General features: G+C 35.5%; 2 protein-coding genes and 2 non-coding genes across 4 annotated transcripts; 2 read left to right on the top strand and 2 right to left on the bottom strand.

Annotated features, from left to right (window-relative positions):
• Positions 1 to 18990: 18990 nt before the first annotated feature.
• Positions 18991 to 22351, bottom strand: LOC108486434 (ketol-acid reductoisomerase, chloroplastic-like). Its single transcript, XM_017790488.2, has 10 exons — positions 21919 to 22351; positions 21709 to 21801; positions 21421 to 21486; positions 21201 to 21341; positions 20701 to 20928; positions 20480 to 20597; positions 20236 to 20375; positions 19976 to 20143; positions 19689 to 19844; positions 18991 to 19556 (listed from the first exon to the last, which is right to left on the bottom strand). The coding sequence occupies exons 1-10, from the start codon at positions 22204 to 22206 to the stop codon at positions 19191 to 19193; spliced, it is 1764 nt and encodes a 587-aa protein (XP_017645977.1). The 5' UTR covers positions 22207 to 22351; the 3' UTR covers positions 18991 to 19190.
• Positions 22352 to 26331: 3980 nt separating this feature from the next.
• Positions 26332 to 30171, top strand: LOC108485175 (uncharacterized). Its single transcript, XM_017789019.1, has 2 exons — positions 26332 to 26594; positions 29784 to 30171. Exons 1-2 carry the CDS (start codon positions 26332 to 26334, stop codon positions 30169 to 30171), a joined length of 651 nt encoding a protein of 216 aa, XP_017644508.1.
• A 10515-nt stretch (positions 30172 to 40686) lies between these two features.
• On the bottom strand, positions 40687 to 40793 carry LOC128294862 (small nucleolar RNA R71). Its single transcript, XR_008285169.1, has one exon. It is a non-coding gene; the product is annotated as a small nucleolar RNA R71 (small nucleolar RNA).
• A 21470-nt stretch (positions 40794 to 62263) lies between these two features.
• LOC128295032 (small nucleolar RNA R71) lies at positions 62264 to 62369 on the top strand. Its single transcript, XR_008285339.1, has one exon. It is a non-coding gene; the product is annotated as a small nucleolar RNA R71 (small nucleolar RNA).
• Positions 62370 to 72089: the final 9720 nt, after the last annotated feature.

The raw sequence follows: 72089 nt of genomic DNA, 5'->3' as shown, positions 1-72089 counted from the left end.
CCTCAAATTTCTTTCAATTGCCGTGAGTGAGAGAGAGGGGGGGTTTGGAGAAGCTTGGCCATACTTGCAACTAGAGTGAGGTATGTTTGATGTCATTCCTTAAGATTCATGCATGTTTTAGTTGTTAGTTTGAAACCTACCTAGCCCATGGCTTAGATTTCTTTGCTATTTGATGGAGATGAAGTTCGGCCATGGAGGTTGTCTTTTTTGGTTGGTTGTTTAAATGTTGTTGTGATGAAGCATGAAGAGAAGTGAGATGAATGTTTAATAAAAGGAGATTTTAGATCCTTGAGTTCTTGTTGTTATGTGTATGTGCATGAGTATTCGCCATGCTATAGAATCTATGTGCAAATGATAAATGCTTGGTACATTCGGCTACATGGGATAATGAAAGTTGTATTAAGTTAAGGTGCATACTTTAATCTAAGTGTTGAGAAGTATTGGCTAAGATAGCTAAAAGGTGGGTGTTGCCGATTTTTAGATTTAGATTATGAGAGTGGTTATAATGGGCATTAAGATGGTAATCTTAAGAAATGATAAGTAGATGATATAATTGAAGGGTGAAGTGGCTAATAGGGACTTTTAATGAAATTATGTCAAGGCGAATGTATCATGAAATAAATAAAAAAATGCTAAATTGTGCTTGTATGTGTGTTCGGCCAAGGAAGTGTGATATGAAGCTTTGATAGGTTTGAAAGATGAATGACCGAATGAGCTATAGGTCATGTATGGGTTAATTTTATGCATATGTGTGTGTGGCATTAGTAGTTAATGGCATTCGACATTGTTTAACTAAAATTAGAAATGAATCTTAAAAGTTAAATAGGTTGCCCTAGTGGCGAATGTGTTAAAACTAATGCACGGACAAATGATCTGAATGAATTGATTTACGAAATGTGTATGGTTGCCGTATGTATGTGTTAGATTGAGAAGTAAATTTGTTTGATTTAGCTCAAGAGCAAAGGGAACTAGATTGGATAAAGGAAAGGAGAAAGCAAGCGAGTAGCCGATTTGGAACCGTTCTACCCCAAACAAGGTAAGTCATTAAGCACGTATTTGATATTGCTTAAATGATTGTAAAATTTATGCAATTGTGTTTAATGGGATGATATATATATATATATATAAATGAAAATGTATGTGTATGGAGTGATGACATTTGTTGAATGTAAAAGAAATAGTGAAATGTGTAGAAAGTTTGCTTTCGGCACTAAGTGTCTTGAACAATACGTGTGTATGATGTGAGATCGGCACTAAGTGTGCGTGCTGGAAATATATGGCACTAAGTGTGCGTGCTGGAAATATAAGGCACTAAGTGTGCATGCTGGAAAAATATGACACTATGTGTGCAAGCTGGAAAAATCTGACCTTTGGGTGTGCGAGCTCGGAGGGTATGGCCTTTGTGTGTGCGGGCTTAAATTACGTGGCACTAAGTGTGCGAAATCGAGTAGTAAGCACTGTGTGTGCGTACTCTATATATATGGAGGTGTGTCTCCATTGAATTGAGTATGGACAGCGGATAGGGTAAGTACCTCGAGCTCATGACGAATAGAGAATACGTTCATGCTTGGGGTTGAACTTGATAAGCCTTAAATTTATGTGATGATTGAAATTGTATGGTTGTGCTGGAAAATGAGTTAATGTGTAAAAATGCTTGATTATCTTGTTGTGTAAAATATGAAATGTGGATGTATGATTTGGTGCGAGATTGGACCGAAAGGTCCGAGGTATTAAGGTATAGATTCGATATGGATGAGTACCTAGCCTCGTTTGTTGTACATGTTGTAGTAACTTTATCGGTGGATTGATGAATGCTTATGACTTCTGAGTTGTAAACTCACTCGGTGTTTTCTTGTCACCCATTTTAGGTCTCTCGGACTCGTATTGTTTGCGTGATCGGGACCGTCGCTGAAGTCATCAACGGCTGAAATCTTGTGGTATTGTTTTTGTTGTTGAAGAACATTTGGCATGTATAGGCTATTATATTTTGTCGAATTGTGGGTTGTAAACTTTAAGCCATGTGAAAATGGCCTATGTGGTCGTCGAGTGGGATGCTAGAACCTATAGCCACGAGTCTTAGAAACTCTAATTTTGATAAGGTGGCCATAATTTGTGTCATGTATGATGGATGATTAAGGCCAAGGAAAGATTCATGAAATTGGCATAGTCTACTGCAGTAACTGTTGCGGATAGCAGCAGTGAGATGAGATTGAAAAATCACTAAAAATAGTAGAAGTAGAATTAAATAGTGAGTAAATTATTAAATTGAACCTTGATGAATCTATTTTTATATGGACGAAACGAAACGACCATATGAGCAGTATACTGAGAAATATTAAAGTTCTCGTGAGACAGGGCCAGAACGGTTTCTGGGTCCCCTGTCGCGACTTTGACAATTTGCCATAAATTATCCAGAAAGAATTAGGAGTCATGCCTTATATGTACAGATTCCAATTTGAGTCTAGTTTCATTAGAAACAAATGGCACCAGTATTAAAGCCCTGTACAGAGAGATATCCAAGTTGTAACGCACGAAGGTCAGAGCAGTCGATCCCGGTAACATGGGTGACTTTAACTAATAAACTGTACCAATTGGCCCAACCAAAAATTCTAAAAATAAATCCATGGATGGGTATATGAGTCTAAATTCAGGGAAAATTTACGAAACCAGTTTCTGAGTTTTGAAACTCGAGATATGATTTTTAAGGCGACGGTGACGCAGTTTTCCAGCCTGACTGGTAATGTCAAATTGGTTGGTATTTTGAGAGGATTTGGCCGTTAACCCCTCGTGTCCGACACCGGCGTCGGTCACGAGTTAGGGGTGTTACAGTACGGCCATGCGAAAATGGCTCGTAAAAGTGAAGTACGAACTTAGACTATTTGCGGTTTGTATATATATATATGGTGTCATGATGTGATTATGGATTGGAAATGGGAATGTTGGTCACATGATCAACCATTGGTATGGTTAAAATGATCATATGTGAACCTATGTATGGCAAGACTAGTTGGTTCATGGAGACTACAAAATAGGTAAGACCTACCTTAAAAACAGATGCTGCCAGCTGCAGTGACGTGAATGTGAAAAATCACCAAAATTTGTAAGAATGGTATTAAATAGTGAATAAGCTATGTAAATGAACCTTGATGAGTCTATTTTCATATGGAAGAAACGAAATGGTCATAGGAGTTACATGTTAAGAGATATTAAAGCTATTGTGAGACAGGGCCAGAACGGTTTCTGGGTCCCCTGTCGCAACTTTAAAAATTTACTATAAATTATCCAGAAAGAATTAGGAGTCATGCCTTATATGTACAGATTCCATTTTGAGTCTAGTTTCATTAGAAACAAACGGCACCAGTATTAAAGCCCTGTACAGAGAGATATTCAAGTTGAAAGGCGCGAAGGTCAAAGCAGTCGATCCCTGTAACATGGGTGACTTTAACTAATAAACTGTACCAATTGGCCTGACCAAAAATTCTAGAAATAAATCCATGGATGGATATATGAGTCTAAATTCAGGGAAAATTTACGAAACCAGGTTCCGAGTTTTGAAACTCGAGATATGATTTTTAAGGCGACGGTGACGCAGTTTTCCAGCCTGACTGGAAATGTCAAATTGGTGGGCAAAATATGGGGACTTGACTTGTTAACCCCTCGTGTCCGACACCGGCGATGGTCTCGGGTTCGGGGTGTTACACGAATGATGTCATAGTTTGTTTCTCTTGAAAATAGACTCATTAAAGATTCGAAACATATAAATTTAATCCTCTAATTATTTTTATCCAACTTTTTATGATTTTCCAAATTCAAAATAGGGGAACCAGAAATTATTCTGACCTTGTCTCACAAAAGTTATTGTATCTCATGATTTACAATTCCATTTCTTACATGATTTCTTTTATAAGAAACTAGACTCAATAATATTTAATTTCATATTTTATTCATCCTCTAATTCGATTTCTAAAATTTTTGGTGATTTTTCAAAGTTAAATTACTGCTGCTGCCCAAAACAGTTTTAGTGCAAAATGTTGATTTCCATTTTACCCCAAATTTCACAATTCATACAATTCAGTCCTTACTCAATTAACCCCTCAATTAAGATAATTTTCTCAATTAATACTTTTTATAGACATTATAAGTTATTTCATAACTATTTAAATTCATAATTTCCACATAAAACCCTAACTTCAAACTCTTTTACAATTAGGTCCCAAACATTCACTTTCTATTCAATTCTTTCAATAAAATCAGAATATAAACAATTTAAAGCTCTAATTCCATGCCAAATCATCATATACTTCCAGCACTCATCCATAACAACTTCAAAAATTAGACATGGAATCAAAAACTAATGAAATAGTAAGTTGGACCCAATTGTAAAAGTCTAAAAACATAAAAATTTCAAGGAAAAAGCAAGAATTAAACTTACATGAAGCTAGAGTATGAAAACCAGCTTGAACCCCCCTCCATGGCAGTTTTTCAGCTGATGAATATGAAGAGAAATGAAGAGAATTCTAGATATTCCAATTTAGTTCCATTTTTATTTAGCCAATTTTGTCAATTTTCCAATTTTGCCCTTATTTCACCCATTTCCTGATTTTTCTCAGCTATTGCCACCCAAAATATCTCCTTTGGGCTTATTTGCACTTTAGGTCCTTCCTCATTTGACAATTGAGCTATTTAATCCTTTTAGCAAGTTTTACACCCTTTTCAATTTAGTCCTTTTTATTTAATTAACCACCCAAACGTCAAAATTTTCTGACTAAATTTTATTACTACCTCACCAACACTCTATAAATATTTCTAAAAATATTTATGGCTCGATTTATGAAGTCGAGGTCTCGATACCTCATTCTCGACCCAATTTACCTAATTAATTCTTTTAAATCACCAAATTCACTAATTCAAAAATTCTTTTATATTCACATTTGACTCATAGGTATTAATTTATTAAATTTTCAACTCACTCGTCGGATTTAGTGATCTCAAATCTCTATTCCCGATACAACTGAAAATTAGGCTGTTACATTTCCTCTCAATCCTTCAAAGAAGAACTCAGTTTGGTAATCGTAGATCGACTTACTAAGTCAGCCTATTTCTTGCCTGTGTGCATGAATTATTCATTAGAAAATTTGGTCAAGCTTTACATATCTGAAATTTTATGCCTTCACGGGATTCCAACATTCATAGTTTCATATCGAGACCCAATGTTTACATCGAGGTTTTGGAAGCAACTGCAAGAATCGTTGGGAACCAAGTTGTGATTCAGTATTGCCTTTCACCCTTAGTCAAATGGGTAGTTTAAAATAGTGATTCAAGTTCTATAGGACATGCTCAAAAGCTGTGTGATAGATTTTTGGCTAAATTGGAAAAAACATCTTCCTTTGGCGGAGTTTGCGTATAAGAATAGTCATCAAGCCAGTACGGGAATGTCACCATTTGAAACCTTGTGTGGAAGAAGGTGCAGATCACCCACCTATTGGATGGAACTCAATAAAGGAAAATGGTTGGTCTTGATTTGGTACGAGAAACAAAAGAGAAAGTTTCAATCATTTGAACTCATCTAAAAGTTGCTCAAGATCTACAAAAAGCTTAGTTGATTTAAAAAGGAAATAAATCTCATTTGAAGTAGGTGACAAAATGTTTTTAAAGGTTTCTCATTGTAAGAAAACCATAAGGTTCGGTCAAAAGTAGAAGTTAAACCCACATTTCATGGGACCATATGAGATTCTAAAACAAGTTGGTCTAGTGACGTATATATTGGCACTACCATCAGAGTTGTCAAAAATACATAATGTGCTTCACATGTCTATGTTAAGAAGATATCGATCCAATTCAGATCATGTAGTGTAAGTCGAAGCACTGGAAATGGAGCCAAACTTGTCTTATGAATAGGTACTTGTTCACATTTTAGCAAGAGATGTAAAAGAGTCGATAAACAAAATAATTCCATTTGTAAAGGTATTATGGAGAAATTAAAATACGGAACAAGCCACTTAGGAGAGAGAAAGTTTGATGAGAGAGTAGTATCCTCAACTTTTTGAAGGTAGGAGTTTTGATGACAAAATTTTCTATTTAGTGGAGAATTGTAATAGCCCACCTACCGGAGACTATGTCAAGTTACTGTTTGACGTGTAAGTCAGTTTAGTCAATGGCAAAAAATGATTAAGTTAGTGAAGTATTTGTTTTTACTGGGTAAGTGTATTCTGTGGTATTTAGTGAAGTATTTGTTTTTACTGGGTAAGTGTATTTTGTGGTATTCTCCATTTGACGAACTTTAAAATTTGGCAAACTCTTTTATTAAATTATCTGCCAACCCCAAATGTTTTGGACGAACTCGTTAGTTCAAAGCTCGAAAACTTTGTTTCTGTGTTTAGTATATATTATGACTGCTCAGTTAGTAAAGTTGGAGTTTTGTTGAGACCTAGTTAGAACTAAACTAGGGTACTGTAGATGATTGGATTTTCAATTATTTTCTTCTCGAACTTCTAAAGTGATCGTGGGATCCTCTGATTTCCACTAAGTTTTGCTCCTAGTTGTCTTTGCTATATAAAGATGTCTAGCTAGCATGTTTTTACGTTTTTCTTCTATTTCTTCTTCATTGTGTTTTTTTTCTAAACCTTTAGAAATTTATAAGTTGGAATCGTTAATAAGGATTTTCCAATATCTAGCTGATGTTATTGTTAGTACTAGTTTACTGGTAATTTCTGGTAACCCTTAGATTTTTATCGAAAGAATTTATGTATTTAAAGTAACACATGCATAGATTTTAAAATTATTCGTTAAGAAGGAAACTTCCTGATTTTGGGTTGCATGCAACCGATTCATACATGCATGTTAAATTTCAGTAGTTTAATGATCTAATAGATATAATTGCCTCTTTTTAGCTCGAGAAACTAACAAAGGTCCAAGCAATAAAGGTAAAGGACTTGCTGAGTAGATTATTGTATTAAACTTTCTAGTGAGTTCATTCTTACTTCCTTATGTTCTCAAGTCCTTTTCCTATATAAATTATGTAAGGTAAGCGTTCCATCTCAATGATGTAATGTGTAGTATCTGGTTATAGTGGTGTTAAACCAATGTTGTTAGCATAAGTATGGTCAATTCATGTTTTGAGATAAAATACCCCTTTTTTTTGTGAACCAATGTCATCTATATGTGAAATGTGATATGTGATAAAGAAGAAAAAAGGTATGTTTATGATGCCTTCGGTAAAGCATCTATATCGCAAACCGGATTGGCGGATCACGAGAAAACATGTTTAACTAAATAGAAATGATATGAGGAGTTAATGGGTGGAGAATATGCATATGCATATGACTAACTGATATGATTTTGATTCTGAATTCTGGGTCTGAGAATGGCATGGGTATAGGTCATGTGCAAAATGTGCACATTGTGTTAAGTTATGTAATGACCTGAAATTCACGGGCAGCGGAAAAGTGAGTTATAGGGCCTCCGTCTTAGTGAAATAAGTTCGAAAATAATTATTAAAAATATTTATGAGCCTAGTGGTGTGTCTAATTAGGATCTAATTAAGTAAATTTAGCTTAATTTAGAGTAAGTAATAAAAGGATTAAATTGAATAAAGGGTAAAAGTTTAATTATAAAGCAATAGAAAATAAAAAGGATTAAAATGGAAATTAAGCCATTGACTATAAATGAGGTGGCATATTGGTGAAATAAAATCAAAGATTTTTTTTTTTAGGTTTTATATATTATAATGATTATTATTATGGTTTCATGTTAAATTGTTATGATTATTTAATTGATAATATATTATAAATAAATTAAATAGAAGACAATTGTATGGTAATAAAATATACATGTGTAAGAATTGTATTGGTACATTTGTAATTTAAATATTTAATTACTTATAATTTAAGTATAAAGATATTTTATAATTATTAATTGTATTAATTAAATCATGAGATTTTTATTTAATAAGCAAATTAGATAATGACATTTGTAATAATATAAATATGTACACTTGTTATATAATTATTAATTTACTTAATATTAAAGTAAAAGATATTTTAATATATTATATTAATATTATATTATGTTAATAAAATAATAAAGCATAAAAGAATTAAACAAATAAAGAAACAAAAGGAAATAGAAACAGAATTGAAAACGTGAAACAGGGGAGAAAAAGAGAAAGAAAAAGGGAAAGAAAAATAAAAGAGAAAACTAAGGATTTGAAGCTTGGAGTTAATTTGGTAAGTCAATTAAGTCATTTTTAGTTAATTTTGATGTTTTAGGAGCTTTGAAATAAGATTTTGATGAAATTAAGTTGATAGTTCAAGAGTTCATATGTTTCCAAGTAGGGTTCATGTTGGAAAAATTATGGAATTAGGGATTTAATTGAATGAATTCTAAGTTAGAATTGATTAAGGGATTAAATTGTAAACTAGGCTATAAGTTTTATGTTGTAGGGACTCAATTGAAGAAATTTCGAAATTAGGGAAATATGCTGGAAATTTTATAGTTAAATATAAGTTTAGACAAAATTTGAATAGAAAAAGAGAGTGAATTGGATTAAGAAAATAATTAAGTTTAGTTAGGATTAAATTGGGAATAAGGTAGAAGTTGTTTAGAAATTTAATTATTTATTATAATTAATGCTGTAAATAATAATGTAAATTACTATTATTTTCGTAGCCAACAAAGAACCTGAAGCATCGACATCGAAAGGAAAGGAGAAAGTCATCGAGGACTAAACGGAGAATTACGGTGTGTATTACTATAATTCAAATTTTAATTATTATTGATTGCTGAAATTTTAATTGTTATGTATGGTAAATAAGACTTGAGGTAAGTATGTGAAATTGATATGAATATTGAGTGAAAATGAAAGTGATATAAATTGAATCAAATTGAATTGAATAAGTGAATTATGGAATATGTGATTATTTGAAAAGTGTATTGATTGAAAATAAATAAATTGTGACAAATGTATGGTGTTGATGGTATACACTTGTGTGAAAATTAATTTGTATATGAATTAAGATAATAGATATTTGAATTGAATGAGTATTGAAAATTTTGTGTCAATGAAATTGAAATTAGAAAAAGTAAAATAATACCCTATTAACTTGTCGGACTAGATTCGATACAAATGGCATGCCATTGGATTTGTGATGTGATGAAGAGATTGTAGTTCGCCGAGAGGATGTTTCTGTTATTATATACTTGGTTTATCCGAATAGGCATTTAATGCCTTATTGGTGTGTTTGGGAGGATATATTATACGGTGTGTTATGGAGGATTTACAATATTCGGGTGTGTTTGGGTTGGATATTCGGTGTGTTTGGATGGAATCCGCATATCTCATCATAGTCCGAGCTTTGTTAATAGGGTAAATAATTGAAATGAAATTTTGAAAATGAGATTATTTGTTTTAGCACTATTGAAAAGTACGAGAAAGAATGTATGAACTAAATTATGAATTGAGTTAGTATGAGAAAAATGAATTATGAATTTAAGATTTATGAAGTAAAATAATTATATATAAAAGTAGTTTAAATAATTATAAAATTTATGGTTGATGTTTGTAATTTATTAATATTAAATAGTCTTGATTTATAGTAATACCATTGAGTATATCCATACTCAAATCACAGTTGTTTCGTCTATGAGTTAGTAGAAGTCAAGTGTTAAACTCAAACATCCGAACAATCTCGACTCCAACACAAATTTGGTGATATATATTTTCTTTTGGGTAAAGGTGGCATGTACATAGGTGTTATTTAGTCACTTGAATATGTATATTACTTTGGGTAGTGAAGGATGAATTATAAAATTTAGATGGTTAAATGAAATGGTAAGGAAAGTACATGATATTTTGATACATGAACATTAAGTTGTTAAATGAATGAAGTTTTTAATCAATTTTGAATGATGCTATGATAGTTATTAAGTTAAAATTTTGTTAATGATATAAATATTAGTTATATGAATGTGAAATATTGGTGTTAGTTGTTTTGGTTTGAATTTGCAGGAGGTTTAGGTAAAAATAAGTAGAAATGCTGCTGAAAATTTTATAAAAAAAAATTTGGAATACCCGAACAAGCCCCGTTCTACTTTTAATACGTGTTTGAACTTCGAGAGTTCAAGATAGGGACTTAATTATTATATTATACTATGAAAGTTATATTAATTGTAAATTATTCGTAAGTTGTCTGATATGTCCGGTAATGCCTCATAACCTCGTTTCGGTAACGGTTTAGGGTTAGAGGGTGTTACAAGTTATGGTTAAACGGGGGGATAGTGTCTGCTCATGATTCGTGTTAAGTTGACAAATCGAGTCCATCTAAGAACTGTGAATGCCATTAGGCGTATTATGATTAGTACATTTGAACTTCTTTGATAGGTTGAGTATCATTACGAGTATTAATGTTTTTTTACTAGTGGTATCCCTGTATATTGTTTGTGCTCTCTTTATTTATGGAGTTTATCATTTCCATCACAGGCATGTTGATAGAAGAAATAGATTTTGTAGATAGGGGCTACACCAGAGTTACTATTGATAGTGAGCCACTTGCCTATTTCTGTATCATGCATGATCGTTTGGAAAGATGGCATGTAGTTTTATTTTTTAATCAACTTTTTTAATAATTTATAACTTTTACCAAAACATTATTGTATGAGAACTTTTACAAATTCTAGAAGTATATGTTTAATCTAGTAAATTATGGTTTACGAGATTATCTTTTAGGCATATACGCCAAATTATTTTGAATGTTTTTTTAACTACCACTGATGCACTTGAAACTTTTGTGTGGGAAATAATCACCTTACGTTTTATATAACTTTTGAAACTTTCAGAAGGCTTCTGCCAAATGCCATCTAAATATGTTTTACTTCGTGTATTATTGATTTGATTGTTTTGTTATTATTATACTGGAGTTTATGCCAAATTCGAGATATAGATCTAAACCTCAAAGCATATAAAAATTTCAAGTATTTTTTTCAAATTCACATGGTTTTAAGTTGTGGCACTCCATACTCGGATCAGATGATTTGGTCGGGCATGGGTGTTACAATTAGGCCTTCTGTTATGGAATGAATTTTTTGTTGTTTTATCTTCTTAAACCTCTTTTTTCTCTTCTTTTCCTACTCTCTTAATCTATCAAAGTCGCCATCGTATCAAGGGTATCAGAGTTCGATGATCTTCAATGCTCAAAGAAAGAATCTCGACTCATTTGCAGAAAGAAGTCACCCATCTAAAGCAAGAGATGGCCAAACTTTAAATTGGTTTTTCTTAATGGGGGCAACTGTTTGGATGGTCGCTTAAAGAAATTAAAGAATAAATTTCGCAGTGAACTCAAGGTGGAGCTGTGGGGTTTATTTGAACAATATTTGGGTCGATTGACTGATTCCTCATCTGTTGGGCAGTCGCTAAACAAAGAGAATGGCATCTTGGGTGGCCCTCCCCCTAGTTTCCCTCCAAAGAAAGCTTAACCAACTTCACCGAAAATGGATCTTGGAGTGTCTCGTCGATCAAAAAGCATGGATCCAACTTTAAAAACTTATAAATTGTAGTGTCCTCTTTTTGATGGCAAGGATTTCAAAGGTTGGTGGGCCAAGCTACAAAAGTATTTCAAGGCAGAAGGCATTACTGTTAATGATAGAGTGAGGATGGTCATGCTACATCTAGAAGGCAAGGCTCTAGACTAGCATCACTTTTACACACATATGCTCATAGCTTGAAGGAATGCTTTAGCTCAAGTTTCTTCCAAGATCCAATGGTTAACTTGGTCTCCTTAAAACAAAAAAGGATAGTGGATCATTATCATGACACTTTTTTCAGTCTGCTAAATTAGTTGCACCTACCAGAAGCATATGCCATGAGTATATTCATCAGTAACTTGAAGCCTAAAATCAACTAGTATCTGCAGTTGTTCAAGCCCAAGTTAATGGTGGAGGGATTTATGATTACAAGAAAGGTGGAAAGTGTATTGAATAGCTCTTCCAAATGTGGTCTCCTAGTTGGTTGGGGAGCCTATGCAAGGGCACCTTTCTTGCTGCTTTCAAGCTCTTATACCACTAGGACCACTGTGGCCACAACTCATGTCACATAAAGTAGTGAATATGTGACTTCTATTGGTTCAGTCAAAGGCCCAAATCGATCTCTCTCATCTGCTGATATTGAAGAAAGAAGGAAAAATGGCCTTTGCTTTTGATGTGGGCGTACAATGTTGGCCATAAATGTATGAGATCCTAACTTTACCAGTTGCTAGTGGAATCTTATTTTGGTGGAGAAGGAGAGGACTTCCAAGAGTGCTCTGAGCAGTTAGAGAACCCTTCCCCTATCAAAGATATTGGTAAGGGACCCATCTTTATCTTTACATGCTATTCAAGGGTTTCAAGGGCACAATACATTGAGAATTGTAGCATTGTTGGGGCTACTAGGGTCATTATTTTGGTAGGCTCGAGTACCACGCATAATTTTTCATTAGTGTCAAGTTAGTTAGGTGACTCTCTTTGCTATTCAGTCAAGGACAGTAGTTGAAGGTCATGGTTGCTAATGGAATGAGTCTTTTAACTGGTGGTACCTTGTCGAAGAGTAACTTGGAAGGCTCAGAACACTCACTTTCTCACTACTTATTGGTTTTGCCACTAAAAGGATGTGATGTGGTGTTAGAAATTCAGTGGCTTCTCTCTTTAGGAACCATTGCATTGGATTTTGGTTCCTTGACCATAAAATTTCTTTATGAGAGAGCTTCTTATATACTGTTGTACTAGGTTCTCCTGAGGATCCAAACTCAAAGATTAGTCATGGAGTCGATTGTATAGAAATATAAATTTCCAAGCTCTAATGAAATATTTAGAAATTTAAGTGGTTGATTGGCCATGGTTAGATTTCAATCCTAGTTTAGTTAGATTAGAATCGGCTGGTTCTATAGTAGAAGAAAAAATTATTTGGATTGAGCAGTGGTAATGATCTTTGGAGACTAAGGCAATTGAGTATATATACGTGTATGGATAGAAGTAGAATTCTTATCAATTTTGTTCACCAATTTTTCCCCTCTCAAAAGTATTGTCTTTGACTATCAAAACTTCTGTATAATTATGGATTCTAGGTTTTAAGGTTTGAATGCCTTCAAGTTAACCAATAACCAGTTGTTATGCTTAGCTGCCAAGACAAATGAGGCTCTGGCGTTTGGATAAGCTAAGTTGTGAAGAATAAGTAAGCAAGGTGAGTTTCGGTGCTCTACCTCTGAGTGAATGTTGACAGTTCATTGTTTGAATGGTCTATGTTTAAGTTGTTTTGAGTTGGTCTGAAACTGTTGTTTTGTATGGATGTGGTAAGTAAGTATGCCAAACATGAATTTGTCTTGAGTTTTATGATGATGAATGATTTCTACTGATTGTGAATGCTAGGCATGTATATAATGGTATAAGTAATTGAGTACCCGTAAATGCTTCAGTATGCATAAATTGGTTATAGTATTACACAAGTTTGGCGTACTCCACATTATTTTGTTATGTGACTGGGAAATGGTGTTCTCTATACTGTCATACGGTGTTGTTGGGTACAAACCGTGATGAAGCAAAACTCTAGGCCTTGCGGAAGGGACACTTTAGTATTTGAGCATCAAGGTAGTTATGGTGAACTAGAGGTATGGGCGGATAAATAGAAAAATGGATTTCTGTTAAAATTTTGTCATACAGTATTGTTGAGTGCAAACCGTGATGTGTGAAGCTCTAGCCCTTGTAGAGGGGACACTGTAGTGTTCGAGCATCAAAGGTTAAATAAGATATTGAATTATATCAACTGGTCCTTTGGGGCGACACCGTGACGACAATTATTAGGTTTCATAGGGCAACACTACTAAGACAGTCAGTAAGCTTTATGGGGCAACACCACGATAGCAATAAGGTCCTTCGAGGTGACACCTCAAAAGAGGTTTAATGAATAAGACCATAGCTCGGGTAATGCAACCAGTTTAGTTCATAAAGACAGAAAACACTAGGTAGTCTACCGGGACAATAAACACAAGAAAGTTCGCCAAGACATTAAACATAGAGATTTCAGGTATAAGACCATAGCTTGGCTATAGCAACCAGTATAGTCCGCTAGGACGATAAACATGGGTTCAGATTGTGTAAGTCCATAGCTCCGCTATGGCGTTAAGAAAAGATCAAACATGTTGAGCTAGGAAGATGACAGGACAAGGTACGAGAGATCGAAGTTCGACATATTTAGAGAGTAACATGGATAGATGAGTACAACATGTCTAAGAATGCTGGTTGTTGGGAAATGTACCCATATTGTAGTAAGCATGTAACTATTTTCTATTTATTTGAACGATAAATAAATAAATAAAGTTAATTTCACACTTTACTATTATGTCTTTCGTATTTTTTGTCTTTTATATTTTGCATGCATAGCGAAATTTTGATAAGCAAATATTAACTCATTGATTGTCTAAAGTTCAAATTGAAGATCAGTGGCATTGTAAAGAACTTTTACATTGTGATAATCCCATAAAAAAATCAAAGTAAGCATTTGATTCAAATACTAAGAAGGATTATTATGTCATCTACAATTCCAATTGGGGAGATGGCTAGTCTTGGCTATTGGAGCAGTTGACTCCACCAGTAAAAACATAGATGTATTTATTGGTAGAATGATACATTGGGCTAGACCCAAGATGAATTAATTCTGAATCCGTTTGTGAATTAATTCACTTGTGACATTAATGGTGTGATTTACCAAAATCCCGAGTTAGTCACTAACTATGCATATGCAACTCATGTGCTTTGATATAAGTGGAGGCTTATGCTCCAAAAATGGTCGAGCCCATAGCCGGTATGTTGGGTACATGACTTGTGTATGGTATGGCTTTACTAGCAACAATGGAATTCATAGCTCAATTAAAGAGTTAATGATATCCTCTCATTAGCATTGTGTGGATTGATAAATATGGAACGTGGCCACGGGTTGCTTGTTCTTGAACGAGTAATTTATCACAGTCATTTGTTGACAGTAATCATATTAATCATTAAGAAGACACAATGGTGATAATGAGATAAAATAGGATTGTATTGAGTGAACGAATTTAACTCAAAAGAATCAAGGATATCATATGAGGGAAACACACATGATGAGGTCATTGGATAAAACAGTTTGATGAATTGCTTTCGTAAAGAGTATACAATAAGGAGTTTTCAATCATGATACTTCTTATGGACTGACTTCATGATTAAGTAATTTTGAATTATCGAAATGATTCTTTTGGGCATAATTGCAATCACTAGAGTCTAATTGTATATGCCTAATTGGTCCCTCTACTAGCTTAACAAAAGCTCAATCAGACTGCATTTGAAATTAGAAGAAAATATTATGACTTTGAGAATAATTTAATTGAGTCAATTTATTCGATGTGGAATTAAATTAGATGGTTGTGAGAATTGTTCAACTAGAGAATTTGATTAAATAATTTTCTTGAAAAATTAATTTAGAAAATCTAAGTGATTTTTGGAAAATTTAATTTTGATCGAGTAAAATTAAATTAATCAAAATTAATATGATATTTTTGGAAGTTAATTTTCAAGTCAGACAATTGGTCCTATGGGTAATTGAACTTGAAAATTGGACCTAAGATCGTTAATTGGACCGGAAGCCCAAAATCAAGACCAAGGCTCAAAAATTGGTCAAATCGGACCAGGTATGTGAAACCAGATTGATGGTCCAATCGTTGCTAGACCTGACCAGTCGGGTCGTCATTGACCTGAACAGAACTGACAGCAGCCGAACTGGCTCAAGGTGCCATAAGGTGTCGCACCTATATCACCGGACACGAAGGTGCTGGTGGCTGCGACGATGGCATCCCGGTGGCTAGTGACGGTTAGTCATCAGTGGTTGAACAATGGAAGAGTTACACTCCTACTGGGACTCTACCAGAAAATTTTATTTCAGATTAATTGTTCAAAAAATAATATTTTTAATAGTCTAATATTAAATTTGATCTACTATTTATTAGATTAAATTTAATATTAAAGGGATTAAGTTTAAACATAATTGAACTCTCTAAACTCTCTCTATATAAAGAGAGCATTGGGTCATTATTTACAAATACTTGAATTTAAGAGAAAGTTGTAAAGAGAAAATTCTCTTAAGAGATTATTACAAAAAATTTCTAGAGATATTTTTTTATTTACAACTTGACCTAAAAAGTTTAGAGAAATTATAAAATTACCCCACTAGTAATTTTTAGTAAAAATATTTTGATTCGAAACGAGCCCACACTCAACATATGTGAGCTTGAGGATAGCGAAGAAGACTAGTTAGTCGAAGCGCTTATCCTAGATGAATCGAAAAGGTAAAATTTTGATTAATTATTTATTACTTTAGATATCACAACTAAGATCTTATTTTAGAAAAAAAATTAAACTCTGATTTTTCCCTAAATTTATGTTCCTCTACGTTTTTCAAACTCATTTTTCCAACACTGGTAAATAGTATTCGCCAAACTTCAAAAATAAGAAGGGTGGGTAAGAATATTTGAGAATGTGGGTAAGCTGTTGACGCGAGATTTTTTTGTGTAGAGGAATGAGCTCGCAAATTTTAGTGAGAACGCCGAAATTGAGAGTAAGAGTGAAATGACTAGCCAAACCTAAGACTATGGGTTCGTGGGTAAGGATTAATCAGAAATGAGTAAGTCTGTCGAGGGCTACCTTGGGGGAACTGTCTGCCGGGGAGTAGCAGAGGATATGGTTCAAAGATCACAAAAGAGTGGAACAAGGCAAACTAATAGCTTAAGGCTAGCCAAAAAGTATGAGTCTGCTATGATGATAAGACGTCCGTGGAGGTCGGCATTCAATATATACAAAACCACAAGTTGACTTAACAGATTAGAGTCAAAATATGAATTTTAGGGAATGTAACAATAGTCAACGAGTAGTGGTTAATGAACTTCTGGTTCGAATGGATGGATAAATGTGAGAGTTAAACTTATTAAGGTAGTGAGGAAACTGAGATGAGGTGGAATCAAACCAGTAACATAAAGAGTTGCTACCGTACAGAACAAGCTTATGCTTGAGATAGCGAATAAGTCCGCCAGGGTTGAGCTGAGAACAAGAGGGCTAGACAATGATTACGCTAGTGTAAACTGTAGTAGGTAGAGGATAATTAAGGAGTTGACGTCTCTGCTTTAAATTTTATTTCTTGAACCCTTTAAGATATTTCTATTACATTGTTTCACAGAATCTCACTAAGTTCATTTGAACTTGCGAAATTCTACATGTTTGTAGGATAAAGGGTTTGACTCAGAAATCGACTGGAGGGACCAAGCCAGGCACTGCCAATCTTGAGAAGGGCATGGATGTCATTCAAGGTATAAATGGGCTCCCCTTAGAGGCCACACCTCGGGGGTATAGTCAAAGTCATGAAATTTTAAGGGTTTACATTCAAAATTTTAAATAAGATTGCAAGGTAGTAACTTTTGGAAGATGTGTATGATAATATAGTCTAATGTGTAAACTAAACGTTTGAGAATGTAATAAGATTCGATTCAGAAATATTATCAAGTTATTAGAGTTTTTGTATCATCCAGTATCCAGACCTGGTGATTGTGTCCAGCTTAGGGTGTTATAAATCTGTAGGGTATTATGTTAGGTTCTATACATTTGTTAGACAAGGTTCACTCTTCTAAAAGTTTCTCTATGCTTGGTCATCCCATGGGCCATTGTATAATGATGATGATCACTCCTGACCAATCTTCTTTGCAAATGACTATGGCTTCTCTGCCAGTAGAATTGCAAGCACTGTTGGAAGAGTATGAAGATGTTTTTCAAACCCCCTACTAGCCTTCTTCTTCTAAGGCCACAAAATATGCTGAAAGATGAGAATACAGTGCCTACAAGTATCATACCATGCAAAAAATTAAGATGGAGAAGCTTATTCAAGAGATGCTGCAAGTTGGAATCATTAGAGACAGTAATAGTGCATTTGCTTCTCTTATAGTGATGGTAAGAAAAAAGATGGCAACTGGAGGTTATGTATGGACTATAGGCAATTGAATCAACTAACCATCAATGACAAGTTCCCAATTCCTATGATTGAGGAACTATTGGATAAGTTAGGCCAGATAATATATTTCTCCAAGTTGGATAATAGATCAAGGTATCCCCATATCAAAATGAGTGAGTCAGACATTCACAGGACAACATTCAAGACTCATGAGGGGCATTATGAGTTCCTAGTCATGCCTTTTGGACTCACAAATGCTCCATCCAGTTACCAGGCACTGATGAATTCAGTATTCAGGCCACTTTTAAGAAAGCTTGTGCTGATTTTCTTTGATGAAATCTTAGTGTATTCTCAATCCTGGTCAGACCATCTGTTACAACTTAAGGAAGTGTTTTAGCTTTTGAGAAGTCATCATTTGTTTGCTAAGCTTAGCAAGTGTTAGTTTGCTTCCTCCAAGATTGAATACCTAGGCTATGTCATCTCTCATGGTACTGTATCTATGAACTAATCAAAGGTAGAGAATGTCCTTGCTTGGCCAACTCATTTGATCCTTGAGGACAAGGATTTGTTTGACCCCGGAAGTAATTGTCATGGATTGTATATAATTCTGTTATTAACGTTGGATATATGCTGCGTTTTATGTTTTAAGCTTTAGTCAAACCGGTGGATTTAACAAGTTTTATATACGCTGCTTTTGAAGGTTAGTAATCTGCTGCGTTTTATTATCGACGGCTACGATTCTCTGAACCTAAAAACATTGTATGCAGTAGGGAATCGTTTAGGCCTGTTATGGAATGAAATTTTTGCTATTCTTCTCTTCTTTTCCTACTCTCTCAATCTGTCAAGGTCGCCACCGTATCAAACAAGCATGATTTTCTTTTATTCAGTGTATCGCTAAACCTATGCACAAAGGTTGCCGATACCGCATTTTGGCATTAAGTTTTACTGAGCCACCAAATTCATAAAATTAATCAAATACTGAACAGGCTAGGCCAAGCATACCATTTGCAGATAAGCAACTCATGAATCTTTAAGAAGTTCGCCTTACATAAACTAACAGTCATAGAAACTTATCCTCCTCTTAAACCAAACACAAACTAAGACAGCCATAAAAACTTATCCTCCTCTTCACTTGTAGCAAAACTAAATTAAGATTTTACTGCAAAACAGCCTCGTCCATGAGAAAATATTCACTCTTCCACTCTTAACTATATTGGCGCAATTCAGGACGAACAAAATCTGCATCTGGGGGCACTGATATATCAACAGTAGGTCTTAACTTTGCACAGACTTCGATAGATTCATGAACAGGATCAGATAAGAAGTTGCTTATCAGGTCCTGGTTGATGGGAGCACCTGAATCCACTGCTACGAATGCTTGTTGAGTAAGGTTGTAATCAAAACGTGGAGCCCATTTTCTTGATCCCAATCGTGCGGTTGTGGAACAGTTATCAACCATGAAAGAAACTCCTCGAGCATGCATGAAGGGGTTCAAGGAATCAACAGCTTCAATCAAACTCTCATTGATGATTTCTGAGTACGAGTGGCCCTTCTTTCTCAAGACCTCGATCTGATTTTAAACGTTACAAACGATATGAAGAGTAGGAAAACAAAGCAAAATTCTTCAAGTGATTTAATTTGCCACAGAGCCCAGTAGTACATTTAATTATCATTGTCCAAAATTTAAAATGAATTTGATTACCTGTGCCATCATTAGCGCCACAAAAACCCCAGAAGTGAAAGGGCACAGTGGACCTAAATCATCTTTCGCTCTAGTTGCTCGGACACGCTCACCAACTTTCCACATCCGTGTCTGATCAATTTTACCCATAGGGAAGGCAGGTAGGCCCTCCTTTTCCTGTAAACAATTCTTAGTCAGCCATCAAGCAAGATTTTTCTTAACTGAGAACCAACTTTAAGCAATGAAAGTTTCATGGAATAAGGATGTATAACAAGCAAACTGACAAAAACACAGTGTCATAAACATACATAAAACCGACGGCCAGCCAAAACAACACTGCAAATCTCGCTTCCACTTGCAACATCTTCGTAACACTCATATAGGATTTCCATGCAAGGATAATATGAGGCACTGTAAGCGACCTCAAATCGCTTTTTGCCTTCCTCGGACAATGAGTTGTATACAGCTAGCATACCCTATGGAAACAAACACAGAAATTGGCCACAACAGGGATCTGTAAGTAAGAATTCCAAAGAGAGGAGAGAGCATAGCAAGCAACATGGATCACCTTTGTTGAAATGGTCTTTGACACAATTCCTGTTATGCACTCAACGGTGTTTTTGTAAGCCAATTCTTCACTCATTCCATCCTCCACATACCTTCTAAACAAGCATTCAACAACCCCATGAACAGCACCTAGCAAGATGCCTGCAGAAAGAAGAAACAACAACACGCTTTAGGCATTAATTTTTTTTAAACAAAAGATGAAAAATAAGCACGGTTGACAAAATAACACAAACAACTCAGCTCACCTCTCTCCCCAAAAATGTCACTTTTGTATTCCTGCTCTAATGTGGTGGCGAATGTAAAAGGAGAACCAAGGGCAACCGACCATCCCAAGGCCACATCTGTAGCTCTACCATCAACATCCTGCTCCAAATTAGACATTGTCATTTAAGCATGCTTTTTTGAAAAGGTTTAGTTTTGACATTCATTTAGACTAAGTTGAATATATGATCAAGAGATAATCAACCTGATGGACAGCAAAACTAGCATTAATTCCAGCGCCATTTATCTCTTTTCCCTGAACATAAAGTCTCCTCACAGAAGGTCCCATTCCCTTCGGGCAGACAGCAATTACACTGATGTTCTTAGGAAAATCAAGCCCCAACGATTGTAAATGGCCAAGAAGAAATCCATGGGAAAGCCCAAGGATGCTATTTGGCTTCATGTGGGAGAAGACCTTTTCATAATTATCCGCCTAGATAACATAATTCAGAAAATAAAGCTTCATAAGAACAAACCAAAAAGTGCAGAGAGCCTATGAATCATAGTGCATGTAAGTCTTAAGCATTTACAAGTTGTCACAAATCAGTCTAACAGACTTGGAAAAATTTTTCATGTGAGTCATATATTGGCATCAGAAAGATGTCTGCTATGGGCATGCAGCTTATACAATCAGCCAATGCTAACCATAACCAATAGCCAATATTTAAAACGCAGAAATAGAAAACATGAGAGCAGCTTAGCAACCTGTGCAGAATCAGAGATCAACAATAACACGAGATCACTTCCAGCAACAGTTTCCCATATGTCCCCCAGAGTTCCGTTCTCTTCAGTAAATCCTGCAGCACGGGCTTCAGCAAAGGAGCGAGAGCCTTTCCTCAACCCAATCTGTAATCATCATCAAGTAACAGTACATTTAGTCAAATCAATGAATGCAAAATAAAATGCAGTGAGAATTCGAGCTTGCCTTCACAACAATATCAGATTTTGCCTCTACAAGAGAATCCCTCAGATTCTGTGCTTGAGCTGGCCCCTAAAACCATATTTTAAACCACGTTTTAGTTAAGGGAATGTAATATTCGGATATACGATTAATGAACATTTGCAAAATAAAAACCTGAAAGACTTTCGTGGTCAATGAAAACTGAAAAGCATGCTTTTGATCTTCATAATTATGAAATGGTGGGGAAAAAGGTTTCCCTTTTGCTTTTATTTACAGGGAAAAAGAAAAGGAGAAATGTTGTAAATTAATAACCTGAGAACCCCAACCAATAACACCAATCTGTTTGATTCCCTTAAAAGCATCATCCAATAAAGGGAACAAATGCCGTCCTCCTCTCACAATGTACTGCCAAATACCCAAATCCATCAATATATATGAAAATAATCAGCAAACGGAACTGAAAAGCAAATGCAAAAGAAGAAGAAAAAGAAATGAAATGACTTAATTAGGGGGTCAGTTAACCTCTTCGTGACCAGCAAGAGAGATCTTTTCTTTCTGGAAAACGGAGGTATGGAAGTCAAGCGATGTCGTCTCAGACACTGGCGAAGGGACTGTCCCCATCTTGGCGACGATGGCATTGGTCCTTGTAGAGACATGATGAGCTATCAGTGATTTTGGAATCGGCGAATACCGTGAGGACGATGATGATGTAAAGCGTGTTTTGAGGACGGTTGATTTGGTCGATGAAGATATCGACGGTGTAGAAAGGAGTGCGGCTTTAAAGGAAGTGGTTGTAGTGGTGGCGGCCATTGCTGAAAGACGAAAGCTGGTGTGAGAGACGGTTTCGAACTGGACTTAGGTTTATGTGCTGAGCACCAACTTTGGCTTTTTTTATAAGGGGGTGAAATGGTTGGTGAGGTTTTTGTTTTTTTCGAAGAGCATAATATGGGTTGGTGTTTTTTTTCTTTTTCATTTTAATTTAAATGGAAAATTGTTTCTGCACTGTTTGTTAAAAATATGACAAAGTATTTTATATGATAAAAATATTAAAATAGAAAAAATATTTGATACAATATTTTTAAACTCGATAAATAAATGAAAAATATAAGTTTTTATAAGGTATAATAAAATATTAAATAAATAAAATGAGATATATTACAATTTTTTATTTTATTTACGTTATTATAAAAAGTACACAATTAATGTACTAAATGATTTAAATATATAAATAAATATGACATTGTTTACATCCTTAATTTATTTATGGAGTAAAAAACCGATAAGCGGTATATTAAATAATTATCTAATATATATTAACTTATTTATTTGAAAAATGGTTTTTAAGTTCACAAAAACAATATAATTATAGTACAATTAGAAATACATGTAGGAATAATTATAGAATAGAACCAAGCTAATATAAAGTTCAAACTTACAAAGAAGTAAATAATTTAGTGACTTATCAAACTAAAATTCACATATGACAGTTACACATGATACCAACTTTTACTAATAATACCAAGATATTATTACCTATATTAATTAATTATGATAATTATATATTAACTAATTATGGTGAATTTATATTATGAAAATTAATTACAATAAATATAATAACTAATTATAGTGAATTTACATTAATTATGATAAATGTATTAGCTATTAACTATTTGTGATATATATTAACTAATTATGGTAAATATATATTATGATACATATGTAAATTAATTATTGTGCATCTTCTCAATGACTTGTATAAATTATGGAGTAAACTACTAAATAGTCACTTTTGTTTCCTTCAGGTTATATTTTAGTCACTTATATTTGAAATGTTACGTTTTAGTTACTTGTGTTAACGTGTTATAACATTTTAGGCACTGAGCCATTAATTGTCATTAATAATGTAACGGTAAGCTGACATAGCATGTTAAATCATCATTTCAAACAAAAATTTTAAGTTAAATTATACAATTGGTCCCTATATTTTATTTTCGTTTTGAGCAATTTAATTTTCTTCTTTTACGTTAAAAGAGATGAAAAAGGGAGGGAAATAGAGGGAGAAGCATAAAAGAAAGGAAAATGAAGAAAAAAAGAGAAAGTTGAAAGAACATAAAAGAAAAAAAAATGCTCAAAACGAAAAAATATGGTGACTAATTGTATAATTTAACCTAAAATTTTTGTTTAAAATGATGATTTAGCGTGCCACATCAGCTTATCGTTACACTGTTAATGAAAATTTACGGCTTAGTGACTAATATGGTACAACACGTTAACGTAAGTGACTAAAACGTAACATTTCAAACATAAGTGACTAAAATGTAACCTAAGAAAAACAAAAGTAACTATTTTGGGAGTTTACCCTAATTTAATTATAGTAGTCGATTAATGAAAGCTGCCACTAGAGATCATAAGTTCTTTTAAATTTCTAATGTTTTTTTATTATTTTAATAAGTGGTATGATTTAATTTAAGTTTATTTTAAATATTAATTTTTCTTAATTTATATTATAATAATATAAACTATTAAAATTTAAATATTACAAAAATATAATATTACTAAAACATTACAAATTTTATAATAAATAACTATAAAATATTAAAATTGATAAATATAATTTAACATGTACATTACACGAAATAAAAAAATATATAGTATAAAAACTAAATTAGAATTTTGAAGTAAAGAAGGAAACAATTAACATTATATGGTAATTAAAGATCAATTAACATTATATGATAAAATATTGCAACAAAATAGTTTATATCTATTTTCTAGGGTTTTTTTAAGTTAATTTTTTTAGAGGGGAGTGATGAGTGGAACGCTTCCTACGGTGGATTTCGTGGCAGGTGCTAATAACTCGGGTTAGACTAGTGGTATTGGAAGGGCCACAAAGAAAGTTCGCAATAGACCGGAAGTATAGTTAGATTTTAATGACCCGGCTGTGGATAATAACAGCCAGAGGATTTAGTCAGAGATTCCGAAGGCGTCGTACAAATCAACCATCTTAGGGGTTTCCTTAGAGAAGAATAATGGTGGCTTTCTAGAAGAGGAGTTTACACTTTTGGATGGCGGCGCTGTTACTTAAGTGATTAAAGTGTTCCGTCGATTACATTCTCTAACAGAGTGTAGAAGCTTATCCAACGATGAATGACCAATACAGTTCTTGTGAAATTACTGGGGGGAAGGATTGGTTTTAATGTTTTGTTAAATAAAATCAATTTACTGTGGGATCCTCAGTGTCTGATCCAACTCATGGATCTTGAGAATAATTTTTATCTAGTTCATTTTTAGGATGAATCTGATTATAATAAGGTATTAGTAGGAGGGTCGTGGGTAATTTTTGGCAGATACTTGACTATTCGGCCATGGTTACCGAAGTTTTCAACAAGTTAGAATGGTATTGAGTCGCAGGTTGTTTGGATTAGATTACCTGGTTTGCCTGAAATGGTATTGAGTCACAGGTTGTTTGGATTAGGTTACTTGGTTTGCGTGAAGGTTATTACTCAGATTGCCTCCTAAGGGTGATTGGTCAGACATTGGTCCGGTGGTGAAGCTAGATGTTCAAACGGATTGTGCTTGCAAGGGATGATTTGTACGGCTGGTAGTCTATGTTGATTTGAAGAAGTCGTGGTGTCAAAGGTATAAATTAATGGTCGTCTCTAATGTGTTGAATACGAAGTTTTACCAAATATATGTTTCCAATGTCGTATATACGGACATGTAGTGGACATTTTTCCTGAGATTACGACGGATTCATCGGTGGAGGAGTCAGGTTGTGCTTGATCGGTCATGGAGAAGTCGTGGATGGTGGTGGAGAGACGGAGAGAGCGTAGCAGGCTTTCAGTGAAGGAAGAAACGGCAGTTCCGGGGGACTTGTTAGGGGACTCGCTTTGTGGCGCTGGAGGTTAGTGAATGAAAGATTTCTGCAGGGTTTAATGGCGAGATTAATGGGAGTGATGAGGTAATGACTAAAGAGAAGTCTAACGGTGATGGGGATATAGGGTTAGGGTTTCCAGAAAAAGATGTTATTGAGGCGAAAGGGAAGCACGCCAAGCTAAAGGCTAAGGGGAAAAAAGTGGTAATGGGGAGTGGGCCAAAGTCGGCCTTGAAGGTTTTGAAGCCCAATAATGGAAGCTTGGGTATGCATTTAAATATTGGGCGGGGTGGTTTTGATGATGGATCGAGGTTGGGCCAGGTGGGTGCCATTGATAAAGGGAAAGCTATAGTGATAGAAAAAGTGAAAATTTTGGCTAATTTAAATAAGAAGAAACATACAGCGGTTCGAATTGTAGAGAAAGAAAAAATGGGAGTTAATACTGACAAAGAGAATGAGATTTTTATGTTTGGTAAAACGAGCTCTCCCATAGCACAACAATTGCGTGCTAACATTACTCACTATAAACAGTGAGGGGAACCGCCCGATGAAACTCTTAGGATCTAGGAGCAGCAATCAATTGATCTCCAATTAGCAATAGAGGGTTTGGCTTGTGATCTCGAAAGGAATCCAAACAAATATGTTATGGTCTCGGATCCTCAAGTTGTTGAGGAAGGTATGATTGTGGATGACACTGATGGTGTTGAGGTTATTGTCAGAATTTATTGTAGTCTTATTTCGGGTTTGGCTTGTAAATTTCCTTATTTTTTATGAACACTAAAATAATTTGTTGGAATTTCCAAAGAGCAGGACATCCTCGTTTTTACAATTTTGTTAAAGAATATAAGAAGGAGTTTTCGCCAAATTTATTTTGTTTACTTAAACCCAGAGTTAGTGGAGCTAGGGTCGATGATATTATTACAAAAATTGGATATCCAAATTCTCTTAGGGTGGAAGCGAATGGTTTTGTTGGGGGGATTTGGTTGTGTTGGAATGGGGATCTAATGGTGGATATTTTTAATATACATTCTCAAGTGGTTCACGTTAAAATCTGTAGTATGATGAGCTCGGATCATTTCTTTTGTTCTATTGTCTGTGGGAGTCCTCATGCTGCGAAGAGAAGGGAGTTGTGGCATTTTCTTAGCTCTCTGGCTATTTTGGTGGAAGGACCTTGGATGCTTGCCAATGATTTCAATTCTATTCTTGATGGAGATGAAAGAAAAGGTGGGGCTTCTATTTCACATGTAGGTTGCAAATGGTTTGGAGAGTTTTTGTTCGATAATGCTTTGCGAGATCTGGGTGCTAGTGGTGCCAAATTTACATGGTATAGAGAGGTTTGTCACAGAAACTTAACAGGGTTATCTGTAATTCGGAGTGGGATTCATTTTTTCCATAATGTTTAGTAAGGAACCTTCACAGACTGAAATCTGATCATAGACCGATATTAATTTCTCTTAAGCCGAGCGTTAGCAAAGGTTAACCTTTCAGTTGTCTTGCTAGTTGGATGTCTCATATGGATTTTGGCAATATTGTTAATAGTAGCTATAATAATGAGTTAGCAGTTGGTGATAATTTGGAAAGCTTCCAGGAATCTATTAAGGAATGGAACTTTAGCAGCCCGATGTTAGGGCTAGTCAGAATAGTGGTCTCGAGACCACAAATCTAAAATTAGAGAAATTATTTTATTATCAAAATAGAGTCATAGCATGGTTATTATAGTGCATGAAAAATTTGGTGGATTAATTTTAGCGTTTATGACCCAATTGTGAAAAATGACTAAATCGCATAAAGTGCAAAAGTCTTAAATTGATAGCTAAAGGTGTTAAATAGTTAGAGAACTAAAATTTGGGGTCTTTAAAAGGCAAATAGACCCTTGGAAGAAGGCGTATCCCGGCCATAGAGTCAATGAGGAGACAAAATTGCCAAAATTAGGTGAGTTGGTGACCAATTTTGACTAGATTAAAAATAAAATAAAGGGAAAAGATATCATATTTTTCCCATCTTCTTCTCCATCAAATTTTTAGCAAAAATTAAGGGTTTGAGAACTTAAAATTTTAAGCAGCTTGAAGCACTCACAAGTAAGTGTTTTCCATTCCCTTTGTTGATGATTTTTGTATTTTTTTATACCCTTGTAGCATGAGCTTTCAAATGAGGGGTTTATCTTGCAAAATGGTTGAAGGTCTAGGGTTTTTCCATGAGATCATTTAGGGTGTTTTCTGAAATTTTATGAAAGAATATGAGTCTTAGTTGTGTAATAGACAACTTTTGTGAAAGGTGTTACCATGAAAACACCTAAAGGGACTATTTTGCACAAGTTGTAAAATGAATGAAAAATGTGTGAAATAGAGAGAATTTGGGGTTGCTATAAGATTAAAAAGAGTTCAACCAGGCTTAATATGCAAAGAAATTCGATAAAAATTGATTTTCGAGCATAGAGGTAAAATGGTCATTATGCCAAAGTCTAGGGGCAAAATGGTCATTTTACCGAAGATGTGAATTTTTAATTGCTTAAATTTTTTAGTGATTAAATGAGTGCGTTTTGCTATTATAGATCAAGAAATACCGAATTCGAGCCTAGACCGGGGGAAAGCCAAGTAAATCGACTAAATTGACTAGTCGCCACATTTTGTAATTCGAGATAAGTTGTATGTAAATAATACAACTACATTGTTAATGTATGTATTGAATTGTATTGAGTTAATATAACATGAATTGTTTGGTTGTGAAATTGAGAATCTATAATGATAATTGAGATAGAGGAAATTCCGTTGTAACCTTAAGAAGTAAATCGAATATTCATGCTGTAACGTTTAGGTCATTTGTTTGTGAGCTAGTATAAGACATGTTTGGGACATGCATCGGCCACATTACGAGAGCTAGTGTAAGACCATGTCTGGGAAATGGTATCGGTATTGAGACAAGAGCTAGTGTAAGACATGTCTGGGATATGCATCAACTACGAGATAATAGTCAGTGTAATACCATGTCTGGGACATGGCATCGACTTGAGATATGAGCCAGTGTAAGACCATGTTTGGGACATGGCATTGGAACTTTACCCACGTTTGAGGCTTAATGAATATCTGGTAGTATTCCAAATAGTTCAACGGTGAACGTTATGTTCTTAAGCTAATGAGGAAAGTATAACCGTGTGGTGAATGGTACAAGTACCTAATTGGTACGTATGAGATATGAGATCAGTATATATAATTGGTGACTTGTATGGATGGTATTGAGTAAGTTACACTTATGCCTACTTTGGTGTTATGAGCATGTTGATTACGGATAAATTGTTGTTGTATACTTATTTATATACAACTTACTAAGCTTTATGCTTATTCCTTTTCCTTTTCATTTCCTTACAATGCTGCCTAACTAGCTTAAGGATTCCAGAAGTCAGAGATATCGATTACACTATCAACCGAAACATTCAGTATAGTTGGATTTATATTCTTGAATATGGCATGTATAGGACTTAGACTTTATTATTTTGTGTCTTTGAGAATTGGACAAATGTGTTGGCTTGGGTTGGAAACCCTTTAATTTGTATTAAGCTTTGAATAATAATTAATATTCATTTTGAATTTATAAAAGATGCGTTACCATGGTTAAATGAATGTCTATTGTGGTTGAATTGGTTATATGAATTATGCTTGTGTTGGTATTGGTTGGTATGTGTATGAAACTAGGTATATAAGGGAGGCAATAAGGCTTGGTAAATAGCCTTATATTGTCCATACGGGTAGGCACATGGGCGTGTGTCTAGGCTGCATGTGACACACGGCCTGCTCCATGGGTGTGTGGTCCAGCTGTGTGTCCCTTGTACGTAAAAATTTCAAGTCAGAATGTATGGTAATAAACACACGGGTAGAGACATGGCCCTGTGTCTTAGTCGTATGGAGGGCACGGCCTAGCGCATGGGTGTGTGCCTTGACCGTGTGACATCATGAGTATGCTGACGTCAGAAACAGAATGCCCATATTTTTGCGCACGGGCTAGAACACGGACGTGTCATGGCCATGTGAAGGATACGGGTGTGTCGTGGCAGTGTGAGGGACACGGGCGTGTCGTAGCCGTGTGAAGGACACGGGCCAATGACATGGGCATGTGTCTGGCCGTGTGAAAACCCCTGTAGGTGTGAATTAGAAATTAATTCTACATGGGTGTAGGATACGGGCGTATCCCAGAGGGCTTAGGCCGTGTGAGTCATACGGGCCATCAGTACGACTATGTCAAAATGGTCATACGGGCGTGTTACCCTTCCACACGAGAACACGCCCGTGTGTCCCTATGTTAAGTGACATTTCTCTATAGTTGGCAAAAGGTCCCGAAATGGTCCTGAATGATTTACGATGTGTGCTTTAGGCCTCGTAAGCCCATATTCAGGATATGTTGATAAGTTTTAAAATTGAACAGAGTTTCGGTAACTCAGAATGAATGAAAGCTTGAGTTTAAAGTTGGGTAACGCCTTGTATTCCATCATAGTATGAGATTTGGGTATAGGGTGTTACAGGAGCAAACAGGTTTATATGAATATCTTTGTACGCAAAAGAAAGTTGATTTCTGAGCTGGAAAAGGTTCAAAAAGTCCTTGAGGTTCGCTCCTATCAATCACTTCATAGATGGAAGTACGAACTGCGACAGGAAATTGAGGAAGTTTTAGCTCATGGGAAGTTGTTATGGTTTCAAAAATCCAGAGCAGAATGGTTAAAAGATGGGGATAGGAATACATCCTATTTTCATAGTCGTACATTGGCAAGATGGAAGCAGAATAAAGTTGAGAGTCTTCTGGTGGCTAATAAATGGTGTTTTGAGGAGGATGTGTTGAAACAGCATGTGGTGCAATTCTTGAAGGAACTTTATACCATGGACTATGTGACTAGTAGTGTTTTCCCTTGTTGAGGTAAATTTCATATGTTTTCCTGTGATATGACAAGGGCTCTTATTTCAGTGGTTTCGGATGAGGAAATACTTAGAATAGTGTTTAAAGGCCCCTAATGTGGATGGGTTTTAGGCTAGTTTCTTTCAGACTCAATGGGAGATTATGAGATCGTCAGTGTGTTCTTTTGTGAGACACAGTTTGGGTAGGCTGCGATTGGATCTGAAATTGAATAGAACGTTACTAGTTTTTATCATGAAGACACTGAATCCGGAGAGAATTAATCAATTTTGGCATATAATCTTGTGTTCAGTGTTGTATAAGATTCTTATAAAGATGATTGTTAACAGGCTGTTACCTTTAATGGTGAAATTGATAAGTCAGAACCAATTAAGCTTTATTTTAGATAGAGATGTTGTTGATAATATTATAGTGGCGCAAGAAGTGGTGCACTCTTTGAGGAACTTTCGAAGAAACAAATATGGTATGATCATGAAGATAGACCTTGAAAAGGCTTATGATAGAATCGGCTGGGATTTCCTACGAGATACTTTGTTAATGGCAGGAATTCTTGAGCAATTAATTAATGTCATATTGCATTGTGTTTCTTCTACTTCACTCTAGGTATTATGGAATAGGACTCTTACTGATGTTTTCCACCCGTCACATGGTATAAGGTAGGGTAACCCTTTATCGCTCTATCTTTTTGTCCTTCGCATGAAAAGGCATGAGCACCTTATTGATGAGGCGACCATGAATTGTAGTTGGAAACCTTTGTTCCTCTTAAGAAGAGGGCCCGCTTTGTCTTATATTTTTTTTTCTGATAACCTTATGTTGTTCTGTGAAGCTAGTAGGGATCAAGTTGTTGTGGTGAGTAATATATCAGAAAATTTCTATTACTTTTCTAGGCAGAAGGTTAACAAGTCCAAGTCATAGGTGTTTTTCTCCCCTAATACTCCTAGTTCAGTTATTGAGGTGATTTGCAAGAGTGTGGGATTCAGCTGAGTGGGTGGCCTTGGATGTTACCTTAATATGCCATTGTTTTATAATAGAGTTACTGAACTTTCGAATTTATTGTAAGCAAGGCTAGGCAAAAACTACCTGGATGGGATGCGAGAAAACTTTCGCTAGCAGGACGAATAACTTTGGTTCGATCAGTTCTTCTTTCTATTCTTAACTACTTTATGTTTACTATTTGGGTGCCTCTCTCTGTATGCAATGAAATGGAGAGACTTGCTCGTAATTTCATATAGGGAACAACTAATAATACAAGGAAAATTATGCTTATTTCTTGGGAAGATTGTTGTCAACCTTTGGATAGTGGTGGATTAGGTTTGCAGAAGTTATGTGATTAGAACAAGATTTTTTTAATAAATTTTGGTTACCGTCTGCTTGCGAATACCAAGTCTTTATAGGTTTAGGTGTTAAGGAAGAAATATAATATACAAGGGGCACTTCCAACCTCTATCTCTCAAAGCAATTGTTCATTCATATGGAAGTCATTAACACGGGTTTGGCCAAAAGTTATGAGTAATGGTTTTTTGTCAATTGGCAATGGCCGTATGATGAATTTTTGAAATGATGTATGGGTTAGGCAGATAGGTCCCTTACGAGATATTATTGGAGGATCAGATCAACCTGATAATACATTGTGCGTTTGTGACTTAGTGACTGAAAATGGTCTTTGGGATTGGGATTGTCTTACTAATCTCGTTCCACGTCCTATTATTCAACAAATCACAGTGATCATACCCCTATTTGATGTTGTAGGACAAGATTGCTTGGCTTGGAAATGGATGGGAAATGATGGTTTCTCATCATCTGCGACTTATAAGAATCTCTTTAGTCGAGTTTCTGATGTTGTTGTTATATGGAAGATGATTTGGAGAGTTTCGGTGCCTCAAAGGGTACGTGTTTTCTTATGGCTTTTATGGCATGATAGATTGTTGACAAATAATGAGAGGAGACGTAGGCATATGACAGATGATGGTATTTGTCCTTTATGTATTGATAGTTTGGATACAAGGATTCATGCTTTTCGGGATTGCGCTTTTGCTAAGACTGTATGGCGAATAGTGGTTCCCTGACAAGCCCATAATATATATATTTTTTTTTAATGAAGGAAGTGTTAGTTTGGAACTTACAAGATAAGGGTAATCTTTACTATGAAGAAATGGAGTGGCAAACAGTGTTTGTAATCTTGTGTTGGCTACTTTAGAATAATAGAAATGAGTGTGTGTTCTCTAATAGTCATAGAAATATCAGGGCTATTGTGGATATCAGCTATATGTAGGCTATGAGTTATCGGGATTTAGATGTGCAGAGGAAATCTTTGGGGACTATGGGGAGTCTTTCGAGTTGGACTCCTCCTGCAATGGGTTGGATAAAACTCAATTCAGACGGGGTTGTGTCGAATTTGGAACAAAGGGTTTTTATTGGGGGTTTTCTTAGAAATTCAAATGCAAATTAGTTATGGGGCTGTGCGATGAGTTTCGGTAACGAGTCAGTCTTTAAAGTAGAAATAAGAGCGATGTTGGAAGAATTATTCTTAGCTTGGAATAAAGGGTTTCAGAAAGTTGAAGTTGAGTGTGATAATACTTTGTTGGTTGAATTACTTTTTTCTGGTGGAGAAGCTAGTAGTAGTTAAGTAGAACTGTGATTGTTACATCAAACTTTGCATCAGAAATGAGAGATTCGTATCTAACATATCTTGAGAACTCTTAATGGTGTTGCTGATCACATGACTAAATATGCTGATACATGTAGTTCTTTGATACATTTATTTATATCCCCACATGCTTCGGTCATGAACTTGTTGGGAAGAGATCGCAACATATCTATTTCCTCTTGATTATGGTTTTATCTAATGAATTCTCTTAATGTCGTCCTTTTCTACCAAAAAAATTCACATTATATGATTATAAAAAAACAATTACGAGGTAATGAAAAAAACAACTACCATATGAATAGATAACCCTAAAAATTTTTAAAAAAGCTGCTCTATTGGTCTGTTAACTTTCTTTCTCTAGCATATGTCATCAATGGTGACTGATGATGTTGGTGGTGCTCCTTCGAATGGGGATCACACTACCAAAAAAGCCAAAGTCAAAAGGATAGATGTGGATATGAATAGTGATGTGATTATCTACTCGAATGGCAAAATATCTATTGACCCCCCACCAACACTAGTGGTGTCTTGGAAAGGCAAAATGGTGGGAAATGGTTCTTCTGGTCATAGATGAGATGAAGATATAGAGCTTTTAGATAGGTGATATCTTGAAATCTATCGTTAATAGGTTACCTGCAATCACCTTCTCTGAAAGAATCCAATTTTTTTTGGTAAGAGAGATGGTGAACACCGTGGTGGTTAAATTACTGGGTTCAACTTCTTGGTTTGCTAGGACTTATTTACAAACAGAAATTTTTGGAAGAAATCGACAGGTTGATTTTCAAAGTTGTCAAGCTTGATTTTCAAACTGATAGTGGTGTGAAAGGGAAATTTGCTAGATTGGTCGTGTTTCTTGACATGGGAAAACCTCTCATTTCTAAAATCTTTGTGGATGGTAAGTTACAAAAAGTTGAATTTGAATCGTTACCAACCATTTGTTTTTCATGTGGCAGATTCAGGCATGTGAAAGAGGGATGGCCGACTATTGGTTTCAAATCCGTAAATGGGGTGACAGTTTCTTCACCGTTGGTGAGCTTATCAGAAAAGGAGATGTCAGAAGAGACACCAGAATCCTTTGGTCCTTGGATGCTAATTGAGAAAAAATCAAGGCAAAATTTGAGGGTAAATCAAAGTCAAACCACATCTAAACTGGTGTTAAATGGGGAAGATTAACGATTTGTGGGCTTGAATTTGGTTAGTGACAAATTGCATGGAACAAAATTTGTAGAGGCGACAATTTAAGAGATTACCTTTCATAAAGGAGAATTGTTTAAAGAAAAGGGAAGGGCTCATCAAAATTGGGGGCAGTTAAAATTTTGCTTGGGTCTATAATAGAACAAGGAAAGAAACGTGAGTTGGGTCCGGTTAATTTGGCTGGAAATAAGGCTGATCGTGGGTCCATTTTAGTTGACAACACTAGGGCTAGTTTGGGAGAATTGAGTCAACCTAATTTGAGGGGAAATGGTGAGCCTATTTTAAAAGAGGCTATGGGCTATACCCAGTTAAATAAGGTTGGTTTCGGTAGCCTACAAACTGGCTCTATAAGATTAAATACCCAAGCTGCTTGGGTTGAGGAAAACATGATAGGCTCTCCTTTGAATGTCGAAACAAACAGTGGGATGAAATTAATCTCAACTGGGCAACAAGAGGTCCCACCTACATAATTGGTCAATGTGCAAAATGGGACTGGAGCACACAATAATTAGGTTCGGCCTTTTACATCTATAAAATCCAATGTTTTTGACTCTATTACTTCCTATTCTGTTTTAGATTTCGTTTCAGGGGGTAAAGCATCCATGTCACCTGGAAATTTTGAAAGTATTAAATTAGTTTAAACCCAACATCTGAAGGACCCAAAGGAGTAGTGGTACAAATAACTGACAATGTTCTAGACCTCAGGAAACATTCTACGATAACATTCAAAAATAACTCACACTTAAATAAAAAAGGTTTTATGGTTAAAAAAATATAGACACCATGGGTGTTGGTTCTTCAGGCCTTAAGGATAAAAAAATGGATGTAGAGAAAGCAATAGGTGTAGTGGTCAGAAATCGTTTAATGCTTTACGGGGTTATAGGAGTCAGTTCAAATCTTCCAGGAATACTTGAGTACCCTTAGCAAAATTCATGGAGGCAGTGGCGGAACTTCTATCGATCCAAGTCTCTAATGAAGCGGCGGAGGTTGCACTGGAAGTACCATATTCGATTGTGGAAGGGTTAACTGTCTCACGACAGTAAGAATATGTTTTTTTTTTCCATTTTCTTATTTATTAATTTATGAATTTTAAGATTTTTTCTTGGAATTTCCAGGGTTGTGCCAACATTAAATTCCCTTGAGTTTTTCATGAATATAATATGGAATATAAGCCAAATATTATTGGTTTGCTTGAGCCAAGAGTGAATGGTACCAAAGCAGACACTATTATCACTAAATCAGGTTTCTAGTAATCACACCGTGTGGAGGCAGTTGGATATTCAGGAGGTATTTGGATAGGGTGGAAAGATTCAGTTCAAGTGGAGGTGGTTCATAGTTACCCTCAGTTTGTTCTGACTTGAGTTTGGCCTCCAGCGTCCTCAAAACTGGTTTTAATTTCTTTCATGTATGGGAGCCTTAATTGGTAGAAGCGTTAAGATCTTAGGAGGTATTTGGGTTCATCAATTTTGTCAAGTCATACTCCATGGGTTGCTATTAGTGATTACAATGCAATCCTCTCCCCTATTGAGAAAAAATGGCTTTTCTAACGGAAGGATATGTCCCCATTTTGGTGATTTTTTAGATATGGTGGAGCTTCACGATTCAGGCTTCGAGGGCCTCCGTTTACATGACACAGGGGTGGCTTTTTTGAGAGGTTAGATCGCGTGTTTACTAATGAAGCTTGGGTCCATAATTTTCTGACTTGTTCTTTTACTCACCTTCCAAAGATCAAGTCTAATCATAGACCCCTTCTCCTCTCCCTTTTCTTGGAGTTACCTTACCTAGAAGTCGTCCCTTTCGGTTTCTGGCTGGATGGGCCGAACATCCTGATTTTGGGAATTTTGTGGGTGATAATTGGAAGTTTAGCAAAAGTATGTCCGATATTTTAGCTAAGCTTACTGATAATTTAAAGGAGTGGAATAATTTAGTTTATAGTCAGATTACTAATCGTAAGAGATACCTGATTAAGAAATTGACCGTCATTTAGAGGAAAATAGATCTTTTTAGTTTGAACCGTCTAACTGAGGAAGAGTTGAGGATCAAAAAATTATTGAAGAATGTCATCATGAGAAACTTCTCTGGAAACAAAAAAAAAGATGCAACTGGTTAAAATTTAACGATCATAACACGAAGTTTTTTCACAACTGAACTCTCCAAAGAAGGAAAAATAATTGTATAACCGCTATTCGCAACTTTAGAGGAGATTGGATTTATGATCCAAAATCCATTGAGGCTGAGGCGAATGATTTCTTTCAAAAGTTGTATGGGGAGGATCTTGGGACTATGGGAAATCTACCCCCAAGTATTTTTCCTTAGCTTAATCCTACTGACATTTGATTTTTTGGGAAAATAGGTCACGTATGATGAGATTAAGGATGCGCTATTTGACATAGCGCCCCTTAAAGCACTAGAGAGCAATGATTTTCATGCCCTTTTCTTCCAAAAGCAGTAGGATACAATTGGGGGAGTTGTTTGTGATTGGGTTAAAAAGGTATTTAATTGAGGTATTATTGATCACGATTTAAATAATACCATGATTGTACTTATACCCATGGTGTTAAATCCGGAGAGCTTTTCCCAGTTTCGTCCAATTAATGTTTGCTCCTTGTTGTACAAGCTGGTCATGAAGGTAAATTGCCAACAGGTTTAAATATATTTTTCCTAAAATTATTGCACAGGAACAAGCTGAGTTCATTGTAGGTAGGAACATCATTGATAACGTTATTATTTCATAAGAGGTAATTCATTCTATGAGAAGCCAAAACAAAAGAAAGTGGATGACGATCAAAACAGACTTGGAAAAATCCTATGATAGACTGAGATAGGATTTCATCAGCACTTCTCTTAAGGTGGTAGGTATCCCAGATTATCTCTGAAATGTTATTATGTCATCTATTTCTAATTCTACCATGCAAGTTATGTGGAATGGAGTTTCATTTTCGAAGTTTAGACCTGTAAGGGGAATTCGTTAGGGGTGCTCGCTTTCTCCTTACCTATTTGTACTGTGTATGGAGTGGTTTGGCAATTCTTTTCAATTGGCGATTTTTGTTGGCAAGTGGACTCTTATACACCTTTCTCGATTCGTATTGGCTCTCTAACACTTGTTATTTGCTGATGATTTAGTTCTCTTCAGCAAAGCGGACTTGAAGCATGGTAGGGTACTCAATAAAATTTAGGAAAAAAATTGTAAGTTTTCTGGCCATAAAATCAATGCTAAGAAGACTAACATTTTCTTCACTACATGAGTGAATGAGTCTATAGGAAGACTAACATTTTCTTCTCTAAACAAGCGGATGAGTCTATTGCTGACTTCATGAGTAATCTATTTTAATTTTAAAAAGTGCAAGATATTAGACACTATTTAGGAGTCCTCCTATTCCATCAGAGGGTTATGAAGAGCACTATATATTTTGTGATGGAAAAGGTACATAGGAAGTTACAGAGTTAGGATACCAAGCAACTTTTTTAAGCAAGTCGAGTTACTCTAGCATAGTTGGGTCTTCTTTCCATTCCTAGCTACTTCATGCAATCTATGATGATACATAAGAAAATCTATGATGAGATTGAAAGCTCGGTGAAATGTTTTATTTGGGGCTATTCAGACAGTAAAAAAAAGATGTCTCTCGTGGGATGGGATTCTATCTGTCAACCTAAATGGTGTGGTGGACTTGGGATGAGGAAGCTTTGTGATCAGGATATCTTATTTTCTTTTGAAATTAGGGTTTCTCATCATCTCTGTTAATGAGGCTTTATGGGTCCATGTAGTCAGGTTGAAGTATTAGATGACTGAAGATCTATTAAATTGTATTTCCTGGGATAGAAGTTCTTTTCTTTGTCGATCTTTCTCTAAAGTTCAACCGCTTTTACGAGAGAACTTAATCTGGGCTGTTGGTGATGGTAATAAAATCAATTTTTTGGAAGACAATTGGATTCTTTGTGTAGGACCATTGATCTTGCATTCTGGTGCTAGTGCTAATCTTAACTCTGATTGTTGTCTCACTGAAATGGTCTCAGAGGATGGATCATGGAACCTTGAATTGTTATGGGTTTGGTTTTCAAATAATCTGATTCAATGTATTATGGAGATCCCCTTGGAAATACAAAAATTTATATACTTTTTCATACCCAGTTTTACTTAAATTCATGCAAATCCGGTTAAATTCTTGTCGAAAAATAATTAAATTTTATAAAATAATTAAATAATGTTAAAAATATGAACATGGTGAATTTATTTAATTTTATACTTAATTTTGATTAATTTTGACTATTTTCGACAGATTCGCGCAAAGGGCGAAAATTGGCTCGGTTGACATTACTAAAAGCACAAAACTGAGAAGCAATTTGAAGTATCGAGGCACTTTAATTTCCAGCCTAAGACGGTCCAGAAATGTGTATTAAGTCATAATTTAATTAATTTTAACTTATTCCCCATTTAATGTGGGTCAAATTAATTATTTTTAATTAATTATGGAGAAAGGGTCCAGTTGAACCGCACTGGTCGAGCTAAATTGAGTGAACCAAACCAGCCACTAAATGGGCAGCCCAGAACCGTCCATATGCTGACCCAAATTAGCATTTTAGCTGATTAAATATGCTTGCAAAAAGGCCCTCAAAAGACTTCTAAATTGCATTCAAACCCCACATTAAATTATGGCTTTGTAGATTTGCCCCAAGCTTAAAATAGCAAAGTTGAAACTCTCAACTTTTCCATGTGTGTGGCCGGCCAAGGGAGGTCTCTCTGGCTGCTGGAATTTGCTATTTTTAGAAGCCACAATCAGCTATAAAAGCAATCCCTTGCTGATCATTCAAGGCATCAGTCACTTCACATCATTCTCCCATTCCCTCTCTCACTTTTCTCTCATTTTTTTCCATTCTATTCCCTCTTGTTCAAGTGCCAATTTCTTCTCTTAGGAAAGAGGCTTCTATCAGCCATTTTGGAGCAGAAATTAGGTGTTCATAAGCCACCTTAATAGCCAAGGCCAACGAAGAATGAAGAACGGAGCAACTAGTCAAGCCAAGGAGAAACACCGGATTTGCCTTTTGTTCCCTAACTCTTTAATTTTTGTTGTTGTTTTGACGAACATGTTTATGAATATTTATGCTATTGAAATAGATATCTTAATCAATTCAGCTTAAAGTATGTTTGTGTTGGGTTGATTATATTCTGTCTGCTTGAATTGTTAAAATGATGTTTATGCTGTTATAGGCCTCGGTAAATTTCTTGGTTAAGTAAAATCATACCTAAGTTATTCTTGCGTTACGACCGTGAGGTAACTAATGAATTAATTATTTAAATGGATTGAAATTGTAATTAATTGACACAGTACTTAATCAGTGCATGTTTATTCTTCTAAGGTAGCTGAAGGGTAAATTAGCAATGTATCTGGCGATATTATTGCCTTGCATTACTTGCAAGATTATTGTGATTTAATTGTTTCAAGGTAGGGATGCCTTGTTACTTCACAAAGTCTTTTATATGCTTATTAGATTTAATTAATCGTTTGAATTGACATAGAGATATGCAAGAGATTGGTTCAATTTAATGAGTATGCATGTGCAATAACATGTTTGCTTGCTAGAATCTGTTTAGTCGGTTGAATTGACATAGGGATATGTCAAGAGATGAATGGATTTTTATTTGTAAATTTGTTCATGAGTTAGCAATTACCGAATTTATTCGTAATAGTGTAAACATGAGTTTAATAATTCTAAGTTGAAGGAATATGATTAATCCAACACAAGCATGTTACCTTGATTAAATCTTATTTGAAATCGTGCATTAGAACTCCTTTGTTTTATTTTTAATCATTTACTTAGTTTTTAAATAGTTTTTGACTATCTTTTAAAGCCAAATTATTTTTACCTCACTAAAGTGTTTTACAATTAATTTCATAAATAATTCTTTTACAGTCCCTGTGGGTACGATAACTCGACATTTACTTGTCACTTTATTACTTGTTGCGGTTGTGTACACTTGCACATTTTTTTCCGTTGTTCCAAGTTTTTGGTGCCGTTGCCGGGGACTGTTTCAAAAAGTCATTATTTGTGAATTTTTTAGTTTTACATTTTGGTTTATTTTTTAGTTTAATTTTTAACTTAATTAATTTTTTTGTGATTATTTCAGGTGTTTATAAGTATTGACTGAATTATTGACCTACTCCCTGTAGACACTGAGATTGAACGAACTTTCCGACAGCGAAGAAGACAAGCGAACCAGAGAAGGACTGAAGGAATGAATTTTGAGAATATGAATCAAGGAAATGGAGCAAACCTTGCTCAAAATCCTATCCTTATTACTGTTGATAGGGATAGAGCCTTGAGTCAGTATGCAGTGCCTGTTTTTAATGATTTTAATCCGGGTATTAGGAGACCCAAAATTGAGGCACAACAATTTGAGTTGAAGCCAGTCATGTTCCGGATGCTTCAGACAGTGGGCCAATTCAGTGGAATGCTTACAGAAGATCCTCATCTTCATTTAAGACTATTTATGGAGGTGAGCGACTCTTTCAAATTAGCCGGAGTTTTCAAAGATGCATTACGATTGAAGCTGTTCCCGTACTCACTAAGGGACAGAGCTCGTGCCTGGTTGAATTCATTGCCACAAAACTCAATTTCTACATGGCAAGAGTTAGCCGAAAGATTCCTCATGAAGTATTTCCTGCCTAGTAAGAATGCTAAGTTGAGGAACGAGATCACTGCTTTCCAACAAATGGATGATGAGTCCTTGTTTGAGGCATAAGAATGATACAAAAAGCTATTATGGAAATGCCCTCATCATGGAATCCCACATTGCATCCAACTTGAGACATTTTATAATGGTTTTAATGCTCACTCGAGGATGGTAGTGGACGCTTCTGCTAACGGTGCTTGTAACACCCCTATGACCCGTGTCCGTCGCTGGAATGGGTTATGAAGAATTATTAATCCGAATTTCAACAGTAGTACATACACCTTTGCCTAATTCAATTAGCAGTTATACTTATAGCCAACACCATCAAAGATAGAAATTCAACTTATAACGATATTCATAAGTTGCCATATTCACATGGCAAATATATACAAAACATCTCAAAATAGCATTCACTTAAGTCTATTCTATACATGCCATACCAACACCAAAATATAGCAGTACCAAAAAAAAAAAAAATAGATAGTGTGACGAGTTGCTGACAATCCTCTCCCGAAAGCAGTGCTGGAATCAACAATCTATAAGCAGAGAAATATAGTAAATGGAGTAAGCTTTCATAAGCTTAGTAAGTTTTAAGTAATACTACAGATAAACTCAATTATACATCAATTATTCAATTTCTCAAAAGGTCATTTCTTATATACTTATTATCATTGACTGAATATTCACAAGCATATAATGCATACTTAGCATTCTAATTTCACTCAAACCGAATTCATATGGCATAAATAAATCGAACATTTCCACGTGCCTTCGCACTGTGACCGAATATATCATAATCATAGATATAAACATAACATGTATTCACATATGTATCAAACTATACTCTTATGGTTCAATTTAATCATACTCTCATATAAATACATCATACGTACCTTGCCAACTTAACGTATTGAATGAATTCATTCGTCGTTCTAACATGAGGTATTTTAGTTTTAGACTTTTATTAATTCACCGGCATTCAGCCTGCTAGGTTTTAAAAACCCGAATTTATTCACCGGCATTTTGCCTGCTAGGCTCGAGGCCCGAAAAATATCTCACCGGCATTATAGCCTGCTAGGCTCAAAGGCCCGAATAATGTCTCACCAGCATTATAGCCTGCTAAGCTCCAAGGCCCGAATAATACTGTACAACATTCAAATCAACAAGTTTTATACAACACCATCACACCTATTTAGGTATAATCATCATTTAAATAAATCATTCTATACCTCATTCACTTTTATCACATTTCATCACTCACGATTAAATACATAATAGTTTACACGTAAAATCTTTCTCATTTTCATCTAACACTACCATTTGAGCATGAAATCATATCACTTTTTTTTTCTTTTTACTTCCAATACAAATTTCCGTTCGGCCATGTACATAATTAACAAGTAGCACTAAATTCTCATAATCAGTCATGTCATTTTTGAATAATATTATATGTATAAGTACTTAAAACTTACCTCGAATATTTTGAGCAGTCTCGGATCGGCTATTCTACTACTTTCTCTTTTCCTTATCCGAATTTGCCCTCTATGCTCTTGAGCTTAAATTCAACAATTTTAAACTAGTCATTATTCGACTATTCAAGCATTACTTCAAAAACATAATATATATACATATTCGATTTTCACACATATAGATCATAGTAAGTTTATAAGAAAACAATAAGCAACTCATTAACAAATTTTTTTATCATTGTTTACCACATAATCACAATTTCACTATAAGCTGTCTTCCGAGCAACAGTCACTAAATTATTTACAACTGGAGGTACGAAACTCCAAATAAATTACCGTAAAATTTCCTGAAAATAGACTCATATATCTCTTATCCCTAAAATTTTCATAATTTTAGTTTAGCCAATCAATACCAGATTTTTCTTAAAGTTTTCCTGTTTCCTTTGTTTGACTAATCTGACCACCCTTTACTACTGAATCAAATTTCCAATTGTACAGAAGTTGAAATATGTTCTCGTTGATTTCATTTGAAGCTAGACTCATTAAGCTTTAATTACATAATTTAATCAGCTTCTAACTCCACTCCCACAATTTATGGTGATTTTCCAATTTCACGTTACAGCTGCTGTCCCAAGCAAATTTACTACAATTTACTCCTTGCATTCATATTAACTTAGTGATATACATAAAAATCCATATAACCGATTGTACATGTATTCATGGTATATATGTATTTTATGACTACATCCTTAATATAAGTCTAATGTAAACCTTGCCATTTATATTCGGCCATCTCAAAACATAAATACATACATGATATACACTTACTCATATACCAAAAATATACTTAACCTTAATGAAACAAAACACATTACTTAGTCACTTAAACTAATCACAACCCACATACGACATTGATCACTTAATAAAATAAAAATCATATTTACTTAACCAATACACTTCTAATCATTATTATTTATCACTTTATATAATGTTATCAAAATGGGTTAATTACACATTAATATACCATCATAGCCGAACATAATGTTTTCACCTATGCATCAACATTATTCACATTCCATTTCTTACATTATTTAAAATCATACCATTAGAATTCATGTATAATACCGAACCTTTAGATATTCAAACTTTTACCTTATTCTTTTCAAATCATCTAAACAGTAATACTCACCTTCTAGCATTTAAATACAAAACATTTGTGCAAGTAACTAAGCAAATCCAATTTCGGCTATTACACATATAAATACTACCAAATTAAATTCTTAACTAGTTCAAACTTCTCTCATCAACATTTATTCATCAAAACATAAAGAAAATAATCAAATCTCTTCACTATCAACCATGGCCGAATGCTTCATTCACCACCCAAATCCAAAATTTTAACATGGGCTAATTAAAGAACTTAGTAACTAACTTAAAATAAGCTAAAATTTCAAAATCTAACATGAAATACTAACCTTGTTTTGAGCTTAGGATGACCGAATGCTATATCCCCCTTTCTTCTTTAACATTCGGCTCCTAAGGAAGAAGATGAAAACCAATATTTTGTTTTTTTCTTTTGCTTTTTCTATTACTCTTTCTTATTTTACTTAATTTTTTTTATTTCATAAATTAAACCATTATCATATAATATTATTATACAACACATATTTTGCTTACCATCATTGTCATGGGCGGCCACTGCTACTAAAGTGGGGTATTAGACATGCAAACCCATTTATTTACACTATCAATTATTTGGCCACTACAAAAATAACCATATTTCAAAATGTCTCATATAAGTCCTATCTAATAAATTTCACATGCAAATGACAAAATTAAAGCATGAAACTTTCACACATACATTTACACATATAATAAACATAGAATATATCGGTTAATTATTTTTGTGACTCGGTTTTGTGGTCCCAAAACCACTTTTCGACTAGGGTCAAATTAGGGCTGTCACAACTCTCTCCCCTTAGAAATTTTCGTCCCCGAAAATCTAACAGCGAATAAATTAGGATATTGTTCTTTCATGGAGTCTTCAAGCTCCCAAGTAGCTTGTTCAACCCCGTGTTTGACCCACAGCACTTTTACTAACGAAATTGTCTTATTCTGTAATTCTTTTACCTCGTGAGCCAAAATACGAATCGGTTCCTCTTCATAACTTAAATCGATGAATTTCAATCTCTTTGGATTAATCACATGACAAGGATCGGATCTGCATCAAACGAAGCATCGAAACATGAAAAACGTTGTGAATCTTTTCAAGTTCAGGTGGCAAAAGTAGTCTATAGGCAACCGGTCCAATCCGCTCTGAAATTTCGTATAGTCCGATAAATCTCAGGCTCAATTTGCCTTTACGGCCAAATCTGAGTATCTTTTTCCACGGTGAAACTTTAAGAAACACTTTGTCTCCGACCTGATACTCTATATCCTTCCGTTTCAAATCTGCATACGATTTCTAACGGTCTGATGCTGCTTTTATATTTTCACGGATCACTTTTACTTTTTATTCGGCTTCTTTAATCAAATCAACTCCGTAAATCTTATTCTCAGTGAGTTCGGTCTAAAACAAGGGTGTACGACATTTACGACCGTACAAAGCCTCATAAGGTGCCATCTTGATGCTCGATTGAAAACTATTGTTATATGCAAATTCAATCAAAGGCAAATATCGTTCCCACGAAGTACTAAACTCAAGAATGCAACATCTCAACATATCCTCGAGTATTTGAATAATTCGCTCGGATTGACCATCGGTCTGGGGATGAAAAGCGGTGCTAAAATGTAACTTAGTGCCAAATGCTTCTTGCAATTTCTTCCAGAACCGCGATGTGAATCTCGGATCTTTATCCGACACAATAGAAGTAGGTACCCCATGTAATCTTACAATCTGAGAAACATACAGTTCGGCTAACTTATCAAGTGAATAATCTGTACGTACGGGAATAAAATGAGCCGACTTTGTCAATCTATCAACCACCACCCAGATTGCATCTTTCTTGCTCAGAGAAAATGGCAACCCAGATACAAAATCCATCATGATTCGATCCCATTTCCACTCTGGTATCATGATCGGCTGAAGTAATCCAGAAGGCACTTGATGTTCCGCTTTCACTTGTTGACATATCAAACATTTCGAAACAAAGTCAGAAATGTCTCGTTTCATACCATGCCACCAATACTGACATTTCAGATCGTTGTACATTTTCGTACTACCCGGGTGAATTGACATTCGGTTGGTATGAGCCTCGTTCAAAATCATCGGAATAAGCTTTGAATTTCTCGGAACACATAATCAATTTCTAAACCTCAAACAATCATTGCTATCAATCAAAAACTCTGCATCCTCTTTTGAAACACATAATGCTCGTTTTGCAACTAATTCATCATCAACTTTTTGAGCTTCACGGATTTGTTGCATCAATAACGGTTTTTCTTTTAACTCCGCTACTAATACATCATCAATGGACATAGACAGGTGCACATTCATTGCTCGCAAAACAAACAGCGATTTACGGCTTAATGCATCAGCAACTACGTTAGCTTTTCCCAGATGGTAATCAATGACAAGCTCGTAATCTTTCAATAATTCTAGCCAACGTCTTTGTCTCAAATTCAAATCTCTGTGAGTCATCAAGTACTTGAGACTTTTGTGATCGGAATACACATGACATTTTTCCCCGAACAAGTAATGGCACCAAATTTTTAAAGCAAAAACAATAGCAGCTAACTCAAGATCATGAGTCGGATAATTTTTCTCATGTGGCTTCAATTGTCTCAAAGCGTACGCTACTACTCTACCCTCTTGCATCAATACACAGCCCAAACCATTCAGAGACGCATCACTGTAGATCACAAATTCTTTACCGGATTCTGGCTGAACTAACACTGGAGCTTCAGTCAAAAGAGTTTTCAATTGATCAAAACTTTTCTGGCACTTTTCTGACCACTCGAATTTGATATCTTTCTCAAGCAACTTTGTCATCGGTGTTGCTATCATTGAGAAACCTTTCACAAATCGTCTGTAGTACCCGGCAAGTCCCAGAAAACTTCGAACTTCCGAAACATTTCTCGGAGGCTTCCAATCGAGTATAGCTGAAATTTTACTAGGATCAACTCGGATACCCGATACGGATACAACATGCCCCAAAAAGCTGACTTCCCTCAACTAGAACTCACATTTACTGAACTTAGCATATAATTGCATGTCTCGCAAAATCTGCAATACTAACTTCAAGTGTTCGGCATGCTCGGTTTCATCGTGTGAATAGATCAAAATGTCATCTATAAACACGACTACAAATCGATCCAAATACTGTCTGAAAATTCGATTCATCAAATCCATAAAAATAGCAGGGGCATTAGTGAGCCCAAACGATATCACTAGGAACTCATAGTGTCCATACCTCGTTCTGAAAGCAGTTTTAGGCACATCAGAGTCTCTAACTCAGAATCGATAATAACTCGATCTCAAGTCTATCTTGAAAATACCGAGGCTCCTTTCGGTTGATCAAACAAATCGTCGATTCGTAGTAGCGGATATTTATTCTTTATTGTTACCTTATTCAGCTGACGATAATCAATACACATTCTCATAGTTCCGTCTTTCTTTTTCACAAACAACACTGGTGCACCCCAGGGAGAAAAACTCGGTCGAGCAAAACCTCTATCTGTCAACTCTTGCAACTGAGATTTCAATTCTTTTAATTCGGTTGGTGTCATGCGGTACGGAGCTATCGAAATAGGTGTAGTCCCTGGTACTAGTTCAATACCAAACTCTACCTCGCGAATAGGTGGTAATCTAGGTAATTCCTCGGGAAACACATCCGGATATTCACAAACCACGGGCACAGTCTCGAGTTTCTTTTTTGATTCTTTATTATCCAGAACATACGCAATATAAGCTTCACACCCCTTTTTCATATATTTCTGAGCTAACATCGAAGATATCATTGCCGGTAATCCATTTAAATCAGTAGACTCAACTCGTATTATCTCATCATTTGAACATCTCAAGTCAATTGTCTTTCGCTTACAATTCACCACTAAATCATGCACAGTTAACCAGTCCATACCGAGAATGACATCAAATTCGTTAAACGGTAATAACATTAAATCAGCCAGAAAGCAAGAACCTCGAATCATCAGGGGACATTTCTTACACACTTTGTCAACTAACACATAACGACCCAAAGGATTTGACACCCGAATCACAAACTCAGTAGACTCAACAGGTAGAGTCTTACTAGATGCCAAAGTTTCACACACATATGAATGAGTAGAACCTGGGTCAATTAAAGCAATAATATCAGTATCAAAAAGAGTGAAAATACCGGTAATAACATCTGGCTAAGAAGCATCCTCACGCGCTCGTATAACATAGGCTCTGGCAGGAGCACGAGCCTCAAAACGTACAACAGTATTTTTAGTCCCTCTCTGATTTCCACTAGTATTAGCCGCAGGTCTAGGTGGTCTGCCTCGCGTTACAGTGTTACTAGGTCTCCCACTCGGATCAGTATTCTGTTCAGCTAATTTCGGACAATCTCGGATAAAATGATCAGCCGATCCACATTTGAAACAAGAGTGGTCCCGAAATCTACAGCTTCCCGAATGCCATTTGCCACAATGCTTGCACTCAGATCTGTCCTGACGATCATTGCCAACACTGGCAACAGAGGTAGCTCGTGTACTTACAGGGGGTCGATCACGATCTCGTCCAGAAAAACCCGAAGTATTCTTAGATCGGCCTGAGTCATCTCTAAATTTCTTCGATGACTGATGAAAAGATTTTCCCAAAGATCTTTTACGGAACTCTCTAGCTCCATCATCAGCTTTTCTTTTCTCTTTACCGAGCTCTTCAGCTTTACAAGCTCGCTCGACAAGCACTACAAACTCTTTGATTTCTAGAATACCCACCAACAGTTTGATATCTTCATTCAACCCATCCTCGAAGCGTTTACACATGATAGCCTCGGACGAAACACATTCCCGAGCGTATCTACTAAGTCTGACAAACTTTCGCTCATACTCAGTAACTGACATAGAGCCCTGCTTAAGCTCAAGAAATTCTTTCCGTTTCTGATCGATGAATCTTTGACTGATATATTTCTTGCGGAACTCGATTTGAAAGAATTTCCAAGTAACCCGTTCTCTCGGCATGACAGAAACCAAAGTATTCCACCAATAGTAGGCAGAATCACGTAACAGAGATATAGCACATTTTAAACATTCATCAGGTGTGCACGATAATTTATCGAACACACGAACGGTATTATCAAGCCAAAACTCAGCCTGCTCGGCATCATCACTGTCAGTAGCCTTGAACTCAGTAGCCCCATGCTTTCGAATCCTATCAACCGGGGGCTTGTTCAACCTCAACGGGTCAACTATAGGAGATACTACAGGTGCAGGGTTTGTAATAGTCGGGGGTGAGGGTTGTGCAACAGTCGGATTAGTTCGAACATATTGGGTAAACCAGTCGTTCATCATAGCATAGAAGGCTTGTTTTGCCTCATCATTTTGATTACTTGCATTTAATTGAGAGTCAATTGTTGTCCCATGCGCGGAGCAAAGCGCTACACTCTCAATATCGTCAGCTACTGCTCGATTAGGATCAGAATCCATTACTATACGAAAAACACATTTCAACTGTCAGAAATCATCACACTATCGAATTAACACTCTATGGCATGTATAGCTAGACTCACACACGCTATGTTAGTCCTAGAATCGACTAAACCGTAGCTATGATACAAATAAAATGTAACACCCCTATGACCTGTGTCTGTCGCCGGAATGGGTTATGAAGAATTATTAATCCGAATTTCAACAGTAGTACATACACCTTTGTCTAATTCAATTAGCAGTTATACTTATAGCCAACACCATCAAAGATAGAAATTCAACTTATAACGATATTCATAAGTTTCCATATTCACATGGCAAATATATACAAAACATCTCAAAATAGCATCCACTTAAGTCTATTCTATACATGCCATACCAACACCAAAATATAGCAGTACCAAAAAAAAAAAAAATAGATAGTGTGACGAGTTGCTGACAATCCTCTCCCGAAAGGTGTGCTGGAATCAACAATCTATAAACAGAGAAATATAGTAAACGGAGTAAGCTTTCATAAGCTTAGTAAGTTTTAAGTAATACTACGATAAACTCAATTATACATCAATTATTCAATTTCTCAAAAGGTCATTTCTTATATACTTATTATCATTGATGAATATTCACAAGCATATAATGCATACTTAGCATTCTAATTTCACTCAAATGTAATTCATATGGCATAAATAAATCGAACATTTCCACGCACCTTCAGACTGTGATGAATATATCATAATCATAGATATAAACATAACATGTATTCACATATGTATCAAACTATACTCTTATGGTTCAATTTAATCATACTCTCATATAAATACATCATCGTACCTTGCCAACTTAACGTATTGAATGAATTCATTAAATCGTTCTAACATGAGGTATTTTAGTTTTAGACTTTTATTAATTCACCAGGCATTCACTGCTAGGTTTTAAAACCCGAATTTATTCACGGCATTTTGCCCGCTAGGCTCGAGGCCGAAAAATATCTCACGGCATTATAGCTGCTAGGCTCAAAGGCGAATAATGTCTCACCAAAGCATTATAGCCTGCTAAGCTCCAAGGCCCGAATAATACTGTACAACATTCAAATCAACAAGTTTTATACAACACCATCACACCTATTTAGGTATAATCATCATTTAAATAAATCATTCTATACCTCATTCACTTTTATCACATTTCATCACTCACGATTAAATACATAATAGTTTACACGTAAAATCTTTCTCATTTTCATCTAACACTACCATTTGAGCATGAAATCATATCACTTTTTTTTCTTTTTACTTCCAATACAAATTTCCGTTCGGCCATGTACATAATTAACAAGTAGCACTAAATTCTCATAATCAGTCATGTCATTTTTGAATAATATTATATGTATAAGTACTTAAAACTTACCTCGAATATTTTCGAACAGTCTCGGATCGGCTATTCTACTACTTTCTCTTTTCCCTTATCCGAATTTGCCCCTCTATGCTCTTGAGCTTAAATTCAACAATTTTAAACTAGTCATTATTCGACTATTCAAGCATTACTTCAAAAACATAATATATATACATATTCAATTTTCACACATATAGATCATAGTAAGTTTATAAGAAAACAATAAGCAACTCATTAACAAATTTTTTTTATCATTGTTTACCACATAATCACAATTTCACTATAAGCTGTCTTCCTGAGCAACAGTCACTAAATTATTTACAACTGGAGGTACGAAACTCCAAATAAATTACCGTAAAATTTCCCTGAAAATAGACTCATATATCTCTTATCCCTAAAATTTTCATAATTTTTAGTTTAGCCAATCAATACCAGATTTTTCTTAAAGTTTCCCTGTTTCACTGTTTGACTAATCTGACCACCCTTTACTACGAATCAAATTTCCAATTGTACAGAAGTTAAAATATGTTCTCGTTGATTTCATTTGAAACTAGACTCATTAAGCTTTAATTACATAATTTAATCAGCTTCTAACTCCACTCCCACAATTTATGGTGATTTTCCAATTTCACGTTACAGCTGCTGTCCCAAGCAAATTTACTACAATTTACTCCTTGCATTCATATTAACTTAGTGATATACATAAAAATCCATATAACCGATTGTACATGTATTCATGGTATATATGTATTTTATGACTACATCCTTAATATAAGTCTAATGTAAACTTTGCCATTTATATTCGGCCATCTCAAAACATAAATACATACATGATATACACTTACTCATATACCAAAAGTATACTTAACCTTAATGAAACAAAACACATTACTTAGTCACTTAAACTAATCACAACCCACATACGACATTGATCACTTAATAAAATAAAAATCATATTTACTTAACCAATACACTTCTAATCATTATTATTTATCACTTTATATAATGTTATCAAAATGGGTTAATTACACATTAATATACCATCATAGCCGAACATAATGTTTTCACCTATGCATCAACATTATTCACATTCCATTTCTTACATTATTTAAAATCATACCATTAGAATTCATGTATAATACCGAACCTTTAGATATTCAAACTTTTACCTTATTCTTTTCAAATCATCTAAACGGTAATACTCACCTTCTAGCATTTAAATACAAAACATTTGTGCAAGTAACTAAGCAAATCCAATTTCGGCTATTACACATATAAATACTACCAAATTAAATTCTTAACTAGTTCAAACTTCTCTCATCAACATTTATTCATCAAAACATAAAGAAAGTAATCAAATCTCTTCACTATCAACCATGGCGAATGCTTCATTCACCACCCAAATCCAAAATTTTAACATGGGCTAAGTAAAGAACTTAGTAACTAACTTAAAATAAGCTAAAATTTCAAAATCTAACATGAATTACTAACCTTGTTTTGAGCTTAAGATGACCGAATGCTATATCCCCCTTTCTTCTTTAACATTTGGCTCCTAAGGAAGAAGATGAAAACCAATATTTTGTTTTTTCTTTTGCTTTTCTATTACTCTTTCTTATTTTACTTAATTTTTTTTATTTCATAAATTAAACCATTATCATATAATATTATTATACAACACATATTTTGCTTACCATCATTGTCATGGGCGGCCACTACTACTAAAGTGGGGTATTAGACATGCAAACCCATTTATTTACACTATCAATTATTTGGCCACTACAAAAATAACCTATCATATTTCAAAATGTCTCATATAAGTCCTATTTAATAAATTTCACATGCAAATGACAAAATTAAAGCATGAAACTTTCACACATACATTTACACATATAATAAACATAGAATATATCGGTTAATTATTTTTGTGACTCGATTTTGTGGTCCCGAAACCACTTTTTGACTAGGGTCAAATTAGGGCTGTCACAGTGCTCTCCTTTCTAAGTCCTATAATGAGGCTTACGAAATCATCGAGACGATCGCCAGTAACAATTATCAATGGCCAACCAATCGAGCCACGTCAGGAAGACGAGTCGCTGGAATACATGAAGTGGATGCTCTCACTCACATATCAGGTATCTTCAATATCCTCAATGCTTAAGAATCTTACCACTAATGGATCTAACAGTTTTGCAGCCCAACCACCTCACCAATTTGAGAGTATAGCCCGTGTTTATTGTGAGGAGGGACATTTGTTCGAAGAATGTCCATCAAATCTTGAATCCGTATATTACATGGGTAACCAGAACCAAAACTGAGGAAGGCAAGGACTGCAATCCAATTTCTATAACCCATCGTGGCGAAACCACCTGAATTTTTCCTAGAGCAACCAAGGGGCTAGAACCAGTAACAACTACACTCAACCTAGACTGACTCAGCCGCCTAGTTTTTCCCAACAAACTCAGAAACCAACTCAGGCCAAATCATCCAATAGGTTAGAGAATTTATTGAAGGCATACATGGAAAAAAATGATGCCACTCTAAGGAATTTGGAGAATTAAATGGTCCATCTGGCTACTGAACTCAGGAATTGACTACAAAGTGTTTTACCTAGTGATACGGGGAATCCGAGGAATCCGAGGAAGGAGCATTGCAAAGCGTTGACATTGAGGAGCGGAAAGACAGTAGAGCCCAACACTATCGAAGCTAAAAAGGAGCCAGCTGATGCTCAAGACTCAGAGGAAGTTCAACCGAGTGTTGAAATTCCAGTTTCACAAGAACCAAAATTTGTAAAACCCGACAAGGTAATTCTAGAACCAGCTAATTCTGATCAACTAACAAATCTGTTAGATGCAGAATTGCAGTAGAAAACGAATCAACCAATTCCAGTAAAGAAACCACCACCACCCTACCCTCAAAGACTTCAGAAGCAGAAGCAAGAAATTCAATTCAAGAAATTTCTAGACGTACTCGAGCAACTTCACATCAACATCCCGTTGGTTGAAGCACTTGAACAAATTTTGTTATCCTAGACTTTGAAGCAGACAAAGAAGTACTGATTATCCTAGGAAGACCATTCATAGCAACCGGAAGACCCTTATTGATGTACATAAGGGCGAGCTTACGATGCGTGTTCAGGATGATCAGGTAACATTTAATTTTTTTAACTATATGCGATTTCCTAACACAATTGATGATTGTTCTGGAGTATCCGACTTAGAGGATTCATTAGTGGAAAAGGAGCTCAACTATGTTGAGGTTCCGTTGGAAAAAATTTTGACATCAGATCCTCCAAATGATGAAAAGGAGGATGAATACTTAGCTTTGTTAGAATCTAATCAAAGGGGATTTAATCCGTAATCCCGTTTTGAATCTTTGGAGTTAGAGAAGAGGAAGTATGCCCAACCAAAAGCGTCAATCGAGGAACCACCTAAATTAGAACTCAAGGTATTACCTTCACATTTAAAATTCATTTATTTAGGTAACGTTTCTACTTTGTCTGTGATTGTTTCAGCAGAATTAACTACTGAGCAAGAAGAGAAACTCATCTTGGTGTTGAAACAATTCAAGAAGGCTATCAGATGGACCATAGCTGATATTCATGGTATTAGTCCATCTGTATGCATGCACAAGATTATCTTGGAAGATGGAGAAAAAGGGACAATTGATGGACAACGAAGACTGAACCCCATTATGAAGGACATGGTGGAAAAGGAGATTATCAAGTGGTTAGATGCGGGTATCATTTATCCCATCTAAGACAGTTCGTGGGTAAGTTCGGTCTAGTGCGTGCCAAAAAAGGGAGGTATCACAGTCGTAGAGAACGAAAATAACGAGTTGATACCAACTAGAATAGTTACGGGATGGAGGATTTGCATTGATTACCGGAAACTGAACAAGGCGACTAGGAAAGATCACTTTCCTTTGCCATTCTTGGATCAGATGTTGGATAGACTCGTGGAGAGAGACTATTACTGTTTTCTCAATGGATACTCGGGGTATTGATATGTGATATTCGTGATAGGTTTTAAATATTTATAATGAATCGTTCTTGAAACTAACTATTATCACAATGAAGGCAAGTGTACCTATTGAACAGTAGTATAGCTTTAGCAAGACTAGATTATCGAACCCAAAGGAACTAAAAGTACTAGTATTAACTTTCTTTGTATTATCTAGCCAAAGAATAATGGGGTTTGTTTTAACTAACTAATTAACTAAACTAAGAATTCACAGAAAATAGAATTGGGGGATTACTTTTGGAAAAATGATTGAATTAAGACAATACCTAAGGAAAAATCCACCTAGACTTCACTTGTTATTTGACTCTGAATCAGACGATTTATTCTTTTGACTTGATCCATAGAAATCCCTAAGTTATATTATTATCCCTCTCGAGACTAACAATGTCTAAACTTAGGTTGAATAATTGAAATCTCTTTCTAATTAACTCCCTAGGGTTGCATTAACTCAATCTATGGATCCCCTTATTAGGTTTCACCCTAATCAGGCAAAATCTTGTCACCCTATCTCTAGGCGCGCAATCAACTCCGCTTAATTATGACAAAAGTACTCTTAGACAGGGTTTATTCCTCCTCTGACTAAGAGCTTAACTTGGATCAATATCCTGGAATATCAAAACAAGAATTAAGAACACATAATTAAGAACAAGTCAAATATTTAACATACAATTAAGATAATAATAACAAGATCTGTCTTAGGTTTCATTCCCCTTAGGTATTTAAGGGTTTTAGTTCATAACTAAAAAGTTAAACATCTTAAAAGAATAATGAATACAAAACATAATGAAAAACCCAAAACTCCTGAAGGGAAATTGAGGGGAGATCTTCAGTCTTGATGATGAATCTGGCTTCTGAGATGGATCAATCGACTTTCCTTGAATAGTTCACTGCTTCCTCCTCTGTGACCTCCTTTTTCCTCCTCCTTTAGAGTGTATTTATAGGCTTTGGAATGCCTAAGAGCCCTCAAAATTGGCCTTTTCAGAATTAGACTAATCTTGGGCTCGGCAAGGACACGCCCGTGTGACATGCCCATGTGACACGCCCGTGTGCGATTACTTCAGGCCGTGGTCAAGCCCATTAAATAGGCACGGGCATGTGGTCTACCCGTGTGAATTGTGTTTCGATTCTGCCAAATTGACACGGCCGTGTGGTCTGCCCGTGTGAGGAAGTCTAGACTGTGTTGATTTCGTACGTTGGCCCATTTTCTCTGTTTTTGGCCCATTTCTCGTTCCTTTCACTCTCTTATGCTCACCTAAGTATAAAACATGAAATTAAGGCATTAGGAGCATCGAATTCACCAATTTTATGGAAAAATTATCCATAAAATGTGCTAAGCATGAGATCGAAATATGTATAAATTACTCTTTATCAAATACCCCCACACTTAAGCATTTGCTTGTCCTCAAGCAAAATCCTCAACTCATAATCAAAATAAATTCTTCTCAACTTATAATTCCTATCAATGATGTCTCAAAATAATCTATAGGTAATCATACATTGAAAGTTCAACTGAAAGAACATCAAAGTTTCAAACATTCCAAGTTGAGCATTTCATCATGAAAACATAGGTGTCTCCCCTCGTCTAAGTAATTACCTTTGATTCAAAATATCACAGAGTTTCACATCCTCACTAAAGATTCACTCAAATCACTCTAGGTGTTTAAGGATAATAAATGAAGCACTCAACAGTCAATAATGAAAAGTCATTACCATAGGATTGGATGAAAATCAAATCTCCACAACTATATATTGAAATGAACATCAATCAAAAGGTCTTTAAAGGGTTGTAACGTGGCTTTGGTTAGAGGGTGTTGTCACAAGCTGAAAGAAAGGGTTAGAATCGAGATTGAATTGAAAAATTTCCTAACTAGAAAAATGACTAGTCATCAATTGTGTACAACAGAGCTTTTTCTCAGAATATGGAATTTAACTTCTTTAGCTCAGAAGATCACTACTGCTAATATGTGTACATGTATTTTTTTTAAGAACAAGTCAAATTACAAAATAGAATAAAACATAGCTAAGCAACTATTCCAACTCAAATCTCGACAAAAATAGGGATCAAATTAGGGAATTTCAACAATAATGAGTTATGGGTTAATATTAGGGGTAAATCAATGAATGGTTTGTTAGGCTCAAAGGGGGTTCACTAGGGTTTAATTGTGAAGGTAGGCTTTTATAGAGTGAGTGGGTTAAACCTAAGTGCCTTTGTCATTTTGACATATCAAATCAAATGGTGTGGTCTTGACATGCATAATCAAGCAAGTTCTAGAATAACAATTCAATATTGACGCACTTATAATGAAAGTGAGCATGAAAGAAATAATAGATGCTCTAAAGGCTCAAGATCTCACAAAAATTATGGCTTTTTGATGTTTAAACTTGTGAATTCCAACTCAAGATAATACCTAAACTTGGGAAAACAACCTAAAAGTTTTTAATTCTTCAAAAATCAACTTATCATGCTTGATTCCCTAATGTCTTAAAGCTTAAACAATCAATGCATAAATCCCTATGTTTTAATTTAAGATATATCAATAAAAATCATAAATCAATCAAAATTTATCCTAAACATGATATGAGAGCTTTTCAAGAGAATAAGGCAATCATTTAGGGATTTTTTGATAGTGAAATGAATACCCCCCACACTTAAGATGTATATTGCCCTATGTACAAAGATAGATAGATAGAGTTATAATCATAAGATAGGGAGAGAAGTGAAACTTCCTGAATGATGAATGAATTCCTTGAACTGGAGTTTTGGAGAATAATTGGCATGAGAGTGGAGGAGGATACTTCGGTGGTGGTAAAGGTTCATTAGTCCATAAGTCCTTTCCTGGTGGAGTTTTTAGTTCCTATGCGAGGATGACCTTTGGTGCTCTTTCTGACTGTGATAAACTCAAGAACTCTTTAAGAGGTATACTGAAGCATAATTACTCGTAATGAAATAGATGAAGAATAAAAATTGCAAAAACTCAGGATAAAATAGTATTAAAAAGACTTAAAAAAATAATTTTGAAATATAGAGATAAAAAGAAAATAAAATAAATAATAGGTGTTTATAGAGAAATTGGGGCACATGGCCATGGGGCACACCCGTGTGCTCTAAGCTCAGCCTGTGCATTTCATAATTTTTGAAATTAGGCGCATTGGTGTACACGGCAGTGTCAATCTCTGTTCGCTTCTCCCACGCCCGTGTATGCAGTTACACGCCCGTGTTAAATTGGCAGTTTCTTCCACGGTTATGTTGCACGGTCGTGGCTACGTATTATATCCCGTGTTGGGGAAGAAATTTTTGCCCTGTTTTCTCACGGCCGTATCGCACAGCCGTGTTGCATCCCGTGGTATGTGCACAGCCTATGGCACGCCTGTGTGCCTGGCTGTGTGGTTCTGAAAAGCCTGTGTTCAATGATTTGGTTATCATGTTAGATTTTAAAAACTAAAATTTAAAGAAACTAATATTGTTAGTGCTCGGGTTACCTCCCGAGAAGTGCTTATTTAAAGTTTAAGCTAGACTTTATCGTGTAAGTATACTTAAGGAGATTCGTGGAGCCTTAGCTCCTCCTTGTCATCTTTAAATTTCTCGTCGTTGTAAGGTTTGAGGTGATGTCCATTTACTTTGAAAGTACCTTGCGATGGATGGCTTATTTCTACAGTGCCGTATGGGAAAACTATTTTGACTATGAATAGACCTGACCATCGTGATTTAAGCTTCCCAGGGAACAATTTGAGTCTCGAGTTATATAATAGTACAATATCTCCAACTTCAAATTGTTTATTTTGTTTTAACCAAGCATCATGGCGTTGTTTCGTTGCTTCCTTGTATAGTCTTGAATTTTCATATGTATAGGTTCGCCATTCGTCTAACTCGTTTAACTGCATCAACCTATTTTCACCTGCAAGTTTGGGATCAAAGTTTAGAAATTTTATAGCCCAGAATGCTTTGTGTTCTAACTCAAATGGTATATGACAACTTTTTCTATAAACAAGTTTGTATGGTGATGTTCCTATGGGGGTTTTAAAAGCAGTTCTATAAACCCATAATGCGTCATCTACTTTCATTGCCCAATCTTTCCTATTTAATCCTACCGTTTTTTCTAGGATACGTTTAAGTTCTTGATTTTCCACTTCGACTTGGCCACTAGTCTGAGGGTGGTAAGGGGTAGCTGTTCGGTGGTAAACTTCATATTTCTTGAGGGTCTTTTCAAATTGGGTGTTACAGAAATGAGTCCCCCTATCGCTGATGATTAATCTAGGTGTTCCAAATCAAGGGAAAAGTTTTTTAAGGAAACATACCACTACTCTAGCATCATTTGTAGGCAGAGCTTGGGCTTCAACCCATTTAGACATATAATCGACAACCACTATGATGTATTTATTTCCAAATGAACTAGGGAATGGGCCCATGAAATCAATACCCCAAACATCAAATATTTCACATGAGAGCATATATGTCTGAGGCATTTCATCACAGTTAGAGATATAAACCTGTCTTTTGGCATTTGTCACAAGAAATAACATACCTGTTGGCATCATTGAATAAGGTGGGCCAATAAAAACTTGATTCAAGTATTTTACGTGCGGTCTTATTTCCACCGTAATGTCCTCCAACTGGTCTTGAGTGGCAATGTTCCAAAATTTTTAATGCTTCTGTTCTTGTAACGCATTGTCGAATGACTTGATCTGCATATATACGGAAAAGAAAAGGATCTTCCCAAAAGTAGTTTTTTACAACAGTAAAGAATCGTTTCTTTTGCTGATGTGTCAGCCCTTTTGGGATAACGTTAGCGGTTAAAAAATTCACGATGTCTGCAAACCAAGGTACCTTCGAGTCAGAAATAGCAAAAAATTGTTCTTTAGGGAACAAATCATTTATTTCCACTTCATCTAGCTCTTTAGTACTTGAATTTTCTAGCCTGGATAAATGATCAGTTGCGAGATTTTTGGCTCCTTTCTTATCTTAAATTTCCAAGTCGAATTCTTACAATAACAAAATCTATCGAATGAGTCGAGGTTTTGCATCAGTCTTAGTTAACAGGTAGCGAAGGGCAAAATGGTCAGTATAAATGACAACTTTAGATAATATTAGATATGGCCTAAATTTATCGAATGTAAAAACCACAGCTAACAATTCTTTCTCCGTGGTGGTGTAGTTCTCCTGTGCGGCTGTCAAAGTTTTGCTAGCATAATAAATTGGTTGAAAGTGATTGTCCCTTCGCTGTCCCAAAACTGCACCTACTGCAAAGTCACTCGCATCACACATTAGTTCAAGAGGTAAATTCCAATCAGGTGCTATTATAATTGGAGCATTAATCAATTTATCCTTTAGAGTATTCAATGCTTCTAAACATTCCTGATCAAAATTAAAGAGCATATCTTTTTCTAGTAATTTGGTCAAAGGCTTAGCTATTTTAGAAAAATCTTTAATAAATCTTCTATAAAGCCTAGCATGTCCTAAAAAACTTCTAATATCCTTAACCGAACTAGGAGGAGGTAATTTTTCAATGATTTCGACTTTAGATTTATCAAACTCAATCCCTTTACTAGAAATTTTATGTTCTAGCACAATACCTTCTTGAACCATAAAGTGACATTTTTCCCAGTTAAGTACAAGGTTCGTTTCCTCACATCTTATTAGAACTCGTTTTAAATTTTTAAGGCAGAGATAGAAAGAGTTACTGAATACCGAGAAATCATCCATAAATACCTCCATGATACCTTCTACGAGTTCGTCAAAGATGTCTATCATGCAGCGCTGGAACGTAGCAGGAGCATTACATAATCCAAAGGGCATTCTCCGATAAGCAAATATACCATCTAAGAAGCAGTAGTACATGTGCCCTTATAGTCTTTCCAACATTTGGTCAATGAATGGCAATGGGAAGTGATCTTTTCTCATGGCATCATTTAGCTTCCTATAGTTAATGCAAACTCTCCAACCTATGATTGTCCTAGTTGGAATTAGTTCATTCTTCTCATTGGCTACCACAGTCATGCCTCCTTTCTTAGGAACAACCTACATTAGACTTACCCAAGAACTGTCAGAAATAGGATAAATAATTCCAGCATATAGAAGTTTAATTACCTCGGCTTTAACAACTTCCTTCATGTTGGGGTTCAGTCATCTTTGAGCTTGCACACACGGTTTATATTCATCTTCCATTAAAATTTTGTGGGTGAAAAAAAAAGGGCTGATCCTTTTAATGTCAGAAATTTTCCAAGCTATGGCCTTTTTATGTTCTTTTAATGCTTGGATTAATTCCTTTTTCTCCTTGGGTTGCAAATTAGACGCAATGATAACTGGTACTGTAGAATTATTTCCAAGGAATGCGTATTCCAAGTGATCTGGTAATTGTTTGAGTTCCAGTTTGGGAGGTTCTTCAATAGAGGGTTTTTGCTTAAAATCATCGTTCCCTTTAATGTCCTCATATTCTACTTGTCTTTGGGAGGATTCATTGAAGTTCAGTTTAGCTTTTATTTTACCTGTCTCAGAATCATCATCATCTATCTCCTCTCCTTGGGCATGGCATAGTTCCAATGTGTCCTTATGTATGATTTCCTGAAAAGAATCTTGAGCAATATGATCAATAGAGTCAATAAAATAGCATGAGTCATCTTGTTCCCTAGAAAATCTCATGGCATCATAAATTTTAAAAAAGATTTCTTCATCACCTACTCTAAGTACCATTTTACCATCATCCACATCAATAACAGCCCTAGTGGTGGCTAAAAATGGGCGCATTAAGATTAAAGGCACCTCAACATCTTCATCCATATCAAGCACAACAAAGTCAACAGAGAATATAAATTTATCTACTTTTAAAAGTATGTCCTCTATAATACCCGTAGGATATTTAACAGATCTATCAGCTAGTTGAATACTCATCCTAGTGGGTTTAGGTTCCCCAAGACCAAGTTGTTTAAACATTTTATATGGCATCAAACTAATGCTAGCACCTAAATCAGCTAGTGCCTTATCAATGTTAAAACTACCAATTAAGCAGAGTATAGTAAAACTTGCTAGATCTTTTAGTTTGGTTGGTAGTTTTTTTTGGAGTATAGCCGAGCATTCCTCGTTAAGTTCTACTGTAGATAAGTCTTCAAACTTCCTTTTGTTTGTTAGGAGCTCCTTTAAAAATTTTGCGTATTGCAATATAGCTTCAACAAAAGGTAAGTTAATATGTAGGTGTTTAAAAAGCTCAAGGAATTTACCAAAGTGTGCATCCATGCGATTTTTCTTCAACTTTTCTGGGTATAGAATTGGTGGTTTATATTCCTTCGGCATTGGATTGTCATGGCTTTCGGGTTTTACCTCCTCTTCTTTGCTTCTGTCAGCTTCTTGTTGTGGCTTCTTTTCTGATTCAGCTAACACTTTCCCACTCCTCAGTGTAACTGCTTTCACATGTGCTTTTGGATTGGGTTCGGTGTTACTAGGTAGATTTCCTGGTGCTCTTTCTGAAATCATCTTAGCCGGCTGTCCAATTTGAGTTTCCAGCCCTTGGATCGATGCTTGTTGATTTTTAAGTGTTGTCTAGGTATTCTGAAAACGAGTTTCTGACACCGATATAAACTTTGAGAGCATCTCTTCAAGGTTCGGCTTTTTTTCCTGTTGGTAGGGTGGTTGTTGGTAGCCTGAAGGTGGTCTTTGATTTCCTTGGCCTCCCCATGAAAAATTTGGGTGATTCCTCCAACCTGCATTGTAAGTATTGCTATAAAGATTGTTTTGAGATCGAGAATTGTTACCCATGTAATTTAACTGCTCGTTCACCTCCACTTGCTTTGCACTGCATTACTGGGTGAACTTGTGAAGAACTAAGAAAACCATCAATTTTTTAATTCAAGAGTTCTACCTGATTAGAGAGTATGGTGACCGAATCGACATTATAAACACCGGCTGTTTCTGTTGGCTTTGTCCTCATGACTTGCCACTGATAGTTATTCAGTGACATCTCCTCTATAAACTCATAAACATCTTTAGGTGTTTTATTATTGATAGTTCCTCCAGCGGCTGCATCAATCATCTACCGAGTCTAAGGATTCAGGCCATTATGGAACGTTTGAACCTGTAGCCAGAGTGGTAACCCGTGGTGAGGGCACCTTCTCAAAAGGTCCTTGTATCTCTCCCATGCATCGTAGAGTGTTTCTAAATCCATCTGCACAAAAGAAGAGATGTCATTATGTAATTTAGCCATTTTAGCCGATAGAAAGTATTTTAATAGAAACTTTTTGGTCATTTGTTCCCAAGTAGTAATTGATCCTCGTGGTAACGAGTTCAACCACTATTTAGCTTTGTTCCTCAATGAAAAGGGAAACAATCGAAGACGTATGACATCATCAGAAAAGCCATTGATTATAAATGTATCGTAGAATTCCAGGAAATTTGCCAAATGAGCATTTGGATCCTTATCCTGCAAACCATCAAACTGAACAAAATGTTGTCTCATTTGAATTGTGTTAGGTTTCAGTTCAAAATTATTTGCGGCAATAGCAGGTTTGACTATACTTGACTCAGTTCCTATTAAATTAGGTTTAGCATAACCATACATAGTGTGCAGGGTAGGATTTTGATTAACAGCAATCGCAGGAGGTAGCGAATTTTCTTGATTTTCAGCCATCTCCTCGGTTGTGGTTGAAGTATTGTCCTCTTGCTCGTTCTCTGTGTATCTTAAGTTTCGCCTTATTTCTTTTTGGTTTCTGTGAACTGTGTGATCGATCTCACTGTCAAAAAGTAATGGTACTGACGGGTTTCTTCTAGTCATAAACTATAAAAACCTGCCAGAAAAAGGGAAAAAGAAAAATTATTAATAAAAATTAGAATAAAATTTAAATTACAGTAAAAGTAAATGGCTAAAGTAATAAAAATCGAGTGTTCCTAACATCTTAGTTCCCCGACAACGGCACAAAAAACTTGATACTTGATATTCGTGATAGATTTTAAATATTTATAATGAATCGTTCTTAAAACTAACTATTATCACGATAAAGGCAAGTGTACCTATCGAACAGTAGTATACCTTTAGCAAGACCGGATTATCGAACCCAAAGGAACTAAAAGTACTAGTATTAACTTTCTTTTTATTATCTAGCCAAAGAATAATAGGGTTTATTTTAACTAACTAATTAACTAAACAAAAAATAGAATTGGGAGATTACTTTTGGAAAAACGATTGAATTAAGACAATACCTAAGGAAAAATCCACCTAGACTTCACTTGTTATTTGACTCTGAATCGGACGATTTATTCTTTTGACTTGATCCGTAGAAATCCCTAAGTTATATTATTATCCCTCTCGAGACTAACAACGTCTAACCTTAGGTTGAATAATTGAAATCTCTTTCTAATTAACTCCCTAGGGTTGCATTAACTCGATCTATGGATCCCCTTATTAGGTTTCACCCTAATCCAATAAAATTTTGTCACCCTATCTCTAGGCGCGCAATCAACTCCGCTTAATTATGACAAAAGTACTCTTAGACAGGGTCTATTCCTCCTCTGACTAAGAGCTTAACTTGGATCAATATCCTGGAATATTAAAACAAGAATTAAGAACACATAATTAAGAACAAGTCAAATATTTATCAAACAATTCAAATAATAATAACAAGATCTGTCATAGGTTTCATTCCCTTTAGGTATTCAGATAATAATAAACATCTCAGAAGAATAATGAATACAAAACATAAAGAAAAACCCAAAACTCCTGAAGGGAAATTGAGGGGAGATCTTCAGTCTTGATGATGAATCCGGTTTCTGAGATGGATCAATCGGCTTTCCTTGAGCAGTTCCCTACTTCTCTTCTGTGGCCTCCTTTTTCCTCCTCCTCTAGGTTGTATCTATAGGCTTTGGAATGCCTAAGAGCCCTCAAAATTGGCCTTTTCTGAATTGGACTAAACTTGGGCTCGGTAGGGACATGCTCGTATGACACGTCTGTGTGCTATTACTTCAGGCCGTGGTCGAGCTTGTTAAATAGGCACGGGCGTGTGGTCTACCCGTGTGAGTTGTGCTTCGATTCTGCCAAACTAACACGGTCGTGTGGTCTGCCCGTGTGAGGAAGTCCAGGCCATGTTGATTTCGTATGTTGGCCCATTTTCTCTATTTTTGGCCTATTTCTTGTTCCTTTCACTCTCCTATGCTCACCTAAGTATAAAACATGAAATTAAGGCATTAGGAGCATCGAATTCACCAATTTTAAGGAAAATTTATCCATAAAATGTGCTAAGCATGGGATAAAAATATGTATAAATTACGATTTATTAGGTATAATCAGATTACAGTAGCACCAGAAGATCAGCATAAGACAAAGTTCACCTGCCCATACGGTGCATTTGCATTTAGACGCATGCCATTTGGTTTATGTAATGCACCTGCTACATTTCAAAGATGTATGATGTCTATTTTTACTAACATGGTTGAGAAGTACTTGGAAGTTCTTATGGATGACTTTTCAGTATTTGGTGATACTTATGATGATTGTTTAGCCAATCTAGCTAAGGTACTAAGGCGATGTGAAGAAACGAACCTAGTACTTAACTGGGAAAAGTGTCATTTCATGGTACGAGAAGGAATTGTTCTAGGGCATCAGATAACGAGACATGGAATCGAGGTAGATAAAGAAAAGGTAGATGTTATCGAGAAACTCCCACCTCCAACATCTGTAAAGGGTGTTAGGAGCTTTTTGGGCCACGCCAGGTTCTATCGAAGATTTATGAAGGACTTCTCCAAAATTGCTAAACCCTTATGCAAATTATTGGAGAAGGACATGACGTTCAAGTTAAATGATGAATGCTTAAAGGCTTTCAAAGATTTGAAGAGTCGATTAGTTACGACACCCATAATCGTCACACTAGACTGGGATTTGCTGTTTGAATTAATGTGTGATGCAAGTGACTTCGCAATAGGGGCTGTCATGGGCCAGTGAAGGAACAAAGTTTTTCATCCCATCTATTATGCAAGTTGGGCTCTTACAGGAGCTCAATTGAACTATATGGTAATGGAAAAAGAGCTACTTGCGATTGTATTTGCTTTTGACAAGTTTTGATCTTATCTTGTAGGTACGAAAGTAACTGTTTATACGGACCACTCGGCAATTAAGTACTTACTTGCCAAGAAAGATGCTAAGCCGAGACTGATCCGGTGGGTGCTTCTACTTCAAGAGTTTGATTTAGAAATTCAAGATCGGAAGGGAGTAGAAAACCAAGTAGCAAATCACTTGTCTAGATTGGAGCCGCAAGAAGGGAATTCACCTAGTATACCAATTCAGGAAACATTTCCAGATGAACACATACTGAAGGTAAGTCATGTCTATAGTACCCTTTGGTTTGCTGATATTGCTAACTATTTAGCTTGTGCTTTGATGCCAATCGATAAGACGTATCAACAAAGGAGAAAGTTCTTTCATGATGTGAAGTACTATTTCTGGGAAGAACCATATTTGTTTAAAAAGTGTGCAGATTAGATGATCAGGAGATGCATGGCAGAAGATGAAGTACAAAAGATTTTATACCATTGTCACTCAGCTTCGAGTGGAGGACATTTTGTAGGTACTCGTACGACGGCCAAAGTATTGCAAGCCAGATTCTTTTGGCCAACACTATTCAAGGATGCATATACGTACGTAAAGAGTTGTGACCAATGTCAAAGGGTCGGAAATGTCACCAACAGAAATGAGATGCCTCGAACAAACATCATTGAGGTAGAATTATTTGATGTATGGGGTATTAACTTTCTTGGTCCTTTCCCTCCATCTTTTGGTCACAAGTATATATTGGTAGCAGTAGACTATGTGTCCAAGTGGGTTGAGGCTGAAGCTTATCCGACAAACGATGCTAGGGTTGTAATTAAGTTCTTGTAGAAAAATGTGTTCACAAGGTTTGGAACCCCAAGAGCTATCATTAGTGATGAAGGGTCCCACTTTGTGAACAAGTGGTTAAAATGGTTATTAGACAAGCACGGAGTGAAACACAAGGTTGCAACAGCTTACCATCAGCAGACGAATGGGCAAGCTGAACTAGCAAATAAGGAAATCAAGGGCATACTTGAGAAAGTAGTTTGCCTAAACTGACGTGATTGGTCCAAAAGGTTGGATGATGTTTTATTAGCTTACAGAACAACATACAAGAAACCTTTAGGGATGTCACCTTACAGGTTGGTCTTTGAGAAAGCATGTCATCTACCCTTAGAGTTAGAGCACAAGGCTTACTGGGCTCTTCGACAACTCAACTTTAATCCTAAGCTTGCTAAAGAGAAACGGATGCTCCAACTCAATGAGCTAGAGGAACTCCAGCTATTCTCCTACGAAAATGCCAAATTACTCAAGGAAAGACTTAAGAAATGGCATGACAAGCACATTCGAGTTCGAGAATTTGAAGCAGGTTAGTGAGTTTTGTTATTTAATTCCAAACTAAAATTCTTTCCAGGTAAGCTAAAATCACGTTGGTCCGGTCTATTTACGATTCATCATGTCTATCTATACGGAGTTGTCGAGCTCCAAGGTGAGGGAGGTAATTTTCGAGTTAACGCTCAGCGCCTGAAACACTATTGGGGAGATAAGATTGAACAGAATGAAATTTCGTTCATTTTATCGGATGTTTAAAATTTTCCTATGTTCCTTTTAATAAATGATTTAGGTATATTTTGGATTAGTATGTTTAAATAAATTACATCAGGAGATTGGAACTTAAGCGGGACCGCTTATAACCCCTCCAATCTTTCCTGGGAATTGATTTTAACATAATTTTCCTAAAAATTATTCACTAAATAGAGATTTTAATCTTTGATTTTTCAAATAAAAAGGTCAATTTTAACCCAAGTTTTAAATTGCGACTCAATTTCAAATTTTCATTAAGTCTAGGGACTTAATTGAAGTATTTTAAAATTCGGTTGCTCTTTTCGTGAATAATAGAAACTAGATGCCTCTTTTGTAAATATTTTCAAAAGGCTTCTAGAATAAATGTTTTAGTTTAAAAAAAAAAAAAAGAAAAATTGATAATTATTAATATATAATTATACCGGTTATAATATATATTAATTATTATCAATTTTAGGATTTTATTTGGTAAGTTTTAATAAAGATAATAAGATGATAATCTTTAATATATAATTATATCTATTATAATTTATATATTAATCTTTATCAACTTAGCATAGAATTAGGATTAAGTTTATTTTATCTTTGTTTAAAATAAATTAAATAGTAATTAATAATTTAATATGCACATATCTAATTATTAATTGTTGTTATCTTTATATAGGATTAGAACTTAGAATTTTTATTAATTAAATTGTTTTAAGAATTCTACTCTAATTCCTATTTCTCCCTCTATAAACACCACCCATTTTCCCATTCATCTAACACTTAAAACCCAAAGCACCAAAACACCAAAGTGAGAAGCCCCTAGCAACAGTAGCACCAAGCAGTCGGCCAGCACACACCCAACTCCATTGCACGCACATCTCGTGTACACAACGCGCGCGTTGCCTTGAGCTGCCCTAGCCTCAGCTCGTACCAGGCCTTCACCCTACGCGTGATACCTGCCCTCCGCACCATCCTGCACATGCCCAAGTCCTACCTGCTGCCGAATGCCCGTGTTGCTAATTGCTTCCAGCCCTGCTGCACATCACTACTCCCACACGCACCACGCCAGCACGCCCTAGCTGCTTGTGCAGCATTCTCTTTTTATCCACCCTAAGCCACAAACCCTCCAACCCTCCTTTTAAATTTCCATATTTTCCTTCATTATTATTATTTTTTTTCTAGAGTTATTATATTTTCACAAAAAAAGGTAGTTAAACATGCCTCGCAAGAGAACTCGTGCTTCCACTCAAATTAATGAAACACAAAACAAGTTCCACTGTGAAGAAGCCAAAGTGAGATACGAAAGTATCTTCAAATATAAACAGATTCATCCAGAAAAAGGCTTTATATTAAAGGAGAGCAACTACCGAGACTTTATGTTACGTACTCATCAAGTTGCTGAAACCCTCAATTGGGAGCTGTTTTGTGAAAAGAGACCTAGTGTGGACGAGGAGTTAGTTCGTGAGTTCTATGCGGATTTAACTTCAAGCGAGATGACAGAATTTCCAGTTCACGGAATCAAGGTACCAATAAATTCAAATGCTATTAATGAGTTCTTTGAATTACCAGATTTTGAAAACGACGAATATTTCACATTGATGAGCAATATCAAGCCTGAAAATTTGCAAGAAATTCTCGAGGAACTGACAGTTCAGGGTTCTACATGGACTGTGTCAAAACAAGGAATCCACACTTGTCGAAGAGAATATTTGACGCCACTCGCGAAGGTATGGTTTTACTTTATCCGATTTAGCCTTATGCCTAGCTCACATGGGACTCCAATCTCATTAGAACGAATGGTCTTATTGTACTCGATCCTAACTGGTAAGACCATTGATGTGGGGAAGATCACCTTGACGGAGATACAGAATTGTGTTGTTAAACGCTCTGGCCCTGCTCATTTCCCCTTTACAATAACAATTCTATGCTTGAAAGCTGAAATTCTCACAAATGTAAGGAAGACAGGGATAGCCAAGGCACAATCACAGATTGGGACATTTACTGAGTAGCTGGAGACTCAGTTCTACAACAACGAGTTGAAGCAAGTGAGGAACCAGAGGACCTTGATGAAGAAGAAGATCCCATGATGCAATCATTTGAAGTCCCTGATAAGGTAGAATCAGTAGGGCCAGAAGCTGAACCTAATGCTGAAACTTCAATGTTTAGAGCTCAACTGCCTAGCCTAGACCTTCGAGATGAGCTATCAAAATTGATGGACTTAATGCAACATATGCAATGGAAGCAACAAGCCTACTGGAGATACTAAAAAATAAGGGATGACTCAATGAGAAGTGCTTTTAAGAAAACATACAATGACCCGTTTATTTTTGTGCCTGAGTTTCCAGATTTCATATTTGAACCATTGAGTCCATTATCAAAGAAGGAGCGAAGCGATTCATGCAAAGGCGATAGTGATGGAGCAAAAGATGAGTCAAATTTGGAAGGGTCTGCAAATAAATAAAGGAGGGATCTTGACTTTATTTTATTTCTGTTCTTAGGTCATTTTAGGATTAAGTTTAATTAGGAATCTTTTATTTTTTGCATAATAAAAAAAGAGAGGAAAATCACTAATAAAATATGAACAAGTCACAAAGTATAAAGTGTGGCAATGGATATATACATGTCTAGGATTGGATTTAGAAAGAGCTTGGTACTTAAGTAGTCAAATTGACTCACCTCCTATTTTCTAAAATCCTACCTGGTGTATAGTATCTGTTCACTTTAAACAATGAGGACATTATTCATTTTAAGTTGGGGGGACTGAAAATTTGAATTATTTCCACTCAGAATAAAATTTTTCTTTCAATTATGATTAGGATATATTTTGTTCAAAACTTTGAATTTTGTTAAGTATGCTCAATTTCAGTATGAATAAAGTTCTATTATTTCAAATAAATTATTATGATTGTTTAATAATGACATGAATGTATTTTTAATAAAGCATGTAAATCTGTACTATAAAATTTTTAGTTCTTTAGGAAAGTTAGGTATGCATGAAAGTTTAAGTATTTAGAATTGACTTAGTAGTTTCTTGAGGCGAAATCCTAGGGAGCATGGAACATTGGAAATGATTTAGGCAACTATTGTTTGGACCGTTTGAGCCTTTCAAGCCCACCATGGTAAAATTTTATCCTTTGAAACCCAGCTTTGAGACTATATGGCCTACTTTTATTTCGACCCTTACAATAATTAGCCATTACTTTTCACTTAATGATCTTAAAATTGTCCCAAACACTAGACTCAGTAATATTCAAGATGTACTTCGAAAATAAGTTTAGGGAAGTTCAAAAGAAGTATCAATTGCTCGAGAATTGCAGTATACAAAGAAAGCGCTCGTGTTAATAAAAAAATAAAAAAAAGGAAAAAGAGAGCACATGTATTTGAAAGAGATGTACAAAAGAGTATATGAAAGTCAAGTTGGTGTATCGAAGGTAAAAATTCCGAAGGTTCGATTGACACTGAGTTTAGGGTTTCTTAAACCAAAATTTATCCATCTTTCACCTACCCCTAGCCTAGCCACGTTACAACCTTTAAGAAGACCTATTGATTCAAAGTCCTCATGCTACCTACATTAGTGGAGAGAAATTGCTATGATCAACGTATGAAGACATAAGTTAAGCTTAATGATTACAGCTTAGTCTTGAATAAAGGAATAAAAATCAAATTGGTAGGGGTTAACATGTCTTTGTTACAAAAGCATTTAGTCTAAATTTTGCTATTATAATAAGTTGTTGAATTTAATTTGAACAATATGTATACTTAAGTTATCATAATTATCAGATTTCTTGTTTTTGAGCAAAAGTATTTTATATATCCATAATTTTGAGAAAAATTTTGTTCTAAAGGAATTTTTTTTTCAAAGGTGTTTCTGAGAAATTCTTTCCAAAATTTGTGCATTACTCGGGACGAGCAATGAATTAAGTTTGGGGGTGTGGAAACACAAAAATTTATATACTTTTTCGTACCCAATTTTACTTAAATTCATGCAAATCCAGCTAAATTCTTGTCAAAAAATAATTAAATATTATAAAATAATTAAATCATGTTAAAAATATGAACATGGTGAATTTATTTAATTTTATACTAAATTTTGATTAATTTTGACTATTTTCGACATATTCGTTCAAAGGGAGAAAATTGGCTCGGTTGACACTGCTGAAAGCACAAAACCGAGAAGCAATTTGAAGTATCGAGGCACTTTAATTTCCAGCCTAAGACGGTCCAAAAATGTGTATTAATTCATAATTTAATTAATTTTAGTTTATTCCCCATTTAATATGGGTTAAATAAATTATTTTTAATTAATTATGGAGAAAGGGTCCAGTTGAACCGCACTGGTCGAACCAAATTGAGTGAACCGAACCAGCCACTAAATGGGCAACCCAGAACCGTCCATATGCTGACCCAAATCAGCATTTTAGATGATTAAATATGCTTGCAAAAAGGTCCTCAAAAGACTTCTAAATTGCATTCAAACCCCACATTAAATTATGGCTTTGTAGATTTGCCCCAAGCTTAAAATAACAAAGTTGAAACTCTCAACTTTGCCATGTGTGTGGCTGGCCAAGGGAAGTCTCTTTGGCTGCTGGAATTTGCTATTTTTAGCAGCCACAATCAGCTATAAAAGCAACCCCTTGTTGATCATTCAAGGCATCAGTTACTTCACATCATTCTCTCATTCCCTCTCTTACTTTTCTCTCATTTTTTTCCATTCCATTCCCTCTTGTTCAAGTGCCGATTTCTTCTCTTGGGAAAGAGGCTTCTATCAGCCATTTTGGAGCAGTAATTAGGTGTTCATAAGCCACCTTGATAGCCAAGGCCAACGAAGAACGAAGAACGGAGCAACTAGTCAAGCCATGGAGAAACACCGGATTTGCCTCTTGTTCCCTAACTCTTTAATTTTTGTTGTTATTTTGATGAACATGTTTATGAATATTTATGCTATTGAAATGGTTATTTTAATCAATTCAGCTGAAATTATGTTTGTGTTGGGTTGATTATATTTTACCTGCTTGAATTGTTAAAATGATGTTTATGCTGTTATAGGCCTCGGTAAATTGCTTGGTTAAGTAAAATCATGCCTAAGTTATTCATGTGTTACGACTGTAAGGTAACTAATGAATTAATTATTTAAACGGATTGAAATTGTAATTAGTTGACATGTTTATTCTTCTAAGGTAGCTGAAGGGTAAATTAGCAATGTATCTGGCGATATTATTGCCTTGCATAACTTGCAAGATTATTGTGATTAAATTGTTTCAAGGTAGGGATGCCTTGTTACTTCACAAAGTCTTTTATATTCTTATTAGATTTAATTAATTATTTGAATT

This window comes from Gossypium arboreum, chromosome 6 (genome assembly GCF_025698485.1).
Source record: "Gossypium arboreum isolate Shixiya-1 chromosome 6, ASM2569848v2, whole genome shotgun sequence".
In the NCBI taxonomy this organism is placed as follows: Eukaryota; Viridiplantae; Streptophyta; class Magnoliopsida; order Malvales; family Malvaceae; genus Gossypium; species Gossypium arboreum.
This window is presented reverse-complemented; position numbering and strand designations above follow the sequence as displayed.

What these genes read in the sequence shown, in the direction of transcription:
- LOC108486434 (XM_017790488.2), bottom strand. Translation starts at nt 22,206, where the DNA reads ATGGCCGCCACCACTACAACCACTTCCTTTAAAGCCGCACTCCTTTCT. An exon ending in CTCTTGCTGGTCACGAAGAG is followed by an intron (nt 21,802 to 21,918) that starts GTTAACTGACCC and finishes GGTATTTGGCAG; the next exon opens with TACATTGTGAGAGGAGGACG. An exon ending in TGGCTGGCCGTCGGTTTTAT is followed by an intron (nt 19,845 to 19,975) that starts GTATGTTTATGA and finishes AATTGTTTACAG; the next exon opens with GAAAAGGAGGGCCTACCTGC.
- LOC108485175 (XM_017789019.1), top strand. Translation starts at nt 26,332, where the DNA reads ATGAGCTCGGATCATTTCTTTTGTTCTATTGTCTGTGGGAGTCCTCAT. An exon ending in AGTGGTGCCAAATTTACATG is followed by an intron (nt 26,595 to 29,783) that starts GTATAGAGAGGT and finishes AGGGTGTTACAG; the next exon opens with GAGCAAACAGGTTTATATGA.